Source organism: Astatotilapia calliptera, chromosome 23 (assembly GCF_964374335.1).
Source record: "Astatotilapia calliptera chromosome 23, fAstCal68.1, whole genome shotgun sequence".
Taxonomy (NCBI): domain Eukaryota; kingdom Metazoa; phylum Chordata; class Actinopteri; order Cichliformes; family Cichlidae; genus Astatotilapia; species Astatotilapia calliptera.
This window is the reverse complement of record NC_137443.1, coordinates 19120284-19192372: the sequence shown is the minus strand read 5'-3', so window position 1 is coordinate 19192372 and position 72089 is coordinate 19120284. Positions and strand designations below refer to the sequence as shown.

The 72089-nt window shown below is 39.7% G+C and overlaps 1 protein-coding gene and 5 long non-coding RNA genes across 6 annotated transcripts; 3 read left to right on the top strand and 3 right to left on the bottom strand.

Moving 5' to 3' along the window:
- Positions 1-12721: 12721 nt before the first annotated feature.
- LOC113017860 (macrophage mannose receptor 1-like) lies at positions 12722-17731 on the bottom strand. Its single transcript, XM_080297682.1, has 4 exons — positions 17574-17731; positions 14168-14475; positions 13499-13785; positions 12722-13404 (listed from the first exon to the last, which is right to left on the bottom strand). The coding sequence occupies exons 2-4, from the start codon at positions 14439-14441 to the stop codon at positions 13216-13218; spliced, it is 750 nt and encodes a 249-aa protein (XP_080153808.1). The 5' UTR covers positions 14442-14475; positions 17574-17731; the 3' UTR covers positions 12722-13215.
- A 13695-nt stretch (positions 17732-31426) lies between these two features.
- LOC145424128 (uncharacterized) lies at positions 31427-35058 on the top strand. The gene is made up of 2 exons (XR_013905098.1): positions 31427-31864; positions 34187-35058. It is a non-coding gene; the product is annotated as an uncharacterized LOC145424128 (long non-coding RNA).
- LOC145424127 (uncharacterized) lies at positions 34734-38112 on the bottom strand. The gene is made up of 2 exons (XR_013905097.1): positions 37162-38112; positions 34734-35097 (listed from the first exon to the last, which is right to left on the bottom strand). It is a non-coding gene; the product is annotated as an uncharacterized LOC145424127 (long non-coding RNA).
- Positions 35453-49161, top strand: LOC145424126 (uncharacterized). The gene is made up of 2 exons (XR_013905096.1): positions 35453-36078; positions 48099-49161. It is a non-coding gene; the product is annotated as an uncharacterized LOC145424126 (long non-coding RNA).
- A 2925-nt stretch (positions 49162-52086) lies between these two features.
- LOC145424264 (uncharacterized) lies at positions 52087-53921 on the top strand. The gene is made up of 3 exons (XR_013905283.1): positions 52087-52761; positions 53422-53503; positions 53678-53921. It is a non-coding gene; the product is annotated as an uncharacterized LOC145424264 (long non-coding RNA).
- A 43-nt stretch (positions 53922-53964) lies between these two features.
- LOC145424263 (uncharacterized) lies at positions 53965-55994 on the bottom strand. Its single transcript, XR_013905282.1, has 2 exons — positions 55420-55994; positions 53965-54530 (listed from the first exon to the last, which is right to left on the bottom strand). It is a non-coding gene; the product is annotated as an uncharacterized LOC145424263 (long non-coding RNA).
- Positions 55995-72089: the final 16095 nt, after the last annotated feature.

Below are 72089 nucleotides of genomic sequence, written 5' to 3'. Positions count from 1 at the left end.
CATTTAAAAGGCAGTAGGTCTCATTATCAGCTGGAAATATTAAAGCCATAAAACAACTTTTGAGAGAAGCTAAAAACCATTAAACAATGACAGTGTTGGGCCTGTTCTGTCATGAGCAGCTGTGTGCAGGCGGGAGACGAGGGCCCAAACACACACTTCACAGAGGCGAAAATGTGAACTCAAAAGCAGCTTTATTGGTGACACAAGAGAAAAGGTACAAAACTAAACTAAACTGGGAAACTCTAGGAACTAAGCACATGGGGAAGAGCACGTGGAAACACGCACAACTATGAGGGAGACGCTTGCTGTGTCCAAATTCAGGGGTAGCATGCTTTGAAGGCTGCATCTGTAGGCAATGATGTCACAGCGATGCAATAAAGGCTGTCCAAATTCAAAGAGTCCACCAAATGTGGCGACAAATGCGTCCTGCCAGACAGGACAGGAAAACATTAAAAAACTGTTTAAAAAGAAACGTGTGAGATTATTTTTAGTCAGTGAATAAAATAAAGACTTTAAGAATTTATCCAAAGAGAAATTTCATGTTGATCCAGTTTAGCTGCAGCACCACCAGTCAGAAAACAACATAAACTTGAACTTGAATAAGATCGGTCATTTAAGATGAAATTTGAACAATATCCATTTAAATAAACTGACCAAAAAAGTCATATGTTGCATGAAGATACTTAACCTTTGGCAGTTGGCACCGGCTCATTTTAAATTTCAAATACATAAAAAAAATCACATAAATTTATTTATTGCATCAAGGCTTTTTGACTTTGTCAGGAATCTCTATTTCTACAAAATAAAACAAAAAAATCGTTTCACTAAATTATAAAATGCCCTAGTTGAAATTATGACCTTTGTTTTGTTAGGGTTGGTTTCGACCCAGTTATAATATTATGAGTATAAAGCAATAATTAGAGCCAAAACTGAAATCATAAGTGCACTGTCAGCTGACACACTGACAGTCAGCTCCTCTCCTAATCATATGACCTTCATGGGAGTCTTATTTTGCGTGTTTTTCCAGTATACCTGCGCAAAAACAACAAAAACAAAGACGGGCATGTCAAGACATGTGAGGTAAATTCACGCATTTGAGTGGCCATTTGACTTCCAGAGTGCACATTTACAATTTGCAGCATACAAAAATGAGAAGAAGATTTACAGTGAGCCAAGTTCTGGATCATATTTTTGGTGAAAATGAAGGAGAGGACACAGAGCAGCATAGCGATTCAGATGGGCAGGTTTCTAAGGAGGAAGACAACGTGGACTATCATCCAGAAGACACAGACACATCTGATCAGAGGAGGAGGTCGCTGGTGCTGAAGCTGCTCCTGGTGAAAGATTCAAGTCCAAAAACAGTATGATCTTTTGGAGCTAAGTACCTCATAATGTACATGGCAGAGCAGCTGCTGCAAATGTCATCAAAACGAGCCCTGGAATCACAAGATTTGCTCTGACCAGAGTCAGTGACATCAAGAGATGCTTTTCCCCAGATTTGAAGGATGGGTCAGGTGTTACTACTGTGTGCTACTACTACACATTCACCCAATGTATATACTACATATATATATATATATATTATATAATTTTTTTGCACATGTCGAGGAGCGTGTCAGGTTACATTTCACTGTGTGTTATACTTGTATAACTATGCATGTGACAAATAAAGAACCTTGAACCTTGAACCTTGAACCCTTGTATCCTTCATGGCCCACCATATCCCAGGATTCATTGCGGGTCATACAGGAGATTTTTTCTCACAACAATCGTGGACAAAGTGGGAGTTAATGCGGGAGAGGGATACACCTTTAAATGTAAGTATATGAAAATCTGATGGTACAAAAGTTACATTTTTATAGCGGCTGTGTTGTTAGGCTTTGGGCATTTGCTTATGGTTATTTTTTAATTAAAATAATCTTTTTAAAAATTGCCCGTAAACTAGCTTGTATGGTGGGTCCCGCAGTTTTTCACGTATTGCTGCTCACACACACCTAATTTAGATTTTTTCAAATGAACCTTTTTGTGATATGTTTTAGGGAACAAAGACCAAACGGCTCAATTTATTAAAATGAGAGGAGAAAATGATCACCGGTCCACTGGGGTGAAGAATTTTGTCACTGTGGCATGGAGGTACAAGAATAAATCAATTTACACATCATATTCATATGAGTATGGTTTTAATAACCATCATGCTATACAGAACCTGTGATGTCCAGACGGTATTCCTCTTGTTTTCTGCTGTGAACACTTTTGGGTTTAGGGATTAACATAGTTGCCATGGTTTCCTTTCTTCTCTTATTTTTGCGTGTGATCAGGACAATTCTGGAGAAGATGATCCTGCAGGGGAAAGTCAGCCCCTTGCACGCCAGAAGACATGGGCAAATTTAAAAAGAATACAATGTATGTGTGTTATCAAGAAGATAATTCTTAAGAACACAAGTTAATAAACGTACAATTACTGTCCTAATTTCGTCTATCCCTGAGGACAATCGAGAGCCAAGCACAGCAGTGGGTGACCAAAACGACAGCGATGAGGAATGTGTAATCCACGTTAATCTCGTTAAAATGACTTTAAGCCATAACTGCATTAACGCGGCAAATCTCCATTAGCGAGTTAACGCGGATCGCCCTGTGCGTTCATCTCGTCATTTTAACGAGATTAACACTGACAGCACTAGTAATAAACCAACTGTTGGGGTCATGGAATTTACACTTTAGGGTAACACAAGACCCAGTGCAGACTCTTTATACACTCCAACGACTCATCTCTCCGTAGTATGAACACAAACTATTCTGGTCTGCTCATGTGAGGTACAGTAGTTGTTCCATCATATCTCACTCCTTAGATAATCATTACTGATTAACAGTAACAGTGTGTCTGTAGGGACTGTACAGATTAAGTCTGAAAAATTCTACGGTAGATTTGTTGTCTAGAAATTGATATAAAGACATCAAAAATTATGATTTCACAATTTTACAAGTTTAATGTCGTGTTCGAAGTAGTATGGGCCGTATCCTAAAGGAGATGTGAGGTGGTGCAAGCTCTGAAATAATTTTGCCCCCAGTCGCAATGCTGATTGACAACATCAAGAACCAGACTCTGAGATAAGTGAACTGAAACTCCATTCATTTGGTAAGCATGGCAGAAAATCTTGCAGTAGAATTGGGTCTTTGTCTCAAAAATCAAGAACTGGCTGTGAGAAAACACTGAAGTTCAGGTCAATTTTCTCTTCTTTGACACAAAACAATCCACATAAATGTTGTATCAGTGTTACATTTGTTTAAATATTGTTCCATCTGAAAACGTATGCATTTGAGAACAAAGATGTAATTAGCTGTGAATGTTGTACAAACTATTGCAGTACAGACCTGCATGCATTTTTATACATTATACATGTTATTGCAATAAAGAAAGTTAATGCATACGTTTAACTTGTTGGTTTTCTTTAATGCCATTAATATGCATACTAAGGAGCTTGGAAAGGATGTGACTAGAGTTCTTTAAGTTCCTTGAAGACATTTCACCTCTCGTCCTCAGTTCTAAAACCAAATGGTGGAGAATCCCAGGTATTTAAGCCTGAGTTGGAGTTGGCTCTTAAGCGGATGACTGACATACTATCAATCACTTGACTCATCACATGAGCCAAGGTTTGAAAAAGGTGTGTGTCATTACCACCAGAGGTTTCAGGTGAAACCACTGTATGACCTGGCCACACCTTAACATGTGAACTATTAAGGCCACCAAATGCAACATGTGAGTAAGGGTTGACGCACCTGGGAAGGGATCTCAATACTGGATTATAGATGGCAGTTAGCTGTTGTCGTAAGCCACCCACTGTTTTCACAGATGGTCGTTCACAGTGGACATAGATGGCCTCTTTCACTCCTCTTTCAAACCGTCTGCCTTCTCGGCCCAAAACATGAAAATTGACATCTTCGAAGAGTGACCTTTATGCTTCCTAAAGAATGGCTTCTTGTTGCACTGAAACTACTATTAGCAAACCCAACAAGCAAGTTAAGGACGCTCAACATACAGGGAGTGCAGAATTATTAGGCAAGTTGTATTTTTGAGGAATAATTTTATTATTGAACAACAACCATGTTCTCAATGAACCCAAAAAACTCATTAATATCAAAGCTGAATGTTTTTGGAAGTAGTTTTTAGTTTGTTTTTAGTTTTAGCTATTTTAGGGGGATATCTGTGTGTGCAGGTGACTATTACTGTGCATAATTATTAGGCAACTTAACAAAAAACAAATATATACCCATTTCAATTATTTATTTTTACCAGTGAAACCAATATAACATCTCCACATTCACAAATATACATTTCTGACATTCAAAAACAAAACAAAAACAAATCAGCGACCAATATAGCCACCTTTCTTTGCAAGGACACTCAAAAGCCTGCCATCCATGGATTCTGTCAGTGTTTTGATCTGTTCACCATCAACATTGCGTGCAGCAGCAACCACAGCCTCCCAGACACTGTTCAGAGAGGTGTACTGTTTTCCCTCCTTGTAAATCTCACATTTGATGATGGACCACAGGTTCTCAATGGGGTCCAGATCAGGTGAACAAGGTGGCCATGTCATTAGATTTTCTTCTTTTATACCCTTTCTTGCCAGCCACGCTGTGGAGTACTTGGACGCGTGTGATGGAGGATTGTCCTGCATGAAAATCATGTTTTTCTTGAAGGATGCAGACTTCTTCCTGTACCACTGCTTGAAGAAGGTGTCTTCCAGAAACTGGCAGTAGGACTGGGAGTTGAGCTTGACTCCATCCTCAACCCGAAAAGGCCCCACAAGCTCATCATTGATGATACCAGCCCAAACCAGTACTCCACCTCCACCTTGCTGGCGTCTGAGTCGGACTGGAGCTCTCTGCCCTTTACCAATCCAGCCACGGGCCCATCCATCTGGCCCATCAAGACTCACTCTCATTTCATCAGTCCATAAAACCTTAGAAAAACCAGTCTTGAGATATTTCTTGGCCCAGTCTTGACGTTTCAGCTTGTGTGTCTTGTTCAGTGGTGGTCGTCTTTCAGCCTTTCTTACCTTGGCCATGTCTCTGAGTATTGCACACCTTGTGCTTTTGGGCACTCCAGTGATGTTGCAGCTCTGAAATATGGCCAAACTGGTGGCAAGTGGCATCTTGGCAGCTGCACGCTTGACTTTTCTCAGTTCATGGGCAGTTATTTTGCGCCTTGGTTTTTCCACACGCTTCTTGCGACCCTGTTGACTATTTTGAATGAAACGCTTGATTGTTCGATGATTACGCTTCAGAAGCTTTGCAATTTTGAGATATCTTGCATCCCTCTGCAAGATATCTCACTATTTTTGACTTTTCTGAGCCTGTCAAGTCCTTCTTTTGACCCATTTTGCCAAAGGAAAGGAAGTTGCCTAATAATTATGCACATCTGATATAGGGTGTTGATGTCATTAGACCACACCCCTTCTCATTACAGAGTTGCACATCACCTAATATGCTTAATTGGTAGTAGGCTTTCGAGCCTATACAGCTTGGAGTAAGACAACATGCACTCCCTGTAATATTCATCCTTCTACATTTGCATTTAGGAAATCACAGCAAAAGTGGAATCCATCTTTGAACATACTTAACATATCATGTTTTTGTCAAGTCATTTTAGGCAAAATTACATAACATATTTACTGCAGTAGGAGTGAAAATTAAGTTAGTAAAGAATGATGAGTACTCTAACATGCTGTTATACTAAAACTCACAGACTAGTGAATAATCATTGTTAATGTTGAGATGAAGCTTTCTTTCGTCACATACAAACACACAAAGGTAAATAAACTAATTTGGTTGAATAATAAACCAAGGTTAATGGAGAAAAAAACATGTCTACCGTATACAGTAACACTGAGGCATGGACGGATTTGAATAATGTGAGCTTAATATTCAAACTGGCTTATCCGGTCTTTAAGTCTGACATCATTAGCTGTCATTTGTCCAAACTCCACTTCATGTCCCAAAGTCAAATGAACATTTCTAAAAGTTAGAAGTTTTAGAATTAGAAGTTAGCAGGAAGTTATGCTTAATTGGTAGTAGGCTTTCGAGCCTATACAGCTTGGAGTAAGACAACATGCATGCAGAGGATGATGTGGACAAAATACTCATTTGCCTAATAATTCTGCACTCCCTGTACACCGGATGCAGTCTTCTGTGAGTGGTAATCAGTTTATTTTCTCATTAGGCCCTTTTATGTTTATCACTTTATCTAGAGAATCTGTACACTTGTGTTTGTTGGCGCAACCAACTATGTTGTTGCATTAAATGTTCTGGGCAACATCCACATGCTAGTAGAAACGGTCTTGTAAAGGTCCTTGTGCTATACTGGTATCAGTCTGTTTGAATGTGTTCTTATTTAGTTTTTACATTCAGCATTTAGAAATGCTGTTTGCATTCTGCATTATGTAATTCACACATTTTTATTGAACTGTAAGAAACTATATACAATTTTCACAGTTTAACATCAGACAAAGATCTGTTGTTTAAAGAGAAAGCATCAAATCATGTCTGCTTTTAGAGACAGGATTTGATAGACCAGAATTCATGTCAGCAGTTTGATCCGCATTTTGTCATGTCCTAAAAATGAACTTAATATAAGGTTAGTTTTAGATTTTTAGATTTTAATCAGGTTAAGTTACCATATTTTTACCTACTAGTGTGAACTCACAGAGCCCAAGACTCAATTCAAATGTCTCCAAGTTTCAAAGGTTGTCAGTTTTGTGCACCGCATTAAAATTTGAAAAATAATTTTCTGTCTTGTGCGCATGAATATGTGCATCTGTGTTGCAATGCTGCCACCTGCTGGACCGAGCTAAATTATCTAAGGCAAAACAGTCTCACCTTGAACTTGAATCCAGCTCTGCTCTTTATTTTCATTAATAATCAAATAAAAACAAACTATCACACAGAGGTTGCTCTTGCTCTGTTTACACTGTGATAGGCTTTGCAGCAACGCTCACAGTTAAAGATGGGATATCTGAACACAAACACAATTAGCTTTTTTTAAAATCACTGATTGAACATAAGTTAACACATAAACAGAATAAATGTCCATCAGTAGGAAATGTGCCTGCACCAGTGGCTTATATTACCCATAGAAACAATTTCTTGTGTTTGTTTTGTGCTCTTCTCTTTCATTCTTTTGAAACTTTTTTTTTTTGACTTTTTATCTACTTTTTCCTGTTTTGTCCAAAATATAACAGTTGATAGGGGTCAGCATGGGCACCCTGACTGGTCTGCTGCCATGCAGCTCCACTCACAACAAACTGCAATGTACTGTGTATTCTGAGATGTTTCTGTCACACTCAGTATGATGTTATTTTTGTGCCTCTATTCTGAGCGCATATAAAAAACAATTTGCAAGCACAAATATTGCATTTTGAGGAGAAAATGATTTTGAGCGAAGCAAAGTTTAATTTGAGCAAACAAAACTCATTGTTGTGTGCAAGAAATGTATTTCAGTGTTTGCTGTTAACCATAAGCACACACAGTAACAGCCCCTCTCGCTCAGTTGTTGGCATTTGCTCTTGATCAGATCTCTGCTCTGTGTACTCACAGACATCTGCGGACCTGCTCTCAGTGTGTTGTTCGCACTCACAATATCTCTGCTTCATGCACTCTCAACTCTCTGTACACCATTATAAGTGTGCCACAAAACCAACCAATCACAGACTTGGATACAAATATTCTGCTTGGCTGTTACTGTCTCTAATCAGCTTGCTAGCTACTGCATTCCGGAAACACAATCCAGAATGTATGTAAATGCATTTTTGCTTAGTATGTTTAATTATTTTATTTTAAAATGTATCATTTTTAAGGCCATTGTTGTTTTAATCTAGTTTAAACCAAACCACTCCACTAGGCACACTAGAAGCTTTTTCTTTGCTTGACTTAGTGATATGAAAATAATCTCAATACTTCAGATGCTTTCACGGCTCAGTGCTGTATTTGAATTTTGTCAGTGTTTCATTTTTATCAGGTTATGGTATAAGTTTGAAAAGACTTTATGCTTTTTTTCTTTTTATAACTCTGTGTAACTTCTGCAGCCGTTATAGAGATGGCAGCCTGCAGGCTATTTCAGATGGCACAATGACAATGCAGCATGTTTTCAGTCAGAACGAATCCACTTTTAAAACACTTTAACAGCTGCCTGGTTCCTCTGGGACTCTCAGGACTTGGCTGTGGGCACCCCACCTGGGGCCTCCCTCCCAGCCTCACACACTGTCATACTGTTTACCACATGTAAAATAAGAACTTAAGTAACATGAATAGAAATCAATAAAAAGATGAAAGAAACACCTGAACAAGAGGATCGTATAAAGAATTTATAGGAAAAGCTAAATGTGTTATACACCACTGTGTATTCAGATGATAATTCTGATTGCAAACCTGCCAGACAGGACAGGAAAACATTAAAAAACTGTTTAAAAAGAAACGTGTGAGATTATTTTTAGTCAGTGAATAAAATACAGACTTTAAGAATTTATCCAAAGAGAAATTTCATGTTGATCCAGTTTAGCTGCAGCACCACCAGTCAGAAAACAACATAAACTTGAACTTGAATAAGATCGGTCATTTAAGATGACATTTGAACAATATCCATTTAAATAAACTGACCAAAAAAGTCATATGTTGCATGAAGATACTTAACCTTTGGCAGTTGGCACCGGCTCATTTTAAATTTCAAATACATAAAAAAAATCACATAAATTTATTTATTGCATCAAGGCTTTTTGACTTTGTCAGGAATCTCTATTTCTACAAAATAAAACAAAAAAATCGTTTCACTAAATTATAAAATGCCCTAGTTGAAATTATGACCTTTGTTTTGTTAGGGTTGGTTTCGACCCAGTTATAATATTATGAGTATAAAGCAATAATTAGAGCCAAAACTGAAATCATAAGTGCACTGTCAGCTGACACACTGACAGTCAGCTCCTCTCCTAATCATATGACCTTCATGGGAGTCTTATTTTGCGTGTTTTTCCAGTATACCTGCGCAAAAACAACAAAAACAAAGACGGGCATGTCAAGACATGTGAGGTAAATTCACGCATTTGAGTGGCCATTTGACTTCCAGAGTGCACATTTACAATTTGCAGCATACAAAAATGAGAAGAAGATTTACAGTGAGCCAAGTTCTGGATCATATTTTTGGTGAAAATGAAGGAGAGGACACAGATCAGCATAGCGATTCAGATGGGCAGGTTTCTAAGGAGGAAGACAACGTGGACTATCATCCAGAAGACACAGACACATCTGATCAGAGGAGGAGGTCGCTGGTGCTGAAGCTGCTCCTGGTGAAAGATTCAAGTCCAAAAACAGTATGATCTTTTGGAGCTAAGTACCTCATAATGTACATGGCAGAGCAGCTGCTGCAAATGTCATCAAAACGAGCCCTGGAATCACAAGATTTGCTCTGACCAGAGTCAGTGACATCAAGAGATGTTTTGAGTCATTTATGCCGTTGTCACTAAAAAGGATCATCATTACTATGATTAGCATTTAATTAGCATATCCCCTTTCCACACACATCCTGAGGACTGACTGTTACTGGGATTACTGTGTTCTTTACTATGGACACAGCAAGCTAAACCTCAAACCTTTCCTGTCATCCTGCAGGCAGCAGCCAGTCTGTGAGGACCAGCTTCATCAGGTGTGAGGTCGTGCTGCCCTGCATCTACTCTGAACGGCTGTCTGAGTCAGTTAACACCTTCTGGAGGGACAAGGATGACAAAGTTGTTTTGGACATCAACAGCAGAGAGGATAAAATGGATCCAAAGCTTACAGGTCACGTGTTCAGCTTCCCAGACCAATACAAGACTGGAAACCTCTCCATCATCATAAAGGACCTCAGGGCGGACGCCGCCGGCCAGTACGAGTGTGACATTCCCAAAGTGAGCTGTCAGACCAAGATGACTCTGAAAGTCACAGGTCAGTTCAGCAGCACGAGTACTTTATTAGGAACACCTCAGTGTTTGTGCAGCAGCAGCTCAGGGGTCTTTGAAAAGTGCAGAAAAGGATCGCATTGCAGTGATTAGTGAGTAGAAGAGGATGGATGAAGGTCAAACAGTCAGGACAGATTTCCACACTGAAAACACTGGAATGATAAAATTATTTGAACATTACCTAATAAGACTGTTTCAGGACAGACAATTTGTTATTTTAAACTTTTCTAGCAGTCCTTCACAAACAGGGAACAGTCTGTCTATTCTCTCCATCTGTCAGCTGCTGCTGGCTCTTCCTCCTCCTCTTCCTCAAACACTGCTGAGTTTGTCCTGGTGGATCATCAGGGGTGCAAAGCCTCACAGATGATGTGCAGCAGTGCGTCCCTCAGTCTGTCCTCACTCTGGACACTTGCAGTTGTCACACATGGAAATCAAATGTGTGATAAGCTGCGGGATTCAAACACAAGTGTAACTTATAAATACATGTTCAAACTTTTATTCCACAATCAGAGAGAAAGAAACAGAGAGAGAGTGCAGGACAGACAGACACGTGACAGTCTCAGGTGTATACACTGCTACAAAACAGCACAAGAGAAGGAGGATTTAGGGTTTGTGTTATTACGAGTGCTAAACAAGAAGAGTTCCCAGATGGTACAGTGGACACATGTGTGACTCCTGTGATTAAAGCATCTTTCTTTCAGCTTAACGAGTGAACCGTCAGCTCGTTCAAACACACGTTAAAGTTCGTTTGGCTCGACACCACCGAACAGAGGCGGCAACATAACATAGCTAACATTAACAGTGCAGTGAATCCTGCTTGTGCCGTGATATTCAGGACTGCAAACCGAGCAGCATTCACTGACTTTCAGCTTGTTGTGTTTGTGGATATATGACTATATATAAAATCATCACATTATCTGTAAGATAAGGTCGACAATATATATATTTAGAAGTAGAGGCTTTAAAACAAAGTTAACGCTGAAAGTACAAACATCACTAATGTCACATAATTTTGCCGACATGTGACCAACAGTAATGTTTTAATGTTCTTCGTTATTAAACATTCGCACATAAATAAGTGACATAATATTCAATACTTACTTTTGACAGTTCACTCTTCGGCCGCTCCCTTCTGCCGTATTTTGCAGCAAAATTATCCAGCCGCGCTATGAATTGTGGGATATATGGGACCACGAAGCGTGCACCGGACTGTCACTACCCGATCCGTACCGTAAACCCGATCGGTACCCCGCATGCGCAAATCTTACGTCACTTCCTCTCTTTGCCAACATTGCGACATTCAATATATTTGAATGATACGGTTAGCGCCCAGTTAGCTCCTAGCATTTCTCAACAGCTCTGCTTCCTTTTCGACTGCCCGGGACATTTAAACAATGGATAATCCGTATACAAACAAATTCATGCTTTTCTCCTCAACAGAGAGCGTCCCCCGATTGAACAACAGCGCCGTAAAATAAGAAGAATGGCGCCTAATTACAGACTTAATAATATTGACTTAGCAATGTGTCACATGAAGATTCATCAGCCAGATTAAGTGTTTACTGACAATTGACAGTGATAGCGCACATCATCACTATTCCAACAATCCTCTCCTCACAGACAAGCATAAACACACTCGACTATCGCTAAATCAAATTTAACACGCATTTGAAATCACGTTAATTCAGTTTATAATAGGGTTCATTCGCTCCGTCAGCTGGTGGCGGTATCCTCGTATACTGGAGAGTAAACTGCCATTAAATGAACAGAAGAAGAAGAAAACATCTGCACATGCGCGGTACGGATCGGGTAGACCCGATTTGTACGGTCAGACTTTACACATGCGCAGTAAGGATCGGAGAGTCCTGATCCGTAACTATCTTTTTATTTTTCGTTTTTTGTCTACATTGTACTGAAATGCTTCATTATTGCAAACATTTTAAGATATACTTATTATTCTTAACATCTTAACAGACCCATAACTATCGTAAAACGCTACGACCGGAAGTAGACACCTTTCGCGCATGCGGGGTACCGATCAGGTTTCCGGTACGGATCGGGTAGCGACACGGACCACGCTTGATATTTGGGGAAATCGGCGCATTTGGAGTACACTTCGAATTGGGACAGCCGTCGTCGTGTGGCAGTGATGTAATCGCACTTAAAATGTGTACTTCAAGCGTGCAGACCCTGAATTGGGACACAGCCTGTGTCTGTAAGTTCAGTCTGTGTTACGTTTCCTGTTTTACTTTGAAAGTCTGTGTCTCATGTAAATGCATCGATGTGGCCTGATTTGCCCCAGCTGTGTTTCCTTCCTGTTGCCCATTCCCTGATTGCTCCCTCTGTGTATTTAAGCCCTGTGTTTCAGTTTGTCGCTGTTGTGATCTACCCTTATCTAGCTGTGTTTCTGTCTATGTAAGTGTATTTTGTATTCCTAGTTTTGGTACCCTTTTGAGTTCAGTATTAAAGCTGTTTTGAGTTCACTTTTCACCTCCGAGTGTCTGCACACTGGGTCCTCCTACTACCACTCCTGCCTGCACACAGCTGTTTCATAACAAATTCCTATGTACGTAGTTAGAGTGTACTTCTCGAATTCTGTAAAACATTCTTTTCAAAAGGAATACAAGACGGCCTGTTTTAGGATGTAAAAAAAAGCCTCATAGCAGTGAAAGTAACCATATGGTTCCCTCACCACTGCTTATAAAGACAAATAATTGCTTAACTGCACATTAATCTTTATTTAATATCTTTATTGACTTGAGACAACTTTTAAATTATGTATAGTCCAGTATTTACTTGACATGTCACACAACTACATTAGGAAAATAACACATATAACAAGACGTTATGATTTTTTTGGTTTGCATTAATCTATCATCATTGTATAATCTAACAGTATGAAAACATCTCATCACTATTTCTCACCTTTTCAATGTACTGACTATATTAATTGATATCTTGGTAACATACATCATGAATGAAGGTACAATTATTCTAACTCAAAAACCTTTAACTGGTAGTGTAAAGTGTTGGTCAGGTTCCCATTGTTCTTGGAATTTCTAATTTTGGACTCACTCATATACCTGAGTAACGGTTCATTTTTGTTTAACCCTGTCTGTGGAGTCTGCTTTGGATTATTTCTCCTGTTTACTTTGACACACATGTATCTAAGTGTCATACGATGGAAAGGTAAGTACAGATATAACAAATTTTTACTTAAGTACAGTACTTAATTCATTTTGGAACAGAGAAAGTTCCTTTTCTGCTGGCAGTTTCTTATGCCGTAGGGTGAACTACCATTCTTCTCGAGGACGCCACAGAGGCCCTCGGTTGGGCATTTTGGGATATCCTCATATTGCATTTCTTCTCCACCCACCCACAGCCACTCACCAGCCAGGTTACACAGGCCTGTCCACACCTGCCAACAGTAAACAAAGAGAAACAAATAAAGTTACAGTAAGTATAGTTATGAGTCTCTCACCAACACAAACGCATGCAGAAAACTGCCCAACCTCATCAGTGGTAGCCTCTTTTGCGGTCTCTCGTGCAGTGGTGTAGTCATCTGGAGTGATCAGGGAGGCCAGGTCATAGCCGTGGTTCCTGTATGAAGAGGCTGGATCTTCTGTGACCACTCCATCCAGAGACCTGCAGTGTTCTAATGCCTCCTCCCATGTTTTATTCTCCTTCACCAGAATCAGCTTTTCCTCATAACATAGGAAAGTTTTTTTTTCATCACACTTCTTGCGTTCCCATTTTCCATTGCTTTTTCTGTTCACACAGTTTTCATCGTCTTTTGGTGCTGCAAGAAGTCGAAGTACAATAGACAAAAAAGACGGCTGGATTTCAGAGATGTTTTAAAGGTCTATTTTTTATCTAGATTCAGTATCAAATCATTTTACCAGTACAGTGTTTATGTGTGTAACAAACCCTCCTTGCTGAAGTTCCAGCTGAAACAGTTGGTTTGGGACTTCGTGAAACTCACTACAGTCAACACTGTGGTAGACAACACTGCTCCACACTGTAAATCTGATCCTTTCTCACCACTTAAATTGTTGAATGCTCAAAATATCTCAAATCGATTTCAGGTCACAATGCAAATAAGTTTGGAATAATTACCAGTAAGTTTGGTCTTGTAAGCCAGGTAACATCTAAGGAGTAAAAAACATAGTATGAGAATTTACCGCCATCCCATGGTGTGAAGTAGGCTATTTCGTCTCCTCTGGACCATTTCCATGGACTTGTTGCATCCTTCCGGGACAAACCGATCCATCCAGAGTACTGTAGAGCTTCATCCTCTTCTGCAGTTCTCACTCGGACCAAGTCAGTGTGGTTCTTCCTGCAGTATGCCAGTGCATCTGCCCAGGTATACTCGTAAGGGTTATTATAAAACTTGATGTCCAGCAGATGTCCACACACGGGGAAAAGAATGAGCAAGAAGCCAACGTGCTTCGTCATTGTGTTTTTCACAGGAGAAAAGTGGACAAAAAGCCTGCACAGACAGGGCACAGAACAGAAATTTTATAGTGAGGAAGAGCAGCGTCTACTGTGTCCACATAATGCTCTACTGATAAATGCTGGGAACAATAAACTCTTCATTAAACACAACTAGAGTAAATTGCACAGATATAGGTGCTTGTGTGTTTAAAGAAATCAATAAAACATTTCAAATTTCAAGTGAAATGTCCTATTATTTAAAAAGAAAAGAACACAAAACAATAGAAATACTAATTTAAATAAATTGTTGTAATGACATTTACAAAATAAGAGTGCGAGTGAGATCAAACTGAATAGTGAGATAGCTTTTGTTTTTTGTTCTTCTTTGGCGGATCATACACTGTGTTCAGTGTCTGATCCCTTTGTCACGATCTCGGGTCATCTGACCCAGCATATTGAGTTTTAGTTTATTTTGATGTTTAAAGAGCACTAACAGTGTAGACCAGTCTAAATGGATCTTTGATGACATAAATAGCATTTTGGTTATTTCAGGTTAATTCCTCTATAAACGGCTGTTTCAAAAATGTAGATGTAATAACTCTTTAGCAATTAAGTGTCATGATCTGTCTTGGTTCCCCGTCTCGTTAGTTAGACTATGTTGAGTTGTGTTCCCACCTGTGGTCTATTCCTTCGTTTGCCTTGTGCTTTTAATGTCTGCCTCTTCCTCCGCTGGTTGTTGTGATCACCCTGAATGCTGGGTTTTCTGCTAGTCTGTCTGTTTAGTTTAAAGTGTTTTCCCAGTTTTAGTTTATAATGAATAATTCCAGCAATAAAGCTGTGTTTTGAGTTTAGTTTGGATTTTGGGTCCATTCCTGGCTGCCTAACACAGCTGTTATGACACCAAGTACTTTCAGACACTACAGTGACTGTGGTCCAGTTTATACAGGAATACTTCTTTAATGAGCTGCCTTTTTTAATTATTATTTTTTTTATCTATACTTGATCCTATATCTATGTGACAGTTTAATTAATCACGGTTTTCAATCACTGACATGAAAACAGGAGTTAAACCAATTCAGTTCTCTTTCAGTTGAGCTGTGTTTATTGTCACTTTGCTCACTACATATTTTGTCAGCTATAAATTTTACTACTATTTGCTGTCAGTCAGTGTAAAACATTACAACAAAATCAAAATCAGACAAAGACGTAATGTGTTAACCTAAGTCTCAGATGGCTGTTTTCAGAGGTGTGGACTCGAGTCACATGACTTGGACTCGAGTCAGACTCGAGTCATTAATTTTATGACTTTAGACTTGACTTGAAAAAATGTTCTAAGACTTGTGACTTGACTTGGACTTTTACACCAATGACTTGGGACTTGAATTGGACTTGAACCGGTTTACTTGAAAAGACTTGATATTTCACCCCAAATATAAAATTTAACATGCATATTATATAGAGATTGAAAATGTGACGTCATTCACGGGTAGAACCGCAAAGGATTCTGGGAACTCGTGGCAAGCGGTACTAGCGCACGCAGGCTTTCAATAAAAATCAGTCACACAGCGATAAAAAGAAACACAAAAATGTCAAGAAGCCGTTGTATTATTAACTGCAATAGCCGGTCGCATGACAGCCACGGGAAGCCGACGGGTAAAGAGATCGGTTGTTATCGGATTACGTCGTGGAAGAGAAATTGTTCGAGCCATGTTTCAGAAGTAACAAAGATGCGACGGATGGCCTGGATTGCAGCCATTCAAAGATCAAATATAACGTCCCAGAACCCTCCAGCTCACAGGTTAGTCTGCTCCAAGCATTTACACAAAGGTCAGTGTTTTTTAGTAGTTAATACGTCATTTTCACAACATAATTAGTGATATAGGTTACAAGCAAGTCTGGCGCTGAACAGAAATTGTCGCGCTATGCTCCTTTATTTATTGTGCATAAATAGTGAATTTTCCTGACACAATATTGCGTTTCGCTTCTGTTATTATGGTACATTGACAAAAACACATACTTTTATTCACAGGATAAAACAGGTTTTTTGTATCACTAATTGCCCGGTACGATTACAGCATACAGTATTATTGTCACTGCTACATTTCTGTGATGCTACCAGAAATTATTTCCACTACTAATTAATTACCGTTGAGCTCAAAGGTTATATTAATAAACGGTTAACGAATGTGTATTTATGAAGACGATTTGTGAGACTGGTAAACTTATGATACGTACGATGGTCTTTCGTTCTACACGGTGCATTTCAAGGTCCTGTAAACTGTACCTGGGCTTGTTGCAGTGACCGGAAGTTACTAAACTTCATGAGTGTATGCACTCACTCCAAGAACCGTATGATTATAAATATGCATATAAATATGCTAAGATGAGATAGCTGACTTCATCTAACTAGCAAATGTTGTCCAGGCTACGTTGGTGATACAGTTTTTTTTAATGTGTATGATATTTTTGTCATGCGATTTTAAAGCTGGTCCTACAACCGCATCCAAGAATAACATGCAGCTTATCTCAGAACTGTCGGTGAAAATTATTCTTGGAGCTAAGTTTAATTGAGCTGCATTTTAAAGAGGTGCAATTTCACAATTTGTGTATATTTTCTAAGTTCACTATTTTGTATGTGTTGAGAAAAACACAGATTTTAAAATTACATGGTCTAATATTTACATTTAGCATAACTGCAACATTATTTTTTCGTTTGTTTTTTTTAAAGACTCGAAAGGACTTGAAATTCAAAGTTTCAGACTTGTGACTTGACTCGGACTTTTACACCAGTGACTTGAGACTCGACTCTGACTTGCCTGACATTACTTGAGACTTGACTTGAGACTTGAGGATAAAGACTTGAGACTTACTTGAGACTTGCAAAACAATGACTTGGTCCCACCTCTGGCTGTTTTAGTGAAATTGCTCTAAAATGACGAAAGAAAAATTAGAGAATGAGTTGTACATGCATACATGCTAGTCTCAGGAAGTTAAACTGCTTTTAATATACAGTTTCAGCAGATTAAAACTGAAATCAGCCCAACTGATAAAGTCCACAACTTACGTGGCTATCACACTGTTTTCTCTTCATCTCTTTATAAATATAAGTCTCTGTCATTCATTCATCGGACCTGTTTGTACAGCAGCACTTACCTTGGTAGATGTTAGCAGGGAATCTTTGAAATTCACTCCGGTTATGATCCCTCTATAAGACACCAGTGGTGATTCAGAGGTCTGTTCAAAACCTGCCATCCAGGTCCCAACTAATTTGATGGATAGCTCTGGCCTGGCATCCCCCAAGTCATTTAAATCAGAAGCAAAGCAGCAGCAGCATTTAAATACACTCTATTCTGGATATTTACTTAGTCCCTTCCAAAGAACCTTCAGGGATCATGTAATGTAAACCACCACACCCTACTGACAGAAAGCTGTCTAAAGGTGGGGATTTTTGTGTTTGAGTGATGTGCCTTAAAACGTTTTTTTAACTGTAGTGTAAGAACATTGTTTTAATATTTTTGTTTCTGCAATATATGCACACCATATATATATATGAGAGTGAATACAGCAGCTTCAGAGAATGAAAAAGTTGGTAAACCACAATTAGCAGGACATCCCGCACTTTCTCCATTACAGGTTTACAACCTTTAACTGCCTCATTAACCTCCTAGGACCTGGTGTCCACATATGTGGACATCACATTTTGGACGCAATCGGTCTCTATACCGTCCGTTTTCTTTTCAGCTGCTTTTAAGCATGTTTCTTGTCGTCGTTGTTCCAACACAGTGCGTTTGTTTTGATTTGTGGAGCCGGAAATGGTGCCGCGCTCCCACAATACATTGCGGCGTGACGTCAACTCCAAAGCCCTGTGACTGTGAGACGTTAACATATTTGAGATATGTAATAGAAATTAAATTAGGGTAAGGAGCAATAATTCTTAATGGTGTTTTGTGTCCAAAAGTTGATTCTGTTCATCTGGATGTAACGTTTTGTGGGAGAAACGTTTCACCACGCTGGTGGAAACCCAAACAAAACACGCATTAAAAGGCTGTAGTGCCTGTGTCTCAATCTCATGACCAATGTCACCCCTACTTGCGGCCCGCATGATGACGTGAAGAAATATTGTAAAAAAAATTATTCACAAAGGTTATTTAATATGAAGGCAATAGGCAGAGTGTTACAGGCACAGCCCTAAAGAATGTAGCATCATGGGCAGTGTAGTCCATGCTGCGGGGAGAATGGACTGCCGTACCTGTTATGTGTCTGTGAGCGCTAGGAGGGAGAAAAAGAGAAGAAAAGTACGAATTGTCACTGACCAGAAGCGGGAGCTGGAAACATGTAAATGTAATAATAACCACTGCAGCCAAAAAGAGTGCCTGACGAGCCCAGTTGTAAGTAAGCTATTAAGACTGTACACCGTGTTCGTGTTTTCCTCCGAAACAATAAGTTCCGTTGGAGCAGCCTTTCAACGCCTCTCTCTGTCTCTCGCTAGCAAAGTTGACCGAGACAACAAAGTAAAGCTAGTTTTCGGCTACGAGCCTGAGACGGAACCTGACATACAGGGAGTGCAGAATTATTAGGCAAATGAGTATTTTGTCCACATCATCCTCTGCATGCATGTTGTCTTACTCCAAGCTGTATAGGCTCGAAAGCCTACTACCAATTAAGCATATTAGGTGATGTGCATCTCTGTAATGAGAAGGGGTGTGGTCTAATGACATCAACACCCTATATCAGGTGTGCATAATTATTAGGCAACTTCCTTTCCTTTGGCAAAATTGGTCAAAAGAAGGACTTGACAGGCTCAGAAAATCGGAAGGTTGCCGGTTCGAGCCCCGGCTTGGACAGTCTCGGTCGTTGTGCCCTTGGGCAAGACACTTCACCCGTTGCCTACTGGTGGTGGTCAGAGGGCCCAGTGGCGCCAGTGTCCGGCAGCCTCGCCTCTGTCAGTGTGCCCCAGGGTGGCTGTGGATACAATGTAGCTTGCCATCACCAGTGTGTGAATGGGTGGATGACTGGATGTGTAAAGTGCTTTGGGGTCCTTAGGGACTAGTAAAGCGCTATACAAATACAGGCCATTTACCATTTATCTGTAATGACAATATCAAACTACAGAGTTTTGTTTTTTTTCCTAAAATTTTCAGATTATAAGTTTGGAGGTGCTGAGATTGAAATTTCACACCACTTTATTAACTTGTTTAAAAAGACCAACACAATGCAGGAGCCGTCTCATGGCCACAACTGTGGACTATCAACACTGATGATGAGGAAGATTTTTTGTTTTATTTCAGCAACTCTCCTGACAGTGCTCCGACAGACTTACCCTGTGAAACCCATGTAATCGGTTTGGCCCTGTCTCGTGATGAGTTGTGAACTAACAACTTTTTCTATGTAAAAAAAAGAAGCATTTTTCTCTTTGTATATAAATAATGCTGATGTCATGTGACGAGATTGTTAGGACCAAGTACAATAATCTCAGTTTTATCTAAATTTAGAAGCAGAAAATCAGAGGTGTTTAGCTGTCTAAGACATCCCTGTAGTTTCACTAGTAAAAGTATCAATTGCATAGCAGTGAAAATGTATTCTATGCCTTCTGATGATACTGCCTAAGAGAAGCATGTATAATGTAAACAGAATGGACTATTTACACAATCACTTCTGTGTTCTATGTAGTCCTGCCCCAGTGCTTCCGGTGTGGTTAAACCATGGCGACGTTCTACACTCGCTGCCTACAAGAGCTCCCAAAATTGAACATCACTGATGTTCATCGGATTAGCAGAGTGACGACTACCCCCGCCAGCAAATTAGATAAAGGATTTCAATTATATGCTGCATCATATATACACAACTACGAAGGTAAGAAAACATAAATTAACCGACAAAGAAACGCTAGCTAACGTCAAATGCAAACACTATGTTACTCCGCTATGTCCTTCATTTGATGTCAATTCTCTATATTACATGTTTTCTTAAACTGTATTTTATGTCGTCCGAAATTATAGTTGAGGTTTTCTTAACTAATGTCACTTTTGTTGTTAGACACTGTTATAATAGCGTTAGGTAGTTGGCTAACTAAGGAAGTAGTTAACTACCTAATGCTACTCTTGCTAAGTGTAAAGTATATATGTTTAAGACGTGCTGACATGAGTAATACAGAAATAATGCTAATGGTACTTGTATCTTTATTCAGTGTCCAATAAAGACAGGTTGTCAGGGGAGGTCGGTGTGAGAGCCCTGTGCTACACGTCAATGAGGAAGAGTGAGGCACCACACGGACTAAGTGTAGGCAGGAAGCTGTGTAAAGTTGTTAATCCCCGTTCAGTGGGGTTCAGTTCATTTAAGCATTAGTTAAGTTCATTCCTAAAGGCCCATCAACTTGAATGTTTTCCTTGTCTTCCTGCTTTATCACTCCTAATTTGACTAGTCAGATAGTTTAATCAACGTGTGTGGGTGATCAGAAACATTTGACGCCAAGTTAATACTGCAAATATACACAATCTAAGTTATTACAGTTATCAAGGATGGTTAAGTTGTTTTAATAGGGAGAGAAAGAAACACTAAGCTTTCAGGAGGGTAAGCCTGTGGGGGTCAGTAACCATAACACTGAACTATGTTCCTGTTCGGCTCTTCCATGAAGATGTTACATTTTTAATTTTCGTTCTTTCTTCTTAGATTAAGCTTCTGGATTCATCGCCGGTGGTACTGACACATAGCCAGTGCTCGTGTGTGGCATTAGTTAAGAAAACCTCAACTATAGTTTCGTTGTGGCTTGTGGCTCTTCCAAACAGCACACTACTCACAACTCAGAGTGCCGGTTATCCCCCCTGTGCATAGCTGCACGGAATCTGAACAGCAATGGCACAAGCCACGGACAGTGGTAATTTAAATGAGGTTAAAGTTTTTGAATTAGTCCATGTTTACATATGAACAGCAACACCATCCACAGTAAATGTGTCTTCTGTTAGGGTGTGAAGCCAGGACCCATCAACTCCATGATCTTCACTAAGCCAGTACCAAATAGGATGGCCCAGACTGGAGTACGGTAATTAGATTTGTAAAAGTTGGTTTCATGTGTTACAAATATATGTTGCTATTTGTTCATACATACATGTGTCAGAATAGGTATTAATTTACATACATTACACTTTCTGAAGACAGCTAACTCAGTCATGTACATATACATCCCAGTCTCTAACTTATGCACCACTGTTTTACACCTTTTAGTTTTTAGTTTAGTTGTTGTTCAGTATAATAACCTTCTTTCTTACATTATTGTCATTGATGTTTTCTTCAGGAGTGGCTTCTACAGAGGCATTCTTGTTCAGAATAACAGAGGCATACGCAAAATTTAATATTGAGGACAGGCCACTTGTGACCACAATGAACATGAGACCTGACAAGCCCCTTGTGGAAAGTGCCTTTGGGCTGGTGCAGGAGGGCAGTGTTCTGTCATATCAGCAGCTGGTTTTGACAACCCAGTACATCACACTACACCGTGATGCACCACCAACACCGCACTTGCCTCTGAAGGGGTATGACATCTTGCCACCAGATTGTGTGTTTGTGTGCTCAGAAGAAGAGCTTCTGCATCTGAAAAGCTTGTCTGTAACTCTGGAAATGGCTCACAAAATAGAGGAAGCTACACGTGAGCAAAGCTCTTCGTCTGAGTGAATGAATACCCCCAGTTTGGCTTCAAATGTCCCAATGTACAAAACTTTATTGACTGCAAATATGTGCAAATGGAATGTGGTACCCCTAAACTAAGAAAGAGCCACGCATATTACTGGCAAGGGCAAGGACAACTGCTCATCAGTGGAATGCAGTGGTGTGACTTTGTTGTGTGGGCACAAGAGGACTACCTAGTGCAAAGAGTATACACGGATACAGATGTGCACAATGCAATCAGAGAAAAGGCTGACTACTTATTTTTTTACATGTATATGCCAAGATACCTGTGTTTGGAAAAATGAACAGTGAAAACATAGCAAAAAGGAAAACAGATCCTTCAGGCTGGCTGGAACAAAATAACTGTTGTTTTATTTGCAATATATTTCATGAATTCTTTTGTTGTTACTTGTTGTTACATGTTACTTTTATGTGAAATCAATAAACTTATTTACGCAATGGCATCAATTTCATTTTTTAAAAACACACATTAAAACATTGAATTTGTGCAGAACTTATTTACATGGTAAGTATTTAAAACTCCATGCCTAACATACTGATATACATTTAGACAATAACACAACTGAATGAAGAAAATGACAAATGGTATTTTTGACGTTACAAAAGCACAATGTCATGATCTCTTTTAAGACTGTGCTCTTCTTGATCGTCAGGAGGAACTAGTTCAGGGCGTGGCTCCGTTCTTTCCCAAACACTACGCCGCGGTGGTTCAACTTTATAGCCATTCCACTCAAACAGTGTTGGTACAGCACCTTTAATAAGCCGCCTTCGACCATCGAGGGTTGTTGGATCTATGAGTTGATCACTGGCAAAGTGTCTGCAGAAGACCCTGGTGTGAGAGGTAATCGTGAAATGATCCCGGCGTATGTTTACCAGCCATTGTCTTCTCAAGTCGGAATGGGTCGGAAAGCCATGAAAACTTAGTATACCGTTAAATTTGGCTGAAGCCATACAAAGTGGGACACAGTAATGCTCGGAGTATTTCTTCTCCTGTTTTTGAAAATGTTCTGTTTTAAATACTTTTCTTTTTATTCTCATTCTGAAGCGACATTAGCATAGCAACCGATAGATAAACAAACATACCGGAAACACCCAAGCGGTAGTATTTGGAAATGGAAATACGTCACATGCCCTAGTGCAAGTAGTCCATTGGTCCAGGTACTGAACCCTGTGGAACTCCATAATTAACCTCAGTGTGTGAAGCAGACTCTCCATTTAATAAATAATAATAATTGTAATGAAATATTATTGTCAACAGTATCGAATGCTGCACTTGGGTCTAGCAGTAACCATTTTAACATTTCAATATGAATCAAGGCAGAAAACTGATTGTCTGAGGAGGAGGCTCAGACAATCAGCAGCCAAATGCAATAGTGAAAAAACAATAAGAAAAACAGTACTAACATTGTCTTTATTTGTCTTCATTTGAAGTTGCTGCAATCAGTGGTATTTATATTTAAATATTGTTTTTTAAAGATTAAATAATTGAAAAAATGATGTGCATATATTACACAAACACAAATATTAAAACAATGTTCTTATAGTAACGTTTCAAAAAATGTTTTAAGGCACGTGTCAGCTTTTATTCCATTTCAACATCACTCAAACACAAAAATACCCATCTTTGGCAGTTTTCTGTCAGTAGGGTGTGGTGGTTTGCATGTACATGATCCGTGAAGGCTCTAGGGAAGTACTCAGTAAATATCCAGAACACAGTGAACTACTATGGAAAACAATCCAAACTGAGACTGTATTTCAATGCTGCTGCTTTGCTTCTGATTTAAATGACATATGGGATCAAATTAGTAGGAAATAGGTGGCAGGTTTTGCATGAACCTCTGAATCACCACTGGTGTCTTATAGAGGGATCATAAGCAGAGTGAATTTCAAAGCTTCCCTGATAACATCTGCCAAAGTAAGTGCTGCTGTACAAACAGGTCTGATGAATGAATGGCAGAGACTTATTTATAAAGAGATGAAGAGAAAACAGTGTGATATCCACGTAAGTTGTGGACTTTATCAGTTGGGCTGATTTCAGTTTTAATCTGCTGAAACTGTATATTAAAAGCAGTTTAACTTCTTGAGACTAGCATGTATGCATGTACAACTCATTCTCTAATTTTTTAGTCATTTGAGAGCAATTTACTAAAAACAATTATGGTTGAGTGAGTTTGGCCAGTGTTAACTTTTCATTGTTAATTCTACTCAATTTAGTGTCAAAATTAACAACAAAATGTTTAAAAATTTTGCAAAGCTCTCCAGCGAGTAGTGCGGTGCTCTGAACGGATAATTGGAGGTGAGCTTCCCTCCCTCCAAGACATCTACAGGAAGCGGTGCCTGAGGAAAGCGGGGAGGATCATCAAGGACTCCAGTCACCCCAGCCATAAACTGTTCAGACTACTTCCATCAGGAAGGAGGTTCTGCAGCATCCGGTCCCGTACCAGCAGACTGAGAGACAGCTTCTTCCACCAGGCCATCAGACTGCTGAACACGTCATAGACACCTCAGCTTCACTACTGGAACTTTAACATTATGCACTCCATACTGTACAGTAATGCCACTGTTTTGCACATGTCTCACTCTGTATATTTTATTTTATTTATTTTATATATTCTATTCATTGTTTACTCTATTTAATTTGTAAAATATGTGTACACACACACACACACACACACACACACGTAGAAAAATATTTAGTATACACATCCAGAAATGCATATACTATTATATATTGTACATATATTTATTAGTTTCAGATGTAGCCATTCTTGTATTTTGCTTGTTTACATTATTGTATTTTGCACAACTCTGTTGCTTGTGAAGCTCGCACACAAGAATTTCACTCACATGTGCTGTACCAATGTACCTGCACATGTGATGTGACAATAAAAGTGATTTGATTTGATTTGATTTGAAAAATATTTAACACTGAGGGTTATTCACACTGTTCAGAGTAATATGATTACACTTTATAGAGCTCATTTTACTCCAAATTTAGTTTAATAACACACTGTGTAATAATATTTCTTTTTATTTCTCTGTAGTGTTATTTTTTTCATATTTATCATATGTTGCTATTTTACTAAATGGCTGTGATTTATCCTATATTATGGATATAACAGCAAACATACAGGTTATAGTAAAAGCATTTATTATGTTGAGAGGAAGGGGAGCTGCTCTTGTAGCGACCTGCAGCAGGTGTATACTGGCGTTTGTTTACTGGCGTTTGTTTACTGGCGTTTGTTTACTGGCGTTTGTTTACTGGCGTTTTCTTTCTCTTTTTGTTTTTAACTTTGTTTTAACTCTGTTCTTAACCGTGGTTTTAACTTTTTATGAGGGTTTTTTTTTCCCGAGATGGAGATCTTCTACACCTTAGTTTTATTGTTGTTGGCGATATTCACCTGGAGTCATTCACTCTCACTGACAATCACTTATACACACGAGGAACTACTTGGATTACGGTGGTCCTGTTTGTCTATGTACGACTCTTCTAATGCTCGGACAGATGTGATTCTTTGTGAGGATTTATTTGCCCGGTCAAAGACTAATTTTGGAAAGCCCCGCCGCTTAAGAAAACACGGAAAGAAAGGCGGTGTGTGGTTCTCTTGATAATAAAGGTTGTTGGAGTGTTCAGTGGATCCAAACACAGACGCAAGTAGAGTTTAAATGAAAGTGAGTTGTTTCTTGGCTGATTGCAGGAAAGTCTAGAAAGATAAAAAGACATAGACCAGAAGGGGTAACTGAGAAACTATAAACCACTGAAACATAAAGCTAGAGACCACGTCAGAACTATAGAAATTGAACAAATTGAATTCATTGGAATCGTTAGTCTCCTTGCTTATAGATCATGCTCATTGGTTCTTGCACTTTCGCTAGAATCAGTTTTTTTCAGTTGTCATCAGGAAAATAGCAGAGCAGTTTACAGAAGAATATGGACATTATTTGCGGAATTTTTTTTTTTTTTTTTTTTTTTGCACAAAAAGACATAATGCTAAAGCCAAACTGCATCCAGAACAGAAAAAACTGTGTTATGCTGCCAACACAACTCTTTGCAAGCGCATGTACACACACCATGCTAACTAAGGAGTATTATTCTTTTAAAAATAACTTTTAAAGTAAAACTGGACGTTGCACACTTTAACAGGGAAAACACAGACACGTGTATCAATGTGATATGGGAGGACTGACACAGTATAATTCAGTCCTCAAAATTATTACAAATTACTCTCAGTGGTGGGAGAGGTGTTTTCCTCTAAATATTTTTTATTGGTCCAGTATTTTTTTTTCTACTACGAGTCCTCAAACTATTGTGGAAGTTTTACACAAAACCATTTTCTTTATTTTTTATCATCTTAGTATAAGTGTCTTCTGTACTGACGCCATGTTTTACAGTTCTTATCAGTAGTCATTGGAGTATTTGCATGGACTTATCTCTCCATAGTATGAACACAAACTCTTCAGGCCTGGTATAGAAGTGGTTCCATCACGTTTCACTCATTAGATAATCATGACTGATTAACAGTAACAGTGTCACGTTAGAGGGAAGTGAGGACTTAGGTGTGGAGCTCTTGATAGCTAGACAATGTGTTTTATTTAAGTGCTCAAACAGTTCACAACATGACAAAAGTCCAAAGTCCAAATTGTGCTCTTCTCCTGAATCCAAGTGGTAGTGTGATTCCATTCACTCGTGACAATAGAGTGACCGTGCTTCTTCGCTCTAACCCATCCACTCCGTCCTCAAACTCCTAGAAAAGGGGGACAACACACAACAGGGGAGGAGGCTTTCCAGCCAACACAACACTACTTTTGCAGAGCTCACTGTTACTACCAGGCTTAGTGCAACAATCCAGCACTGACTGTCACCCGATCACAATGTTAAATAGCTCTGCCCAAGATGGAGGATGATTGGAGGAAGCTGGATGGAAAATTAGGCGCAGGTGTGCCGTCTTCAGTGCAGAGATGCTTCCGGGTCAGAGGACGCTGAGCCCTCACTCTCCCGGAAGCGCGAACTTCAGTAAAAAAACAAGCAGAAATTGAAACTCCAGTAGATTTGGCTCTCAGAAATCAAGAACTGCCTGTGAGAAAACATTGAACTTCAAGTCAGTTTTCTCTTCTTTCAGTTTTCTTGCTGTGAATGTTATATAAACTATTGTAATACAGACCTGCATGCATGAATATACATTATACGTGTTACTGCAATAAAGAAAGTTAATGCATGCATTTATGTTGTTAGTTTTCTTTAATTCGACTAATATGCATGCTAAGGAGCTTCAAAAGAAAGTTACTAGATTTCTTTAAGTTTCTTGAAGACATTTCACCTCTCATCCAAGAGTCTTCTTCAGTTCTTAAACCAAATGGTGGACAGTCCCAGATATTTAAGCCCTCTTGGGAGTTCTCCCTTAAGAGGATCAATGACCTACTATCAATCATGTGACTCATCTCATAAGCTAAGGTTACAAAAAGGCATGGATCATTATCAGCAGAGGTTTCAGGTGAAAACATTGTGTGATCTTACCTCACCCTATCACGTGACCTACTGAGGTCACTTGATGCAAGATGTGAGTGGGGGCTGAGGTGCCTGGGAAAGGATCTCAAAACTAGATTGTAGGGTGCAGACAATTTGGTCGTAAGCCACCCCTTCTGTTCATGGATAGGTATTTACAGTAGACATAGATGGCCTCTTTCAAACCATCTGTCTTCTCTGTCCAAAACACTAGCATCCTTCAAATAGTGACCTTTATATCCCCTTTTCTGTGAGTACGTATACAGCACAGTTGACCATAGTTTCCAGGGTTTTCCATTAGGACATAGTACCTGTCAACAGGAACTAAAATAGTACCTGCTCAGCCAGGGTTCCAGGCAATCTGAGCAGGTACTAAAATGTGATATTGTCAGACTGCATGCCTCTGATCTGAGGCAAGTTGATCCAAGTGGGTAATAATGGAACAGGGAGTTTGCTTTCTTACTAATGGCTACTTGAAAGCACCGAACCCATTGGCAAACTTAACAAGCAAATTAAGGATTCTTAACATGCACCAGACCCAATATTCTGTGAGTGGTAATCAGTTTATTTACTCATTAGGCCCTTTTATGTTTGTTTATCACTTTATCTACAAGACCTGTGAACTTGTGTTTGATGGGAGTTGTTGCAGCAACTAACTGTATTGTTGCATTATGTGTTGAGGGTAGCATCCACGTAATAGTTAAAGCACTCTTGTAGATGTCCTTTTGCTACCAGAAGGATTCTGTTTGAATGTGTTATTTAGGATTTTACATTCATGTAAATTACACAGTTTTATTAAACTGTAAGAAACAATAAATGATGTTAACAGCTTGTTTGTAGCGAAGGTGGGAGAGAAATATATAGACAGAGAACAGGAAAGGGCATGTATGAAGGTGTTGTCCCACTCCTGAAATTCAGATAAAATATTTTCAATTTGCAATGTAATTACAAAAGTTTTGGGTGGGGTTTAAATATTTGAATCAGGAATTACAGTAGATGAATGTGTTTTTATCTAGTGTTTAAAACACATTCCTGCAACTTTGTGGAAATAGTTTCAAAAAGTGAAAAAACTGTGTGTGGAAATGAGTATCATCAGAGGTCAGGGGTTGCTCTGCACAAGTATAGCTTTGATTAAGTTGTTTGCTCCTCTGAAAATCCCCTGAAATCAGTCTTACTGGGTCACACTAACAACACAGGTCCAGGTTCTATTCTCACTTTTTTGCTCGTTCATCTGCAAAAAACTTCACCTCGGGAACATCGGTCGGTTCCTGCTTCAACAATATCTCCAGTCAAAGTGAAGGGCTTTGACTTTCTTCTTATAAACTGTGTCTCCCAAGGGTTTTTTTCCTTGCTGCATCTTCATTTTCCTCCTGACATTCTGCTGATTTTCAGATGAGTGTTCGGGAATGTTTCCAAAAGATCACCATCAGGCCAACAACACGATAACTGCTAGGATGTTCTTGGAAGTCTGTGAAGAGAAGCATGAGATAACGTTTTTAAACTGAAGAAAATGTCAATCTGAGGGACCTACTTGACCAACTTGTGTGCTGATGACTGCTGTTTGACCCACTTTATCTTTAGAATAGTTTCACACACATACATACTATATGGCAACATTAGCTGGTCAGAGGTGCTTTTGGCAACTTTCAAGTTAATGTCCCTTTCTTTGAATTCATCCCATTCTCTTCAAGTATTGCTGATGATTAATTTCCACAAATGCATTGTAAAAATCAGACTATCATCTATCAGTAACAGATCACTTCCAGCCATCATCAGTTATCATTGATCAGTTATTTACACCCAGCTGAGATCACCACACTACTTTAACCTTCAGATTTACTGCTAATATTAAATGTTTTCCAGAATTAATTAAAACAATGAAATATTTTCATTTCACTTGTTTGATTTTTGTCTACTAAAGAGATTTCGTGATGCTCCAGATTGTATCAAAGAGTTCCCCAACTTTTTCTACAGCTGTAGTCATTCCACCTCATACTGGCAGTCATGATGACTACTGACATTTCGAGGTGAGTATGATAAAATTTATAAACACACGCAAACAAAAAAGAAGGATTTGAAAATGCTTTAGAGAAATGCTTAACTGTGACAAGCAGAAAGTCCCTCAAACTGGCAGTTCTTACCCAACCTGAGAAGCTTAATCACTTAATAAGAGCTCAACAGTCACAGTAACTGAACTGGATCACATCCAATGAATTTCATTTTCGTTTTCTTTTTCCAGTGAGCCGTTCATTTCTCTGCTATTCAGACTTTCTATTATATGTCCCAGTCACTGGCTCTCAGCAGACTCAATGAATGGTCATATTTAGATTATTTTCTAAATATACTTACAGTATATGCTGAGCTTTCTGTAGAGCTCAACACATAATTGAGCTCTACAGGAAAGCTGCTGCTGTTGGCTTGGGTGAATGATTTTATCTCACCAATATTTACCCAAAGATTTCACCAAGACTTGGCAAGTAAACTCAGTTTGTCAGTGTTATAAAGTGGTTGCCAATGTCATACATCCGTTTATGTCTGCAAAAAGCCTCTAACCTGAGAATGGAAACATTTCTGCATTTTAATAGTGGAAAATATACATATTTACATATTTTTAAATGTTTAATCATTTTTACATGGACAAAAATAAGTACATGAGACCACACGGATCTTCAGAGACAGAAAAAAATAACATGAAATTGTCATAATCTGAATCTTAAAGGTCCCTGGATTAACATCATCAAGCTCTTTAACTTAGTCATTCCTGTGTGTTTGATGGCATGCTTATGAATAAGAACTTTGGTCACATAGACTCTGAACTTCTAGTTATTTCAGAATCAGCTTCACTTCAAATACAAAATTTGATCAAATATGGCAAAAATCTGAGAAAGAGGGAAACCCACCATGTTAGACCATCTCTTAAAAGCGCTCTTTGTGCTTTAACATGTTTTAACTCACTCTATCACCAGCAGCCATTATAAAGACTATAAAAACAAGATTTCAGATAGCACGATGCTCACGTTCCTCACGAGTACAGTATGAATCACAGGGAAAGGACTCAAACAGCACCGAGACTTCCTAACACAAAGTTGCACTTTTTGGGACACTGCAGGATTTTTTCAGACAGAAATGATCCATTTTTAAAACCTTTTAACATGTGTGAGGTCACTTTAGTCAGTTAATAACAGACTACAACTTCATGATGATCGTGTTTATCTTTAACCTCTAAAGCCCCAATCCTACCTGATCTCCTGCTTTTTGCCCCTGTATCAGGGGGCGTTGGGGCTTAAGAGGTTAAAAACAAAATCAGTCAGAAAGCAATATAAACCCGAATTTGAATAAGAAACGTTGTGTAAAGTTAAATTAAAATTTTTTCCATTTAAATAAACTGACAAAAAAAAACAAGTGTGATCACAAAAAGACCAAAAAGTCAGAATATGCTGCATAAAATCAAATATGTCTGTTAGGACCTTCAGATTAAATGTAATCTGTTTAAATACATGACTATAAACGAAGGACCAAAATCTCAGCATTTCAATCTCTGAATAGTTTTAGTGATTCAGTTTCTTTCAATAAATGGTTGTGAATGTCTTATATATCCTCCATTTATTAACTCTGTCCTGTCACATGCCCATGTCAGTGTGCGTAAGTATGTTCTTTGTTCTGAAGGCACGTTTTACAGCCTTGGTCAGATCCATCTTTACACCCTGTGCAAAAACCTCAACAGCTCATCTCTTCGCAGTATAAAGGCAGATCATCTTTAGATGACCATTACAGATAAACAGCTGTGTGTGACCGTTGTCCTCTTAAAATGAATGAAGGTGTTGAGCTCAAGGAGCTGGGGTTTTTTGTTTTGTTTTGTTTTACCAAATTGCATAATTTACCTATTTTTGGCCAAACAAGCAATTTCATGTAATATTCTTTGTTTCCAATAGGGGCGTATGATGGCTTACTGCACTCCAGTAGACCAAAAGAATGACACAGTTTTGACCAATGACTGTATAAACGATGGACGACGCGACACCGCCTCCTCTCATTGTGCAAAAATGAAGCCAAAATGTCCCGCTTGTGGAGGCTGCCATCTTGCATTTTTGGAGCCAGAGTCTGCGCAGTAGTGACTTGAGGTGGAGCGACTGCGTCACGCTCCTGCCCACACACCCACTGGACATGACCGCAAACATGCCCCCCTACACTTTTTAGCCCGGCTGCTCCATTTTTTTTGCTGATGGGTTTACCGCAACTGACGACTTGTTAAATTAAGGTAAATACAACCACGTCACTGTTATGAAAAAGACACACAGCTTAACATCTTATAGTTCTGCAACATCTAAAATCACTCTGTTGTTAATTCATTTGCTAGATTAGCCGCTAGCATGCGCAATGTGTTGGGGGCTTGTTGCTAGCTAGTTAGCGATGCTACACACCTGTTACTCTAGTCTGTATAGGGTTGCCAACCGTCCCTTAAAAAACGGAATTGTCCCGTATTTCGAAACAAAAGTACACGTCCCGTATTGAGCTAATAAGGGACGCACTTTCTCCCGTAATACAGTGAGAATCAAAAGTAGTCTATAACTTTTAATGGAATTAACACTTTGTTTGAAAACATAATTCCCAGCCCCTCTCCTGCTTTGTGACCAATGAGCTGACAGCACACTTATGACAATTCGAGTATGACAAGTCAGATTACCGCTCATCTCATTGGTTGAGGAAAGGTCGCTTACGGAGAAAATACCGGAAGACAACCGATGACCACAACAACAAGCATGGCCAACAGGGAAACAAACGCCAACACTGCGGTGCAAGTCTCGGACGGCACACTGTGCATCCATAAAATGAAGGTTATAACAGAAAATCTGTCGCTCGCTCTCTCTGTCTTTCACTCACACAGACACACCACCACATCAACTTTGCTAAATTGCTAATGAAAAACATTGATCAGGCAGCTGTGATTGAGCAGCAATGTAAATCCAACTATTTTCACGGTTGTTGTGGTCGTGATAATTTTGTGATGCCACATGGAAAAGGCTCGGATGAGCTTTCCAAAGTTCTACAAGTTGTGCCTCCATCGCTTGTGTCCAGATCACACGCTGCACAGCTGTGCTGCAACGTCTTTTTCACCGACGTTTACGTATTTGCGCGTGAGCAGCTGCGGTGACACCCTCACGAGCGATTGATGATCGGGAGCTGGTCGTGAGGTGTTAATCGCTTCTCGTTACCCCACGTATACTACACGACGCACGATGAAGGCCAAAATCGGGCTGATCACCAAATCGGTCGCACGACTCAAAAATCGGCTCAAAATGGGCCAAAAATCGCACAGTGTGAGCCCAACATTAGAGCAGCAATGTTTGTTCGCTCAGAGAAAGAAAAAAAAAGGCTGCAAAAGTACAGGGAGGAATGGGAAAAGGAAAACACCTGGCTGGAAAAGTGCACTATAAAGCGCACTGCACTGTGTGCTGGCGCACTTTTTCCATAGGCATGCTTCTATTGGTGGGCACATGAAGAACATGAGGGGCATGAAAGCTCGGGGAACCCTTTACCAATTTTTTGTCCGCCAGGCCATGGCAGAAGCAGCTATGGTATGTAAACACTGGTTTGTTTTTTTTAAACCCTCTGGTTAAGGTTAATATGGGCATGTGCAGTGAATATCAGCGCTATGTGGCCAGAAGTGTAATAATATAATTTATTTTGTGTAATAAACAACTGCAAGGATAGATGATTACAACAAATAGATCACTAATACATAAAAGTAATATATAGATGAATAATGATGATGAGTTAAAATGCGTAATCATGGGAACAAGTGGGTTTACAAACAGGAGCAGCTGATTAGCTTTAGAAAAGCTGAAATAATACCTCAACTGAAGCCAACTGTACTAAATGCACTAAATGTGCACTGTTACAAGAATATTTTTCGTTCTATTGCTTTCTATTAATTTATATAATTTTAAGTTAAGCAGGACAGAGTTCTTTTAAAGAAAGATTTACTTATATTCTCAAAAGTTAAGCATGACAGGCTTCTGTTTAAGAAAGAGACCTGTTTTATTGTGTTAATGTTGTCATTGTGAGCTAAAAATAAATGGCTAAATGATCATTTGTTTCCCATATGGTCATATCACAAAGAATATGCATCTGCTTAAATCAAGTTCAAGTCAAATGGTTAAAAAATAATTTCACACACAAAAAAAGAGCTACCACACTGGGAAGGGTGAAGACAACTGGGTTGCCCGGCCCTGGCGACGAGGTGTCCCTTATTTATTTTTCAGGGAGTTGGCAACCCTAAGTCTGTATTATGTAATGATTCAGCACTCCTTAGGTTTTGTTATACATTTTTAGACAGCGATAAGATCAGCTACACACTCCACTGAGGCCCTGAGTTACTGCTAATATCAAAAATGTAATGCTGTCCTTTGAGATTTTAGCATTTAAGACTGTGAGTGTAATGGATCTAAAACTGTTTAAATCTTCAGAACCGTCTACAGTCAGGTAACACGGAAACTTTAAAAACAGCAGCAGAAGGTTTCAGTAGTGTAGTCTAATTTGTTCTTTTCATTTAATAATAGAGTCTATATTATATCAACAGCTACATTCACCCTGGGGAGAAACTAGTGAGGCAGACCATGAGGACTAAGCTGGGTTTCTGGGTCCAGAGGTTTGGAGAAACGTCTTTCCTTTCTTTCATCATCTCAGCTGTCCTGTGCCAGATGTTCTGTTGACCCACTGAGAGAGGCTTCATTTAAGAAACACCAGGAAGACCGAAGCTCATGGCATTGATCAAGTGGGACTCATCTTCACCAGCAGCTCCCTCACAGGGAAATCGTCAGCACTCCTCTGTAGGCCCACCCCAGAAGATGGATAAACCCAGCATTTCATGAACACTGTGATGGAGACCTTTGGTTTGTGTAACGTGTAACGTTATAAATACTCGGATACTCTCCAGAGTCTCCGCACCTTTACATAAAGATATTATATTCAGTCCTGTAGAAAGTTAGATATTTAAAAATATATGATCCTCTCTGGTTACTCTGGTATGAATAACTCTGCATCACTTTATGGTAAATAACACTATCTGCAAAAAACTGAAAGAATTCCAGATGACAAGTTTATAATTCAACATACAAGTGACGACCTTTGACCTTCATCAGGTTTTATTTAATTGTGTCAGAGAAACTTAAATGTGCTCTTCATGCAGCTGAGTACATAAAGTGTTTAAAATGGAAGCTGTGCAGGTCTGAGATCTGCAGCTCTCTGAAACACCAAACAGGTCCTGTTAATGCTGATATACAGTGACACAGCTACATGGGTGATTAATCCTTTTGACTTTTTGTCTTTAACTTTATCAATAAAACAGCTGCAGCTTTCACTGACAGCACATGTGGTACTTTAACCTTTGTACTATTTTCATCAGTTAATTTTGCAGTTAACATGTGAACATGTTGGATGATCTGTCTGCTGTCATTAGGTGGTGCTGAAGTCTGACTCTGAGGGCAGCTCCTGTAATCACAAAGAGAACAGAATCATCACAAACTGAATTATAAAGTTTATCTCTTAAATCTGAAATAAAGCTGATCCTTCTGTCCTCACACACTCAGGATCTTTAGCTCTTCTCTTACATTTTTTTCAGTTCTACAGTTTAATCCATAGTTACAGATTAATGAGGAGTTACTGAGGTACAAGCTTAAAAAAAAAATTGGTGTTACTGTCTTTACACATGTGGAGACTGAAAACATGCTGTTGTTTGCACATATTTAATAATCAGCTCTGCACAGGAGCTGAAGCAGAGTGCAGCCTGTTGCTTTTACAGTATAACACTTGTAATGAAAGTACAGTAACGATAATTAGTGACCGAGCAGCCCGGGACGTTTCTCTTGATTTCTTTAGTCAGGGTAAATTCATTCACCTGCACGGGTTAGCTAAACGAACTTTACAAAACAAGTTTCCCCGACAGCCGAGTGCTTATCTTCAGAGGTGGGTAGTAACGAGTTACATTTACTCCGTTATATTTACTTGAGTAAGTTTTTGAAAAAAATTTACTTTTAAAGTACCTTTTTTGCACAATACTTTTTACTTTTACTTGAGTGCATTTATGAAGAAGAAACGGTACTTTTACTCCGCTACATTTGCAAAATTCGACTCGTTACTTTTTAAAAAATAATTAGTTTAACACATTAGATAACATGCTGCCAGTGGAGTTTCCGGTAACTTTTTTACCAATGAGATGTGGCCGTGCAGTCACATGACCAGTTTGAAACTGTGAAAAGTAGCGGACACGCGGAAAGAAGAACATGAAAACATGGCTGAGTCTACGCTAGAGCTGAAGAGGATGAACAGCATTTACTTCACATACAAAGAATGTTTCGCTTAAAAGCAGTACAAAAGAACAGCTATGTCTTCAGTGTCGGTGTCTTCAGTGAGAGCCAAAACAAACCAACTTTTCAGCGTGAAACAACTCAACTCGTGTAACCTGAGGAAACAGTAAGTTTTCTCTAAATCTCTTTTTAGCTGTGGTTAGCTGGATGTCAGTCTTATGTTACAGCAGCTGTGTCGAGCTCGAGCTGCGAGTCATATTTTCGGCGCTACGTTGTAGTGAGACAAGTTTGTGGGTGTTTTGTGCAGCTTCAGCTGTCTTTTTAACTGTTTGCTGGTTAGCTAACGTGAGCTATAAGCTAACAGCTAGCCTGGTTAATGACGCTAGAGTTCCACGCACATGCAAACAGCTCGTCTCTACTGCTTTAACTGTTAAAACAGAAGGCAATACTGCGGGTGACAGGGTTTATTATGTGAAACAGCAGCTTGTTTAAACAGTCTGCATTAAGCTGGGCAAACACTGGAATTTTTTTCAGTCACGTTATTCCGCTCCTGCTCAAAGTGTACAATTAAATTGCAGGGGTTAAAAGTTCATAGGTCACAATGCAGGGTCTCACACTATACGGCCTGATGCTCTGATGCGACCTGAGTGCTCAAACTGTGCGTCCATAACATGAAGCTTATCATACAAAAGCTGTCCCTCGCTCTCCCTCTCTCTGTCTTTTACTCACACAGACACTCACACACCATCAACTTTGCTAAATTACTAATGAAAAACATTGACCAGGTGGAGCAGATTTCAAACGGTTGACTGCGTTGTGACGACAAAACCACTGGCTGGCTGGAAACTGGATTTATTTCTACAAAACAAAGTGCAGCAGCAAAATCAGTGTCACACAGCAACAGCAGGCCTCTCCTCATCCCAGTGTGGAGTCCATGCAGCTCTGCTTACAATATATAAAAGAAAATACAATCTATCAAAACAACGGTGTGGTTTCTCTCAACAGCCACTTTAAAATCGAATGTTACAGTGGGGTAAAACAGTGACAAATATGAAGCAAGGTGTAGTCAAAAATAAGCCACTAATAATAGCTTGTAATATTTAAATCCCCACTAAGATGGATCAATTACACAATACATATTCAAACAACTTTAACTTCTCCCAACATGGCTGAAAATACTAGTCAGTGTGCAGCCTCAGGTCATGAACTCATTATACACATAAAACAAAACCTGTACATTTACACATACCTAGAGTTGGATGTCTCGAGACCACTTTTATGTGGTCTTGGTCTCTGTCTTGGTCTCGCTGTTTCGGTCTTGCGTTCTCAAATCGACATAGTGTTCGGGAGATTTGGAGTCAACCATCATCTGGTCTTGGTCTTGGTCTCGATACCCTCTGGTCTTGGTCTTGTCTTGGTCTCGGATTAGGCAGTCTTGACTACAAGTCTACACATACCTAAAAGACAAAGTGCAGCAGCAAAATCAGTGTCACACAGCAACAGCAGGCCTCTCCTCATCCCTGTTTAGCACAAGTAAGGAACACATAAACGGATGGTGTAACAGATAAAAGGCAGTTCCAATTACTATTTTCCTTGTTCAAAGCAATCAAAAACACTTTGGGAGCTTTTAGCCATAAGAACTAATACTTAGCAAAGAAAAATACACCACATTTAAACATATAATTTAGTACAAGGAGAGGAGCTACAGAAAGTGTGCCTCACCAGTATGGAGCCCATGCAGCTCTGGCTGGGAAAGCCCACACATGCAACATGTTTACAAGTGGCGTCACACTGATTAATGCCCCACTTCAACAGTGACACATGGAACCTTAGTTTTACAAAAATTAAATTTACACAATAATAAAAAAAAAAAAACTATATACAATACAGTTTTGAGTTCACACTCCGTATATTATATCTCAGCTACACAGGCAGCTGTGATTGAGCAGCAATGTCCATCCAACTCTTTTCATGGTTGTTGTAGTCGTGATAATTTTGTGAGGCCACATTGAAAAGCCTCGGATACGTAAGCGTAGAGCTGCCAGCCAGACAAAAGAAAAATAGAGCTATATCACGTAGGGGTGCAACGATATTCGTATCGATATTGAACCGTTCGATACAGTGCTTTTGGTTCGGTACGCATATGTATCGAACAATACAAAATTTGTAATTTATTTTATCAACTTTCCTTCTGACGATGCTGTCTGTGTTGAGCGCTCAGTGGATCTGCGTTCGACTACTCCGCTTAGGCTGCACTGTCGAGCGCAGATCCACTGAGCGCTCAACACAGACAGCATCGTCAGAAGGAAGAGCGCAGGGCAAGCTAGCGAGACAGAAGTTAAGCTCTCCTTGCAACATGGCAAACTGAACCTCCCCCACCCTCATTCAGATCTGGCGTTTGGAATTATTTTAGTTTTCATGTGATGTATGACCCTGAAGGTAAGCGCGTCATGGATTAAAGTAAAACAGTATGTTGGATGTGCCATGCAATGCTCAATTACATGGGTGGGAACTAGTGTGTTAGCGCAGTTAGCTCGTTAAGGTGTTGGCTGTCTAGCCCCATGCACGGAGCGATCGGCGGTAGCTCGTTAACGGAGATTTGCCGTGTTGTGGCGTTAAGGTCATTTCAACGAGATTAACCTGAAAGCACTAGTGGGAACACAACGGATATGACTGCACATTTACGCCGACATCATCCTAGTGCAAAGACAAAAACAACAAGCATGCATGCTACAAACTTTACCCGAGTCATTTAGACAGCCGTTAGCACATGATTCTCCTTATGGGGACCTGATATGTTTAATATGCTGCTGAGAATATAGCCCAGAAGAAGCGTATAGTATAGTTTTTATTTTGGAAAGAGCCATTTCTCATCTGTAATAAACTTTCTTTTCCAAAGATGAGTGATTCCTCAATCAGATACAGGGCTCGCAATATCGCTAGCCCGACGTCCTGGGGCTAGCGATTTTTCCAGTCGAGCTACCAAAATCTATTTCTGCCCTGCCCGTCGGGCTATTGTAGGAAGGAAAAATATATGTCAATGCTTTTGCATTCTTTTGGAAATGTAGCTGGGTAATTATGTCATTGTCATCGGTGAGCCACTGTCAATATGTGACATATTGAAATCGCGTTTGAATATGCGCTTGTTTTTTTGCTTTCACTTTGCAGTCGCGCGAACTGTGTATAGAGAGCGACAGTACTGATTGGTGAGTGATGATAATTTGTGCACCAATTCCTCTGACATCGTCTTGTCATGCTTGCGTAGTAAGCTAACATTGATAAGTGAAATCTCCCGCAGCAAGCTTAAACATGTGAGAGGTTGATCGTGCAGAGAATCGCTGAGCGTTATGAGTGCGTGTGTAAAAGCAGCAGGATATATATATTTCAGTTCTGCTGAGCCAAATAAGACAGGTCAGGGTGAAGAAGTGACAGACAAAGAAAAGCTTACCACAAAACGGAAAAGTTATGACAAATCAGACTATAAGGCAAAAAGAAAGTGCAGCTTTATGGTTTCATGGACAAAATAATTTCTGTGGCTGCAATATGACGAGCTAAATAACCAGGGCTGCACATAAGTGGTCCGCAGGTGCGCATTCGCTGTCAAAATAAAAAACATGCACAAGGGTTAGGGTTAAATTTAAAAACTGTACTTTTGAGTTAAAATATATATTTATAATTTTAATAAATGACAAATTAAAAAGGCATGAACATTATTTTTGTATCGAAAAAATATCAAACCGTGACACCAAAGTATCGAACCGAACCGAACCGTGAATTTTGTGTATCGTTTGTTAAGATTCATTATTGAGGAAGGGTACAAGAGGTGATCGAAGAATAACCACACCGATCCGGCCGGGTGAAGTCAAACGATGATTTTAATGAATACACGCGTGGGAAGACACTCTGTACGCAGACAGCCAGTAGTCTTCAACTTAATCAAAGCATGAACAGATATTTTATAGCATCAGGGTTTGTTTACTGACGCCCCTTCATACGTCACAGACACATTTTATACATAGATCAGATCAACATCATCATGACTTTTCACCCAGAAAATCATCTCCTATTTTCATGGCTTGGTACTTTCCGTTCTTATCTTAAAATGAATTGTTCCTCTTTCTTGTCGAGACAACAAGAAACGGTTCCTCTTTTACCGAGACAATTTTGTAGTTACAGCCAAACATAACTAACCTCTTCCTCTAAATAAATCTAATTTAAAGTGTGTGTGTGTGTGTGTTGACCTCACATGCTCTTTCTCAATTCACCTGTTGCACTTCTGACCTTTTACCAGACCAGAAGCTCACTGAGACTATGTGTATGTCTTCTACTAAATAAATGTTTTAATCAAGAACCTCTACTAAAACCTTAATATAAAATGATAAAGCTATATAAGTGTTTTGTAAGCATGTATTGCAATTCCTTCTGTGGCTCCAAGTCACTTGCACAATAGATTGTCCGAACATCGCGCCGAACAAAGCTTCCGACCCCCAATTAATTGACCGAGCTCCAACTCTTTAATAAGCACAGATATGCATTGTGTATAAAATAGTCATAACTGCTTAAGGCCTTCTTAAAGCTATCTGTTACATTGTTAAAGCCTCGTCTTAGCCTGCGGCTCAAAATAACTTCCTGGTTTCACTTCTGCATACAACTTCCTGTCAGCCTGCAACTCAGTCTTTCTGAAAGAGACACTGTTTAAACCTTGGAGTGCAATATCCATGCTGCAAATTATATTATTAATGCAATAACAATTATTTAACAATAGCAGTAAAATAATTTCCCTCCTCGACACTCCCCCTTTTGACCTCTGGAACACCAGAGGTCACAATACATTGTGTCCTCACGCAGACCCTTCTCTGGTGGTCTCGAACCTCGAGATCTCCAGGATCCTCGCCCCTCCTGTGGTCGCCGAGATCAGTCTTCTGCAAAGGAAACAAAACACCTTTCCTGCATCTCCCTAACTTATCCTATCTGGGACTCTTTAATCAAAAGCCTGATCCTAATTATCTTCTTAACTTATTGACTTGTATTTATGTATACTCTTCAACGTTACTCATCACTTTAAAATCCTTTTAAGCGCTGGTTTCACGTCCAGTTGCTCGCTCTATTTTCCCTTATCTGATCATCAACATCCTGTGCACAAGTTGTCGCTGCTGCAAGTTAATCTACTCCAAAAGAAAACAACCACTTTAATCAATTAAGTTCAAGCATATAAGCAATTACTCCTGTATACATTTCATCATAGCTAAATGCTGCCTTGAAACTACTCCTATGTGTTAACACTAACTTCATTTTAAAACCTCACATTTCCTATGTTATCACCTGTTTCGGTATAGCCTTTTTATTTCATTTTGCTCCCTTTAATGTAACAATACCTCCTAATTCTAGTTTATCAGACTTAACCAAAATATATGCTTTCCTTCCTCTTTGGTCCTTCTTTAAGTTCAGTTAAAAGCTAAATGAATTTAAGGCCTTTTGCCTGGAATCAATACTGTCATGTGTGTTTCTTAACTCTGTGTCTGTAAGCGTGTGCAATCCTTCATGAACTCATATTATCCTCACAGTAGATTGGCTAATCATAGCGCTAGCCAAAGGCTCGTGACCCTCCAGAGACAAATTTGAGCCACAACTCCTTTAAAAGCACAAAATGCAATATGTATAAAAATCATTTCTACATAGAAGCTCCCCCTTTATCCTAAAGATAAACCTATGTAATATCTGTATGTGTAAGCCTACATTATAACCACTTCTTCTAGAAATCAAAAAGAAATCAAAGCTGTTCTACCCCTTCAACCCTCACTAATTTTCCCTCTAAGAATTATTCACAGCTTTGAAAAACCGGCATTGTATCTTCTAAACAGGATTCATGGTCCTGGGCCATGTTGGCCCAGTATTCTTGGTTCCTTGTATTTTCGCTCCTTATTTAGGCCAGGTTTTCTGAGGTGTCCTATTGTGGTGTTCCCTAAGTGTTTTTCCTTTGTGACTCTTACCCCCTTGTGCCCCTCTGTGTATTTATGAGCTCTCGTCTCTCTTTGTGTTTATTCCATGTTTCCCCCAGCCTGTTATGTCTGTGTTCTCCCCGTGCTTTCTCTCCTCCTGTCTGAACCTCTGTGTACTTCCTGTTTTACTTTGACAGTCTCTCGTCAGTATGCGTAATGTTGTGTTCACTCCTGCCCTGTCTCGTTATGTTTATCAGTGTCACCTGTGTTTCCCACCTGTGTGTAATCTCCCTATGTTCTCTGGGTGTATTTCCCCGAACCTCCCTGCATCCTCGTTTCTGGTTTGTGTTATTAGCTTACCCAGTTTAGGTTGTTTTTCCACCAGTGCTGTTTTGTGCCCACCGTTGTAAATAAATATTCACCTGCACCAGAGCTGCCGCCTTTTGGGTCCTTTTCTACAACTCCACACGGCTTGCCTCGCAAACCGTGACAAGTTCACTTTTAATCCTTTAACCTTAACTTAAAAATAACAGTTTCAGTTTTACCATATCCAAATGATCAAAAACCCAAAAGTTCCTAAAATGATCCTAAATTATTAAACAATTAAATTATTAAACCCTAAACCCCCCTTTATCTTGATACATTTCATGTGTCAAGATACTATACAAAACTTAAAAATGCTCAGTTTCCCCACTCATGATCCAACTTATGTCATAAAATAAACTTAAAACAGAACAGTTATCAGTCATGTGTTTCTACAATTAATGATAACTGAGTTACATCAAAAAATATTTCCCCTTTAGCATTTGGCATTCTCCCAACAATATACTATAATCCCATAATCTAACCCCAGTCAACAAAACAAAAATTTTTCTGGTAAAAGCAAATTGTTCATCCACATTAATTCACCCTCACATTCACTCACACATTCACTCACATGCAGTCACACCATATATTTGCTGATAGTGGAGCTTCCCGCACGATCAGATACTCCACCCTCAGCAAAATGAGCTCAGTCATTTTTTATTTTCCATAGGAAAATATTTCTTTATGCTTTTGGACTGGATTGACTCGCATAAAATCCTTTTTACAGGGACTTACGACCTGAATTGTCCCCAGGTAGCTCTCCTCAGCCAATTGTAATCTGGAAAGCCCCCTTATATTTGCTCTTCCCGAGAACTTTCAGCGCCGTTATTCACTGTTGCAGGCCTGCTTAAAACAGAAATGAAAAAAAATAGAGCTGATTGTTAGCTCATAAAAACAAAACAAAATCACCTGACAGGTTTTCTTTAAGTGCACTGTTACAAAACAATGGGCCCAATTTTTTTAGACATGTCCATGTTTCCTAAAACTCCCTCTATTAAAAACAAAACAACAACAACAACCTACCTGACAGAATCAACCCATCACCACAACAACCTTAAACACACAAATCTTGCCACCACATAATTTCACCTCCTCAATACACCAAAAGTCTCATTAAAACCACACAATTTGCAAACAAAAATCACCCCCTTATACTCTTAAATTCAGCATAAGACCCCTTACGACATCATATAATCACTAAACTATAAATTTCCTACCCCAATCTGCACTTCTCGTCTCTGCTATGCTTCCTCTTCCTGAAAGTCACAGTCACACACACACTCAGGAAGTTCTTTCGTCACCACACACTCCAGCTAATTTGCATACTGAATCATCTCTCAAGAAGCTGTAACAACAGAAACATATGTTTAAACATTCCCAACTCATTAAATCATTTTATTTCTTCCAACAGTGATCACTAGTGTTGATCACTCAGTACGAGAGCACTCCTAAGTCACTCTTTTTTTAAAACTACTTTAATCCCTTTTTCGTTTTCATAACTCCCTTTGTCATATGGCTTATTCTATTCCTCAATTACAAACTCAAATGTATTTTATTAAACATTCACACCATTGTATCATTCATACGAAATAGCAAGCTGTTCTTCATTGCCTATGTTTGTGTTCTTAGCCAGGTTTAATCAGTGTCTATGCATTAAACTCCATGAGCTTGTCTTGTCTTTATAAGTTTAATGCATTTCCTGTTTGTGTGTGTGAATTTGCATATGGTGCTTTTACAGTGTGTCAGACTCCTTCATAATTTTGCCTTTAAACAGTCAATTTTCTCCTCCCCAACTTTACTAACCCAAATTCTGATTTCCTACCTTAAATAGCAGCATTCCTTGTCCTCAGCCAGAAGGTAGGGCTCCACTTGCCACTTTCCACCTCCACCCTAGCCCAGCGGTCTTACCCGTCAGGTCCGAGAGTATTCGTGACTGTGCCTGCCTTAGGTTGTCCCAGGGTTTCGAGGTGGGATCTTACCCGTCATGGGCTATCCAGCCTTCCATACTCGCCTGATACGGGGCCCAAGTGGGCAGGGGAGGGAACACACTGGCTCTGGGAATTAAAGGAATGTAAGCTGCTTCCTTCATTGCATCTTATGTTAAACTATCTCTATAATAAGCTATCTCAATTCTGACTCCTTCCTAGAATAATTTCACATATGGCACTTTGTGTATGTGTGTTTTCTATTCATTAATGTAATTGTCAGTTATTTTCTCTCTTCATTTTACTTTATTTATCTGTTTGTTTGTAACGTTCTACTTTAGTTCTACTAAACCTTGATGTAAAAAACAATACTCCCTTATTTCACGCACACACTCTGCATTTTGCCTACGCACACACTTCTCTCTCAGACTTCCTCTGTTCACACATCACCTTGCACTCACTCTACTATCAACTTTCATAGTGTTATTATTATTTAGTATTTTGTACACCTCACACAGAATCATTCAAATCGAGTACTCACAGCATTCACATCACAACCTTCAACTTTCACTTTCGATCCTGCAAGACGCAGAGATGGACATCTCCTTCACCTAACATAAAACTAAATTACCATATCAACATACAATTACTGAAATTCAAACTCAAATACACCATCTGTTTTAATAAAGTCAAAGAGTAAACAGGTGTACCAAGTGTATGTACTTATGTGTTTTAAACTGAAAGAAAAAGAAACTCAAACTCTCATAACATCACTCATGCATCTCTTAAATTAAAAACACTTTCAAACTTTAAAACCTCCTACTTTACATCACCAAAGAAATACCTCTCACACCTTCATTCATCATTCAAAACCTTCTAGTCACCGCATTCACACTTAAACTGTGACTAGAGTTGAAGAATATAACTCAAAACACAATTTCCTAAGAGTATTTTAGACATGCTTGTCATAATCAAAAAAGCAAGTAAAAAACAAACAAACAAAAAATTGAAACCTCCATTAATTCTCACCGCACACACAAGAAATTGAAAAATAAAACCCACCAGCAGCTAATGCTGGAGAACAGTTACTACTGAAAGTCATGTGTTAGTCTTAAGTATATACAGTGCACTCAATATATTTATATATCTACATCCAAACTCAATCAATTACTATACATCCACTACGGCAACTCAAAACTTTATTTATAGTCCTTTGCTAAACATAAATGGCATTTTAAACACACACTCTACAATGTTTGCAGCAGTATTTGTAAAACCAACTGTGGCTTAAACAGTTCACTGCTTACTCATTTGCATTTTCACTCACACACACACCTCCAAAAATAGCAGCAGGCAGTCAGTGCATTACTGACTCGACACACAAAGATCTCTCACACCAAATTTTCTTATTCTATATTACAACGACGTCTTATATTTACAGCCACTGTCAGATCTGTCAGCTTTAGCGCCTAACCAATTTAGACAAATTTAAAATAACCGCCCACCAATTAACCAGTATCAAGACTTTAACTGTTTCTGGCCTCATTTCTAAAATCCCTAACTCAATTTAAAAGCGTCAACCAACCCAAACTTTGCCTGAAGCTCTATTTTTGGCATTTCACAGCCAAGGCTTACCTCGAAGTGTTAAGTTAAAGTTACACGCCCGAAGACCAACTTCTCCTGTCCAAAAAAGCGCAGATACCGTTGCAAACGGTAAGGAGACTCTAACTCCTAGCTTAATTCCGGGATGCCCTGTACCCCACAGCTAAACCACACTGAACTAACCCTCTTCGCCGAGAGGTCAATGTCGCGCGTCCACGACAAGGAGGGAGCGTAACCTCCGGGCTCTGCGCTTCCTAGCAGACTCGAACTGCCGTTCTAGAATAATTTAGAATATTTTGAAACAACAATCAACACCCAAAACAAGTGTATAACTGAGGCAGGTGCAACCTAGTGGCCAATTTGACCGCTCAGGTCCACTCTTATGACCAAATTTGGACTCTAACCAACACAATAACCAATTCCCTACCAACTACTTGAGACTCTAACTCAATTTCTTTGGGACTTCAACCCATTATTTAAACTTTTCTTATCAGACTCTTAACTACTTTCATTTCTTCTTAGCAGAACTCTAACTGCTTCAACTCATGAGATTTTCATCAAAATCAAAACAGACATCCACCAGTAACTTCAGTGAGTAGACTTAAATTTTATCATGTCCAATTTGGCACACTTTGGAAATAATTCAACAGGTAGTGCCTTACCTTTTGGATAAGCCGGCTTATGCCCACTCACTTAGACCACTGGAACTCATGTCTGCCCGTCAGACCACCCAAGACCACCAAATTTCTCCATCTAAACCTCCAACTCACCCTCCTCAATAACCGGACGAAGCCCCCAAATGTTAAGATTCATTATTGAGGAAGGGTACAAGAGGTGATCGAAGAATAACCACACCGATCCGGCCGGGTGAAGTCAAACGATGATTTTAATGAATACACGCGTGGGAAGACACTCTGTACGCAGACAGCCAGTAGTCTTCAACTTAATCAAAGCATGAACAGATATTTTATAGCATCAGGGTTTGTTTACTGACGCCCCTTCATACGTCACAGACACATTTTATACATAGATCAGATCAACATCATCATGACTTTTCACCCAGAAAATCATCTCCTATTTTCATGGCTTGGTACTTTCCGTTCTTATCTTAAAATGAATTGTTCCTCTTTCTTGTCGAGACAACAAGAAACGGTTCCTCTTTTACCGAGACAATTTTGTAGTTACAGCCAAACATAACTAACCTCTTCCTCTAAATAAATCTAATTTAAAGTGTGTGTGTGTGTGTGTTGACCTCACATGCTCTTTCTCAATTCACCTGTTGCACTTCTGACCTTTTACCAGACCAGAAGCTCACTGAGACTATGTGTATGTCTTCTACTAAATAAATGTTTTAATCAAGAACCTCTACTAAAACCTTAATATAAAATGATAAAGCTATATAAGTGTTTTGTAAGCATGTATTGCAATTCCTTCTGTGGCTCCAAGTCACTTGCACAATAGATTGTCCGAACATCGCGCCGAACAAAGCTTCCGACCCCCAATTAATTGACCGAGCTCCAACTCTTTAATAAGCACAGATATGCATTGTGTATAAAATAGTCATAACTGCTTAAGGCCTTCTTAAAGCTATCTGTTACATTGTTAAAGCCTCGTCTTAGCCTGCGGCTCAAAATAACTTCCTGGTTTCACTTCTGCATACAACTTCCTGTCAGCCTGCAACTCAGTCTTTCTGAAAGAGACACTGTTTAAACCTTGGAGTGCAATATCCATGCTGCAAATTATATTATTAATGCAATAACAATTATTTAACAATAGCAGTAAAATAATTTCCCTCCTCGACACGTTGCACCCCTAATATTACATTATAACATGAAAAGTATATTGTTAGAACAATAAGCTTTTCGCGTTATAACGTGATATAGATCTATTTTTCTTTTGCCTGGGTGGCAGCTCTACACTTACATACTCAGATGAGCTTGCCTCATCCTACAAGTTGTGCCTCCATCTCTTGTGTCCAGATCACACGCTGCACTGCTGTGCTGCTACACCTTTTCTTTCATTTCTGTGTTTGTGCGTGCACAGTGCGAGAGGCTGCGTTGAGGGGTGACAGGATTTCAAACAGGTTTGATTATCTTGTGACCATACGATTGATGATTGCGAGCTGGTCATGAGGTGTTAACTGCTTTTCGTTACCCCATGTATACTACACGATGCACACACGATTAAGGCAAAACTTGGGCGACTGAAAAATCGGCTCAAAATGGGCCAAAAATCGCACAGTGTATGCCCAGCTTTTGGAGGCTAGCTCCAAACAAACATCTGCAGCTTGGCAGTGTATACAGCACTATAATGACCAGACCTAATTCTTTTGAAAACCTTACATCTTTCCACAGGTCTCCATTTCATCAGACATCACCTAGACACAGAGATGGATGAGGCCAGCACAAACAGCAGCCTATTCGACGAAGATGATGGATCCATGGGGTCAGGAAAGTCAGAAGCAGGGGAGCTGGAGAGGTACCTTTCATGTCCATTCACTGGAGGTGTGGATCTATTGCATGGCTTTCCTCACATCAAGAAGCTGTCGATCAAAGTCAATACAGCTCTTCCTGCATCTGGAGCTTGTGAAGGACTTCTTAGTCATCCAGGACTCCTGTTCACTGCTAAACAGTTAGAGCTTCACAGAAAGAAGCTTGAGAGCAAACTGCTGCTGAAGCTTAACCATTACCTCACTGAGTGAAGAAATGGCACATTTTTGCTAAATATGCAGAAATAAATGCACACCCATACAACTTATGGTCAATTGAGCTGCCTTGTATGAACATACGTTGAAGATGCCTCGTTCTGTTTTCTCTGAGGCTGCTGTGCCATTTGGAGCAAAAATCAATATAAAGTTTTGTGATATTATTCTGTTATCATATGTTACCTTATATATGTAATCAAAGTAGTTGAAGTATGATACTGCTGTAGATCATATTATACCCTTTAACATAGAGTGTGTGATCAGTATGTAGTCTTAGTTTGCAGTATACTTCTGACTTAAAAGAGTGTGAAAATCATTAGATCTATTGGATTGACCTGTATTACTAGACACTGTTGAATGTGTTACACTGTGTCTTGACATTTCATACTGCTGAATCATGAAGAGAATGTTGGGTGCAGAGGACCTTGTGCCGATAATAGAAGAGACAGACCACATTCCATACCCCCACCTTTCAGAAGAGCAGAAAGACAGGGAGCCGAGGTCATAACTTAGGCGCCGTAAAAGAGAAAGAATGTGAATATTTAGGCTTTTACGACTAGGTGGGGGCCACTAGAGACTATAAAAAGCTGAGCAACCCGTCACCATTTTGAGACTGCTGTGACCCTCTTCAGGCATGTCTCCCCATCATGATGGTCCTTATGCTCTTAAGTGTTGAATTGTATGGAAATAAATGATTGTTGATTGAGCATAAATACACCGAGTATTGTCCTTCCTTCAGCCCAAAGATTCAAAGAATTGGGAGATTTCAACAGTTTACAGCATATCTTGTCACGGGAAATTGTTTTCACTGTTTATATATTTATATTATTTACTGTAGGTATTGGTGAAAAAAGCTTTATGTTGTGAAAAACTGAAATCTGGAAATTAGAATTGCTGTGCCTTATTTTGTTGATGTTTTTACATATATTCCTTTTGAAAATGGTAAAATTTGTATATTTATTTATTTTTGTTTGTCTGATAACATTTATTTAAAAAATAAATCGGACATTTCAAACAGTTACTCGCTACTTGAGTAGTCTTTTCGCCAAGTACTTTTTTACTCTTACTTGAGTAACTTTTTTGACGACTACTTTTCACTTTTACTTGAGTAATAATATTTTAAAGTAATGCTACTCTTACTTGAGTACAATTTTTGGATACTCGACCCACCTCTGCTCATCTTAGCTAGCTAGGTCCTAAGACCTAGCTAAGGATGGTAGTTACGGATTACCTTACAAACACGTTTAACATACCGAAAAAGTGCAACGGGGCCTCGGGTCCTTCTGTCGGGTAGTCCAGTTTACTGAAGAACACCTCAGGCTGTCAGGTTAAAACAATCAGGCGTGTTTTCATAACGTAAACACTGGCCCTCCTCTCAGAGCCTAAGTTCTATCTGCTATTCCCGAACAGAGATACGCAAGTTTCTCCGTGACTGCAGCTATCAGTCAAAGCTGTTATGATGATGTTACACTCCAATTTAACATCACTGCGGTAGGAATTAGAATCAAACTTATGGGAAAGGAGACCCCTTGAACATAAATCAGCGTGGTGAGAACTATTGATAACAAAAGAAAGAATCTTTGGAAAAAGTTTATCTTAGGAGAATTCATTTATTTTTGTCTGACCCCAGTCCCATCCGCTAACATGGAGGAGGCGGGGTTTATGACCTATACTGCAGCCAGATACCAGGGGGCGATAGGGACGTTTTGGCCTCATTTTTGGGGTGCTGTCGCATTGTCCATCTTTTATACAGTCATTGGTTTGGTTTTGACATAGGTTTGACATAGCATATATATATATATATATATATATATATATATATATATATATATATATATATATATATATATATATATATATATATATATATATATATATATATATATATATATATATATATATATATATATATATATATATATATATATATATATATATATATATATGCATATATATACAGTGGGGCAAAAAAGTATTTAGTCAGCCACCGATTGTGCAAGTTCCCCCACTTAAAATGATGACAGAGGTCAGTAATTTGCACCAGAGGTACACTTCAACTGTGAGAGACAGAATGTGAAAAAAAAATCCATGAATTCACATGGTAGGATTTGTAAAGAATTTATTCGTAAATTAGGGTGGAAAATAAGTATTTGGTCACCTCAAACAAGGAAAATCTCTGGCTCTCACAGACCTGTAACGTCTTCTGTAAGAAGCTTTTCTGTCCCCCACTCGTTACCTGTATGAATGGCACCTGTTTGAACTCATCATCTGTATAAAAGACACCTGTCCACAGCCTCAAACCGTCAGACTCCAAACTCCGCCATGGCCAAGACCAAAGAGCTTTCGAAGGACACCAGGAAAAGTATTGTAGACCTGCACCAGACTGGGAAGAGTGAATCTACAATGGGCAAGCAGCTTGGTGTGAAAAAATCAACTGTGGGAGCAATCATCAGAAAATGGAAGACATACAAGACCACTGATAATCTCCCTCGATCTGGGGCTCCACGCAAGATCTCATCCCGTGGGGTCAAAATGATCATGAGAACGGTGAGCAAAGATCCCAGAACCACACGGGGGGACCTGGTGAATGACCTGCAGAGAGCTGGGACCAAAGTAACAAAGGTCACCATCAGTAACACACTACAACGGCAGGGAATCAAATCCCGCAGTGCCAGACGTGTTCCGCTGCTGAAGCCAATGCATGTCCAGGCCCGTCTGAAGTTTGCCAGAGAGCACATGGATGATACAGCAGAGGATTGGGAGAATGTCATGTGGTCAGATGAAACCAAAGTAGAACTTTTTGGTATAAACTCAACTCGTCGTGTTTGGAGGAAGAAGAATACTGAGTTGCATCCCAAGAACACCATACCTACTGTGAAGCATGGGGGTGGAAACATCATGCTATGGGGCTGTTTTTCTGCCAAGGGGACAGGACGACTGATCCGTGTTAAGGACAGAATGAATGGGGCCATGTATCGTGAGATTTTGAGCCAAAACCTCCTTCCATCAGTGAGAACTTTGAAGATGAAACGAGGCTGGGTCTTCCAACATGACAATGATCCAAAACACACCGCCCGGGCAACAAAGGAGTGGCTCCGTAAGAAGCATTTGAAAGTCCTGGAGTGGCCTAGCCAGTCTCCAGACCTCAACCCCATAGAAAATCTGTGGCGGGAGTTGAAAGTCCGTGTTGCTCGGCGACAGCCCCAAAACATCACTGCTCTCGAGAAGATCTGCATGGAGGAATGGGCCAAAATACCAGCTACTGTGTGTGCAAACCTGGTAAAGACTTATAGTAAACGTTTGACCTCTGTTATTGCCAACAAAGGTTATGTTACAAAGTATTGAGTTGTATTTTTGGTATTGACCAAATACTTATTTTCCACCCTGATTTACGAATAAATTCTTTACAAATCCTACCATGTGGATTCATGGATTTTTTTTTCACATTCTGTCTCTCACAGTTGAAGTGTACCTCTGGTGCAAATTACTGACCTCTGTCATCATTTTAGGTGGGGGAACTTGCACAATCGGTGGCTGACTAAATACTTTTTTGCCCCACTGTATATGCATATATATATATATATATATATATATATATATATATATATATATATATATCAAAAAGGAACTTTCTGCCAGGGACGCCTAGTCCTTGTCCTCTTTGAGGGATAGTCAGTTGGTCACTGTGGAGCTTGGGGCACTCCAGAATAACTAGTGGTTTCACCACTTTACCGTTTGGAACGGTATCTGCGCTTTTTTGGACACTGTTAAATTGAGTTAGGGATTTTAGAGATTAGGCCAGAAACAGTTACGGTGTGTTCACACCGAACGCGATAGAAGCAGGCGGAGCGTCAGGCTTACATGTAAAGTCAATGGAAAGGCGCGCTGACCCGCGATTGCGGCTCCCGCGAAAACTCGGAAGCAGATTTGCGTCGCGAAAACGCGAAAACGCCTGAAACGTGCGTGAGTGTAGCGCGTTTCAGGCGTTTGACTCGCGAAAAAAACCACGCGCGTGAGTTTATGTGTTGCATTTTGTGCATACACGCGTTTCGCGTCCCCCGCTCGAGATGGAAAAATCTGAACTCCAGCGTCAAATCGCGCCGCGACAACCAATCAGGAGCCTGGTGACGTGGCTGTTACCTAGTTCAAAGGGGCAGATCCAGCCAAAGCCCTTTATTCTTCAATAGAAGGAAGACTAATCAATGCCGTAGCAAACAACCCGGAGCCGTACGACACCAGCTGCTTTCTGGACCGAGACAGGAATATAAAGGACCGAGCTTGGAGGAAGATATGTAAAGAGATCGGGCAACCTGGTAAGTTCATTCATTTTTCTTAAGTTTTCTCTAAAGTTTTCACTGACCCGGGGAAGCCGCACAAAAGCTAGCAAGCCACCGCTATTTTCCCACTGACGTACAAATACCGTTCTGCTTTTAGGCATGTTGTCATTTAAGAATATATTTTATTGTTTATTAATAAACAGCTCACAGTAGTCCCGCTGTTCATCCGTCACTGCCTCTTTTTTTTTTGATTTTGATTTTCTTTTTTTGCACCTGACAGCATTGCATTCTGCAGCCTGATTGACAAATCTCCTGCGCTTGCCAAATTTATCACGTTTGGTTTTGATAACCATCACGTCCAATAGAAAAAACAGCACAAAAACACCCATAACTATGAGCCTCATTCGGAAATAGACACCTGCACCGCGAGGGAAAAAGGCGCACGAAAGTGGCGGGCAGATGAAGACAAACCGCGGCATAATAATACTTTTACGTTTTGCAATCTACAAAGGTTTGCACTTTGAGAATCAATTGTGAGAACTGTGACCAATGTTCATGTGTGTGGGGGAAAAAGTGTATAAAGTGCGTGGCCAGGGGCTAGTTATTCTGAGAACCCCTGCTGCAATAAATGAGGGACCACTGTCTACTCTATGATTATTATATTCAACCTGTTAACATTTAATACTGTATTGATAGAACCAACTGATTCTGCAGCAGAGCATCCCCTGTTGCTTCTCCTGGCTCCCCAGTCCCTGAGCTCCTGCTGCTGCACCCACAGGTATGTAGAGCAAGCACTGATACCTTTTTAGTCGGTGGGATTGCCTGTGATCACCTTTACTAAATATCTACAACCAATCTGATTATATCCTGTTTTTGGTTTGTTTTTTTCAATGTTGAAATTAAAATCTAGTAGCAGCCTTCTCATTTCTTTGTGTTTTGTGCTGTTTTACAGGCCCACAGGGGAGGACGGCTCCGAGGCAGATGAGGGACGGGTCCCAGTACGGTCCATCGGTGGTGGAGCTGGAGCCACACCAGTCTCCAATGGAGCAGTTCCTCCTCAGCCTTGTTCCTGCTCTGGAGAGCAGCTGGTCCTTTTTATTCCTGTCTCTCTGTAAATTCTTATATTTTATATATTTATGTTTAATGTTTTTCTGTTTGAGACTTTTAATATTATTTCAAATAAATGTTTATAATGACTAATGTCTCAGTTCTACTACACAGCAAATGTTGGCACACGACTTGACACATGTAGAATTTATTTCATATTATACTAATGACAAAATATACTAATACAGTGGGATGCAGAAGTTTGGGCAACCTTGTTAATAGACATTATTTTCCTGTATAAATCGTTGGTTGTTACAATAAAAAATGTCAGTTAAATATCATACAGGAGACACACACAGTGATATTTGAGAAGTGAAAAGAAGTTTACTGGATTTACAGAAAGTGTGCAATAATTATTTAAACAAAATCAAGCAGGTGCATAAATTTGGGCACCACAAAAAAGAAATGAAATAAATATTTAGTGTATATCAATGTGTGTGTCTCCTATATGATATATGGGGTGCCTTTGTCTGGATGTGCTTCCCATCCAGAGCTTCACAGCACAGAGGAAAGTTCCAGCGCTCCTGGAATCCCTCTGTGATGGACCGCCAGTCTCCAGGTGAAGGCACAGCCATGAAGTCGTCCACTAGATAGTCCCAGATGGCCGTCACTGCCTGGGGGGTGATCTGGCTCACCGTGGACACACCGACTCTGAAACTGAACGCTTGGTGCTGAAGGAGTCCCCGGTGACAAGGAACCTGGACAAAATTGTTCAAAATCAGTATTATGTGTACTGCAGTTACAAAATACATTATTCAAATTCCAAAATACTTTTGTGATGTCAGATTTAAATCACAAAACTTAAATCTTACATAAAAGATTTTGTAATTATAAGGATAATTACAAAATGTATATTAGATAATATCTAAAACAGTTGTGTTTTATTTTAACTTTAACATATCATAATTTGATTGGTAGCAACTTTTACAACTACAGTGAGCCAATCACTCATAATTCCTAAACATGTCAATCAGGTAGGAATGAAGTAAGACATTAATAGAAATAAAGAGTTGTGTGTTGACATGTAGCCCTTTCCTTGCTTAAATCATTAATATTTTTGAAAAATTAATCTGTGATAAGACAGCTTATCAAGATAGAACCATGTAACTAGAGATGAACCAAACTGTTCAGTTTTATCTAACTCTGTTTTAATAAAGGCTGGTGACCCCTGCTATAGAGTCTGACAGCTGCAGGGATTATATACAAATATTCAACTATCCCAGAATTAAACCAGGTCTAAATAAAAAGGAGTGAGTATCACTACAAGGTTAACTCAGTGGTCCTAATGCTACAGTTTGATATCAGCAAACACCGAGCGCATACATTGATGTGACACCACAGCCATGCTATCATCGCAAACACTGATAACAGCATAAATCGAATTAAATCGGGGCTTGATGAGAGCTTCTGAGTATCACTAGAAATATTATAAACAGTCGTCTCTGTACCACAGTTTGCTTTCAGTAAACACCGAGAGCATTCACTGTTAGCATAGCACATCCATGTTAGCAGTGTATAAATGGATGGTTTAGCATATATTAGCACAGGTATCAATAAAGGACTACCGTATTAAACACTTTTACTAACCTCAGGCAGACGGACAGGCGCTCTGCAGGTGGGATTGAGCGCCTGTAGTTGGTGTCTAGGCGGGCGATTCTGGGACCGACGCGGGACAGCAGGTCCTCAAACTGGCCGAGTGAATGACGGTGATAGCGCTGGAATCGGCCGTCATCCAGGCGCAGCTCCTGGAGCAAGTGGTGAAACTCACCAAACTGCTCACGCCTCTGGAGGACCTGATGGACCCAGGTACGGCAAGGATGTCCTTTACGCCGCTACTCTGCTCTCCACAGTAAATAGAGAAAGGAGACTCTCTCTTCAAGCGCTAGCTCGACAGCTGCCATCTTGCAAAGATACCGGTCTTGCAAAACTTCCTCCCACATCCCTCCCACATTTCCGGTTCACGCGCGTTAAAATATGATATTTTGGGGCGCGATGGATTTTTCTTGGACACGCGTAGAGGTGCGAATGTGCACGCGTCAAGTTAGGGGCGTTTGGGGCTTTTTTCACGCGCCCATCGCGTTCGGTGTGAACACACCGTTAGACTCTGATACTGGTTAATTGATTACAAAAAAGTTGGACTTTCTTCGGTTGGACCCGTTAACTTAAATTTGTCAAAACTGTGTAGGCGCTAAAGCTGTCAGGCCTGAGAGTGATTGTAAATATAAGACATCTTTGTATATATATAAAATAAGAGAGTTAGTGTGTGTGTGAAACGAGGCTGTGTGTGACGTCAGCGCGCTGCAGCTCTGCGAGCTATTTTTAGACAGTGTGTGAACATGCAAACGAGGTGGCTGCTGTGAAGCGCGCAGAGGACTTTTGCTTCCTGTTTAGCGTGTTTTTGAGTTTTATAATTATGATTTGCAAACAATGATACATGCCTGTAATTAAGACGCTGATTTTGCCGATTATAATATTACAATTAAAGTTTTGAATGACTACGGTGAATGTTTGATGTTTGGCTGGGTTTTGATAAGATAAGATAAGATAAGATAAGATAACCTTTATTAGTCCCACACGTGGGAAATTTGTTTTGTCACAGCAGGAAGTGGACAGTGCAAAAGTTATGACGCAAAAATTAGAATACAATAAGAATAAATACAGTACACAGCTGTACAGAATAGAATAAAATAATATACTATATACAGTATATAGAAGAGACAAATCGTGCATGATTTAGACCGGCACTTCAGTCGGCAGAGTAAGATTGAGTGATAAATACAGCTGTGATTTGTTTCAGTTTTGTGGTGTGAAGCAGGATTTATAAGATTTTTTTAAGTGGTTCTTGTTTCAGTTCAATAATATAAGCAGTTACATTTGATTTACTGTTGCTTTTATCATAATATAGGGTGTGATCAAGCACGAGGTTCAGCACTAGAGGTGGTGTAGTAATTTCATTTCATCATACTTAGATAAAAGGCATGCTTATTTCGGGGTCGTGCCGAATTAAAATTTCACCTATAGGGGATCTTCTTTACATGAATTGCATTGGTCACAGTGAGTATGGATAAATGACTGAATACAGTGAATTTTCTTGAGGGTGTGTTTCTAGGGATAATTATTACTGGTTTTATACATTCAAATTGAGGACGGAGGATTGTGGCGGAGAGTGTGGACAGAGGACGTGAAGACAGCTTTGCAGCTGCTGGAGTGAGTAGCTGTGTGTATGTGTGTGACAGGAACTTTGCTTGCCCATAAAAGGCAACTGCCTGACTGTGTGAAGTATGCACCAAGAGAGAGAGAGAGTAAAATCTAGGCAGATGAAGCGAATGGATGTTTTCAGAAAAGAAATAGTAAGTGGATGTTTTAGTGTTTTAATACAGGTGGATTTCTCTCAACCTGGAAACCTGAGTACAGCGGCAAAAGTATAGATTAACAGAATTTGGACGACAGACAGGCCAAGCTTTGGCTCAAAAGTTTAAAGTTTGATCCCAGCTTTGTCCCCACCCTGAAAAGAAGCTTAAAGGACATCTTCTCCTCCAGTTATCGGTTACCATCACTGGAAATTTTCAGGCAAGTTTTTGGCTGATTTGCTATTAGCACCATGTGTCCCTGAAATCTCACAAGCAAGCTCTGACTCCTGGCTGAAGACATGGAATGCTGTTATTTAAGGTGGGAAATAAAATTTGGGAAACAAAATAAAAACACACACACAACCAAAGAAATGTATGAGAAAGGCACGTGTTAGAGGAATGCCTTGTTTGAGAAAAAAGTTAAAATAACCCACCTACAAATGCACACACACGCAATGAAAAAAACAGCTTACATTCATGAACACGTGAAGATTTTCCAGCAAGGTTAAAGCAGCGAAACTTAACATACACCTGTTGTTAAATGATAAAGGTTATCCACTACTAACAAATAAACTCTCTGAGTTGCAGGACAACAACTTAACTTCAAAAAAAGGGACACTGGTCTGACCAACCAGTGATGACACGACAAATTTAGTGGTTAAAAGATTCAAATTGTGACATGTTTTCTGCTGATTGATTGATACAAGTGATTACTGAATGAAAGAAAATTCCTTTTTTGGGCTTTTAAACATGATCTTAAGAATTTTAACATGTACCTGTGTTGTCCTGTCAGCTTGGTGGGTTATGAGTTGATTATATAGTGAGAAAAAACAAAAAAAGGGGGAGAGAAGGCTGACACAGGGCTTGGCCCCGTTGTTTCTCCCCTCTCTGAATAACACAGCCAACACAACATCATTTTCCTGTTCGTCTGTTTTTGTTTTGTTTTTGTTTTTTCTCTTTATGCTTGATTACAGGCTGCTTTGTCGGCCCGGAAAGCCGAGGCTGACCTGGACTCCTGCTCTCCTCTACCATCTTTGATGTGACCCTGACCAAATGCTACAGCAGCTGGACCCACAACAAAAACCTGAAAATGTCAACACTGCTGCAGGAAAACGATCTCATGCAGCGGAGATGGAGAACGTTAGATCCGAGGCCCATTTCACTACACGGGGGAGATTTCCAGACAGCTTCAGCTGACAGAGCTGTGACGAGACGCCCATTAAGCCCGGATGAAAAGTGAGGCCGAGCAAAACAATGCTGACCTTAACAACTCTGCATTAAAACTGTGCAGGACAGTGACAGACCAACACAGATGATCGGGCAGCAAAAAGGGCATGCCAGAGACAGGAGGAGTAACTGAGGTCAGGAGGCACCTCAGAATGGACAAAAGCACAAGAAGAAAATAAGCTGAAGGCACAGGTGTCGGGGCTCAGCCAGGAGCTGACCTCTGAGAAGAGCCGAACAGCAGAGCTGCAGAAGGCCGTGGAGCAAAGCAAGGAAAACATAAATAGACTTCAATCTGACTTGTACGGAAAAGACTCTGAGGTTTCTGCCCTCAGTAAGAGCTCAAGGCATCAGAGCAGAAACTGAGCATGACTCAAGAGGAGCTGGCTGCTAATCGAACCCATCAGTCAGGCTTGGAGTCCCAGATACAGGACTTGAAATCAGGCCGGAGCTTGCTGGAGCAGGAGGTCGCCAAACCTGACGAAAAAGCTCCAACAGCAGGAGCAAACCCTGAAGGAGCTACAGAAGCAAAAGGGTCAAGTTAAGGAGGAGCGGAACAAGGAGAAGATGCAGGACACTGGAGAAAAGGACTGCCTCAATTGGGGCCAGAACCAGTATGGACAGAACTTTGAGCAGCAGCAGGCAGCGCAGGACCCCAGGGCACACTTCAGGCCGTGGTTTACCCAGAACACCAGAACAGGAAAGTGATGAACACAAACACAAACACACACATCTACATACACTGACTCAGAATGAAGAGAAACACACATATGAACACATATGCACTCGTTGATTGAGTGAGAAATGACACACACACACATGCACACACCTGTGCAATGAAGAATGATGCACACACACACGCTGATGCAATGAAGAATGCTTTACTAACAAATGCTTATGCTGACACGCAAAATGCTGCACACAAACATCCAAATACAGAATCTGTTACAACAACAAGAAGCCATTGATTGTTTATTGGTTAAATGCATTTCATGCCACCCTGAGGGCATTTGTGTAGATTTAGGGGACAGGGTCTAAAGCAGTTTGGTTACGAAAACAATGTCTGTGTGTGATGTCTGTTTATGGCTTAAGGCCTCGACTGAATTGTTTACTGTGCTTCACACAGCCTGATAAGGAGCAGTGGTACAGAGTGAAAATGATGAATTAACGGTGTGAGTTTTATTTCGGAGCGCCACATTGTTGTGAGTGAGATTTAATTGAAGAATGAACACACTGAAAAAAAAAAAAGGGGGGGGGTAGTTGAGTTTTAACATCAAACAAGGGTTATATGAATATTTTTATGACTTCATTTGTGTTTTAATAACTTAGGTACGGTAAAACTTAAGCTAATGGTGACCCAAAAGGTTTCTGGACTTTTTTAGAGATCCAGTGAGGAGCATAAATCATTATTTCCACGTTTAAGTATTAATCATTGAAATGAACTGAATAGCGTTCAGAAGATAAAATGCCTGTGTTCACGAGAAGCTGAGTACCACACTGGAGAGGAAACCGTGGGACGGTAGGCAGTAGGAAACGCATGATTTTTGTGAAAAGGGAGGGGCAAATGTGAGAATTAAAAATGGCTAATTTGTTTTTGATGTCTTTTCTTAATATGAGTGGTTTTAATAATTTTCAGACACACCTTGCAAATGTGCTTATAATGAGTTGGCACTCGGTCTTTTGAAGGTCATAAGCTTCGTTCGGCGTGATGGTCCGGACTGATATGTTGCAGGTATTGACTTTGAGTGCAGAGGGCTAAATGCAAACACACTTACACACACATAGGATATGATTAGAATAAGTCCCTGGGACATTCTGAATATTCTAAACCAATTCTGAATCCCCAGAAGGTCAGTAGATAACAACATTAGATTATTAGAGCTAGGCAGAGAGGTGTTTTGGTTTTCTGTCTCTTACAGAGAAAGGAACAGACACCAGACGAGGTCACAGATATACGAGGATCCTTCGCAGCAGAGACAGACATGGTGACTGCCGAGACACCAACTGGGTCCAAGTGTCATGGCGTTTGGGCTCCGATTAGTCACCTCAAAAGGATGGATCCCATAAACACAGCAATAACCATGAAGGGGTTGGTGGAAATCCAGGAACACCAGACCAACGAGGTTCGAGAGGCTCTTGGGCAAAAGGGGGACACGTTCCTGTTCCTTTTTCTGGGGGACACAGTTGTGACCCGAGGATACACAGATCGTTGTTGGAAATCGGGGCAGAATAATCCCCTGATCTGTGCAACGACTGAAGGGTTGTCTAACCCCTGAGGTTGAAGAAAGAAGAGCAGAGGATCACACGACTGGAAGACACTGGTAGCTGCAGCAATAAAATAAAGGCTAAAAGCTCCTCAGACAGAGGTTCTAGTCTGAGTACGTCTGAAGGGTATAAGGTAGCACCAAAATAAAGCTGTGGGAGAACTGGGGAGTGTCATCTGTACCTGCTATTGTTGTAATAATAGTTTTTCTTGCACCTGAACTGCGCAAACACAGAGGTCATCTCACATATGGTTCGCCCAACAGGGGGACAAAGGGCCTCAGGGGTAAGAAGAAATGAACCCGGCCACACTGGATTACAGGGTGTATTACAATAGGGGGAGTGTGGGATTATAATATTATTTTATGCCATGTTAGACCCCTAATTAAAGATTGTGAATTATTATGTAGTTTTAGTTTGCATTATTCTCCTGAATTAGAAGAAGCTGATAACTTTTGCATTTGTTAAACTGATTTGCATTACATTAGACTGCTGATTTATTGTGAATGAATGATATTGTTTTATGATGCATTATACTGCTGAGTTATAAGAAATACTGTTCGCAGAAAGTCATCGCCTTATTTGTCTGATTAGAAGAGAACAGAACATACTGGAGAGGTTTTCTGCCCCATCTCAGCAGGAGCAGATAAACAGGGAACCAAGGTCGTAGGTTAGGCGCTGTGTGAGAGAAAGAATGTGAATGTTTAGGCTTTTATGACTAGGTGGGGGCCACTAGAGGCTATAAGAGTTTGATCAATGCTCCACCATTTTGAGATCTGATGCTGTCTGCGTACGGCGTCCATCTCCCACGCGTGTGATCATTAAAATCATCGTTTGACTCAACCCGGCCGGACCAGTGTTGTTATTTTGGCTTTTCCTCTCGTGTCCATCCCCAATATTTGAATCCGGAACAATATATATATATATATATATATATATATATATATATATATATATATATATATATATATATATAAGGGGTGCAACGATATTCATATCGATATTGAACCGTTCATACAGTGCTTTCGGTTCGGTACGCATATGTATCGAACAATACAACATTTGTAATTTATTTTATCAACTTTCCTTCTGACGATGCTGTCTGTGTTGAGCGCTCAGTGAATCTGCGTTCGACTACTCCGCCTAGGCTGCACTGTCGAGCGCAGATCCACTGAGCGCTCAACACAGACAGCATAGTCAGGAGGAAGAGCGCAGGGCAAGCTAGCGAGACAGAAGTTAAGCTCTCCTTGCAAGATGGACCTCCCCCACTCTCATTCAGATCTGGCGTTTGGAATTATTTTGGTTTTCATGTGACGTATGACCCTGAAGGTAAGCGAGTCATGGACTAAAGTAAAACAGTATGTTGGATGTGCCACGCAATGCTCAATTACATTGGTGTGAACTAGTGTGTTAGCGCAGTTAGCTCGTTAACGTGTTGGCCGTCTAGCCCCATGCACGGGGCGATCGGCGGTAGCTCGTTAACGGAGATTTGCCGTGTTGTGGCGTTAAGGTAATTTCAACGAGATTAACCTGAAAGCACTAGCGGGAACACAACGAATATGACTGCACATTTACGCCGACATCATCCTAGTGCAAAGACAAAAACAACAAGCATGCTACAAACTTTACCCGAGTCATTTAGACAGCTGTTAGCACGTGATTCTCCTTATGCTGCTGAGAATATAGCCCAGAAGAAGCGGATAGTATAGCTTTTATTTTGGAAAGAGCCATTTCTCTGTAATAAACTCTCTTTTCCAAAGATGAGTGATTCCTCAATCAGATACAGGGCTTGCAAAATCGCTAGCCCGACGTCCTGGGGCTAGTGATCTTTCCAGTCGGGCTACAAAAATCTATCTCTTCCCTGCCCGTCGGGCTATTGTAGGAAAAATATATGTCAATGCTTTTGCATTCTTTCAGAAATGTAGCTGGGTAATTATGTCATTGGCATCGGTGAGCCACTGTCAATATGTGACATATTGAAATCGCGTTTGAATTTGCGCTTGTTTTTTTTGCTTTCACTTTGCAATGACAGCACTGATCTGTGAGTGATGATAATTTGTGCACCAATTCCTCTGACATCGTCTTATTAATCGTTAGCTTACTATGCAAACATGACAAGTGAAATCTCCCGCAGCAAGCTTAAACATGTGAGAGGTTGATCGCGCAGAGAATCGCTGAGCTTATGTGAGTCCGTGTGTAAAAGTAGCAGTATATATATTTTAGTTCTGCTTAGCCAAATAAGACAGGTCGGGGTGAAGAAGTGACAGCCAAAGAAAAGCTTACCACAAAACGGAGAAGTTATGACAAATGAGACTATAAGGCAAAAAGAAAGTGCAGCTTTATGGTTTCATGGACAAAAGAATTTCTGTGGCTGCAATATGATGAGCTAAATAACCAGGGCTGCACATAAGTGGTCCGCAGGTGCGCATTCGCTGTCAAAATAAAAAACGCGCACAAGGGTTAGGATTAAATTTAAAAACTGTACTTTTGAGTTAAAATATATATTTATAATTTTAATAAATGACAAATTAAAAAGGCATGAACATTTTTTTGTATCGAAAAAATATCGAACCGTGACACCAAAGTATCGAACCGAACCGTGAATTTTGTGTATCGTTGCACCCCTAATATATATATATATATATATATATATGCGCGCCGTGTATTAACTGCAGCTACAGCTGTGCTTTCCGTGTCTGTTTCCCTCAGCGACCCGCTGAAGGTTTTTGCATGTTGTATTGCGATTTCGCTGGCATGACATACTTTCACAGCACTCAGATCCGCCTCTCTCAGAAGCCTCTCTCTTAACTTTGTATCTTTTATTCCAAATACGATCTGATCTCTTATCATATATTCTTGCAGCTGTCCAAAATTGCATGTTTTTGTCTTTAACTTGTGGTCGGTCAGAAACGTATCAAAACTCTCTGAAGGTTGTTGTATACGTGACCGAAAGACGTACCTTTCAAATGTTTCATTCTTTTTGGGCGAACAGTATTCATCAAACTTTCTCACTACTTTGTCAAACTTTTCTTTGTCTTCTGCAGTTGCGAACACAAACGTGTTTTATACTTCCACCGCTTGTGGACCTGCTACGGTAAGAAGCAGTGCAATCTTCCGTGTATCAGGCTTACAATCTAGGCCGACAGCTTGCAGGTATAGCATAAACTGCTGTTTAAAAGTTCGCCACTCACAGTCCACATTTCCGTTCCAGTTGATGGCATCTGGCGGCTTAACACTGTCCATGATGACCTGCTTTACTGGTTCACTCCTGGTACCATGTCGTGTTTTTAACCCTTTAAGACCTACCATAGAACCAAGTTCGCCAGAGCTTATATTATATTTTTACATGCTGTGGAGCCATTTTTGGGAGCATTTCAAGTTGCTATACATCAATACAACCATTATAGCCCAAACTTTAATAATATGTCTGCATTAGGTGCATAGTAATTACATAAATTGCAAAAAAGTGCAATAAACTACAAAAAAAATTGAAAATCGTTTTTGCTTTTTTAACATATATTTCTAGTTAGAGAAATTTAAGAGGCTTATCCCTCAAAACTGTAAATACAAAAAAGTTACACAAACTAGTTTCCCATCACAGGAAATTTATTTTGAGTGTCTTCATAGTTTTATTTTTGAAATACACCAATTTTTATATACTGCAGGAAAAACGAAAATAAATATTATAGTGCAAATTTGCAAAATAACAGCATATGCATCAAAATAAACTATTTCCAGCAGTGCAATATGAGTCTTAAGCATCCCAGAAACGACACAGAAAGTCATAAAGTCAAACATAACTTTTTAAAACACATAACAAGTAAAACACAAGCTCATAAGGCCCCGATCGTAAAAAAACTACATTTCCGCAAAATGACGTCACTTCCGGTTTCGGGCAGGTCATGCGGTCATGTGATAGTTCGCGCTGATGGACGTAGGAAGTGTTACAAACAGCTGATGGATCGGCGAAGCGTGTTTCTGGAATATCATGTTTTTGTTGCTGCAAGTGATTTTTATGCAGTTTTTGCAAAGCTATATGTGGAAGGAAACTGTGACCTAGGACAAGCTGATGGCATAAGATGTAAGTACAACTCCTCCAGTTTCATATGCAAAAAAATTATTGCGCTAGCTTACTTGGTTGCAGAGCTACCGGGATTTAAAAATAGTTACGCAAAACAGAGCGTGCCCGCTCCGATCGGCTGTAAAGGGTTAATAAAACATCAGTAGTGGTGAGCAAGCTTCTTTATTTTAACGTGGCTCACATCCATGCATGTAAAACATAACCTGCTGCTGCTTCTACGACACAGTATATATCACAATTTGGTTTAGACAGCCCCCTAGTGGTGAAACTGAACTAACCCACATAACTCCTATCAACACAGGAACCATACTGAATTTCACCAGAGAAACACACACAGACACAAACAGACACACACACATATGAAGAGAGAGAGTATGCATAGTATGCAAGCAGCTACCAAACAGCCATCATAATACGTCATACAATGAGAACAGGACAAAGCAACAATTTACAATGACTAATTAATATTAAAATCTGTAACATAATGTTTGGAGTTTAGTCTGTTACTGTTACTATTTTTACCATTTCTTCTTGGAGCAACTGTAACCCACATTATTTCCTTAGGGATTAATAAAGTATTCTGATAGTTTCAGGATGACCTGCCATTATCCAATGACACATCTTCTTACCTGTATCTTTTGCTCATTTCTCCTCCTCTTCTTTTCTATTTTTTCTAAACTGAGCACCTGATGGCTTTGAACTTTTCTTGTCCATTGGTTTTAATTTTGCACTCCAGTATGAACACCCATCCCCCAACTCGAGGATCACCACAACATAACCTAACAGACCTACACCTTAGTTCACAGATTCACTTTGTCTAAGGTTTATTTCTGGGATTTTGCACAACCCAGGATTCAAATCATGAATCCATAATGTGCTTGGATTTGCAACATTATGAATGAAATGTGCTCTATTTGGAAGCAGCCGGCCCCTGTAAACTGTAAATTATAAATTTTAAATTGTTATTGATCCCTTTACTCCTGGTCCTAAAGTGTATATTTATTTTCTTACCCTTCTTATATTTATCGTTTGTTTACTTGCACTGCTGTAACTGGAGCCTCGTCGTCTCGTCTCTCTATATACTGGACTGTATGTAGCGGAGATGACAAGTTTACTTTGACTTCAGCAGCGAGCAGGCGCACCGAGGGCTCTCGCGCTCACTTTTCCCGTATAGAATTTCGGAAAAAAACATCGGTGCAAATTATAAGTCTGTATTATAATGTCTGTTGTTTTCGTGTTTGTTGGTTTGTTTTTATTTTATTTTACGAGCTCCAGCTAGCCAGAGAAACCCCCGCCACCCTTCCCTCTCCTCCCTGTGCCACAAGCAGCAGGCGCACCTCGCAAACGGAGGGCGTCCTTACTCCCAGCAAATGGGCGATAGAAAGCCGATCGGTGCCTATGCCATCCCCAATATGCGCTGCCTGATATCGGAGCAGCATGAGTACGAGCAATTTGTTTTTGTTTTTTTTGCCGATGCCCGTGATTCCGCCCCGCCCGTATCAAAAACCGCTACTGCATGTGACTCTACATATAAATAGCATGCACCCTCATCATGACTGAATGTGAGATCAGTTATGGCAATAATTTTTTGTGGCTGCTTCTGGTTCCTTTAGCAGGTTAAAAACAGTATGCTAAAATCCCACATTATGGTAACTTTAGTGGGTTACATCACAGGTTCAATTACGTGATAATACCATTTGTAAGGCAAGAAATATCCTCTGAAACAGTTTGATTCAGTTCAGCTCATGCCCGCCTTAAAATAATAGATCAACTTTTTCAAAGTTGTCCTGACTTTCTGGAAGCTTTCGACACTGACATCATTCCAAATGTTGTTTGGTAACAGATCATCAAAGCTTTGTATTCTACACACATTTAGTCCAATAAAAACAGGAATGCAAAGGTATATTTTATATATGTAAATGTATTTAAAGGAAGGAGAAAAAAGAAAAAAAAGAAAAAGGTGGACAGAGTGGAACTTTGACTTGTGCTGAGTCAGATTGTGACTATTTTGTCTCTTTGTAGACACAAGTATATGCATGTGCATGTAAATATGTAAGTGTCGTTTTTTCCCCCCTTTTTTCTATACTAGAAGTGTCTGTTAAGCTGATTCTGTTCTCAGTGCTGTTTCATTTAGCCCTCGGTGACCAGTCTGAAAAGAAAAATCGAAGTCAGAATTCGGTTTTATTTTCATATAGATATTTGATTATTTCCAGCGTAGGTTTGCTTCCTACAGTTTAGTCTTTATTAGTCCCAAAGCAGAGTTTTATCTGACCTGACTCAGTTTCAGTTCACTGTTCTGACCTTCACACTCATGATGATGATAATCTGTGTTATGTTCATTAACCCTTTAAGACCTACCATAGAACCAAGTTCGCCAGAGCTTATATTATATTTTTACATGCTGTGGAGCCATTTTTGGGAGCATTTCAAGTTGCTATACATCAATACAACCATTATAGCCCAAACTTTAATAATATGTCTGCATTAGGTGCATAGTAATTACATAAATTGCAAAAAAGTGCAATAAACTACAAAAAAATTGAAAATCGTTTTTGTTTTTTTAACATATATTTCTAGTTAGAGAAATTTAAGAGGCTTATCCCTCAAAACTGTAAATACAAAAAAGTTACACAAACTAGTTTCCCACCACAGGAAATTTATTTTGAGTGTCTTCATAGTTTTATTTTTGAAATACACCAATTTTTATATACTGCAGGAAAAACGAAAATAAATATTATAGTGCAAATTTGCAAAATAACAGCATATGCATCAAAATAAACTATTTCCAGCAGTGCAATATGAGTCCTAAGCATCCCAGAAACGACACAGAAAGTCATAAACTCAAACATAACTTTTTAAAACACATAACAAGTAAAACACAAGCTCATAAGGGCCCGATCGTAAAAAACTACATTTCCGCAAAATGACGTCACTTCCGGTTTCGGGCAGGTCATGCGGTCATGTGATAGTTCGCGCTGATGGACGTAGGAAGTGTTACAAACAGCTGATGGATCGGCGAAGCGTGTTTCTGGAATATCATGTTTTTGTTGCTGCAAGTGATTTTTATGCAGTTTTTGCAAAGCTATATGTGGAAGGAAACTGTGACCTAGGACAAGCTGATGGCATAAGATGTAAGTACAACTCCTCCAGTTTCATATGCAAAAAAAATTATTGTGCTAGCTTAAGTGGTTGCAGAGCTACCGGGATTTAAAAATAGTTACGCAAAACAGAGCGTGCCCGCTCCGATCGGCTGTAAAGGGTTAACTGAAGACTTTTCATTTGTTGCCTCTCTCCAGAACTCTGTAACCAACATAAAGATGTGTGGAAATGTTCCTGCTCCCAACAGCACCAAAATTTCAGACTGTTGTTTAGGTTCGGGAGATGTGATCGCCCCTGAATTACATAAAGCAGCCAAAACTTTGACGTCATGAAATCATTAATATAACTGGTAACTTAGCTCGTTTCAGTCCAAATGAGCATCAGGCTTCTGTCTAGGGCAGGGCAATATGGCCAAAAATATTTATCACGATATATATTTGAAAATTTGCAATAACGATATAACTGACAATATAATTGACGCAAGACAAAATACTTTACAACTCCACAATTTTATTAGTGCAAAAAACCCCATCAATGTATTTTCACTTAAACAAGCAGCTGTTTTTTTATGTGCATTAAAGCTACATAAAAATTTAACAGTGCAAATGCAAATTCCTTGCTGACAGTTTAACCAAAAGGCATTTTCAGTGGAAATTGGCCGACATATCCTGAGCATAACCGTGTAGAATATCCACAAAACTTAAAAAGAGGTTATACACACACAATGCAGCACAGTATGTCTTACCCTTCGAGGCTCCTGACTACGGTAGTCGTAATGCTCCGACAATCCATTAAGTGGTGCGGCTTCGTAGCTTAGCAAAGTCGTACTAAAACATTTTTCGTACTAAAACATTTTTTGACAGATTTTTGAGCGCCGTGTACCACATGAAATCAGTTCGGTAATATCGGTAATAACGACGGTCCTCTTGCATGCTCTACCACAAATTGTGCTTTGGTGTGTATCTGACGGACAAAAGCTAAACCAGTTCCACACCACTGAAGTTGCAGCATTTTTACAAACCAATTCTGATTCATCTGTTTTATTCAACGATCCGCTTTCGTCCTTCTCATTCTCCGTCGCCGTCATGCTTTTTCCACCATGTGTGTATGAAAACAAAAGCACTGCAAATGCGGGTTTTTCCCATATTCTATCGTGATATTTCATTTTCTTATTATTGCCTAACATTATACCGGCATTACTGTGAACGGTATGGCCCAGCCCTCCTTCTGTCCTTAAAAATAAAAACTTTTAACTCTGATTAAACTGATCTTGGGTTGTTTTGTGTTGCAGAGAAATCTGCTGTTAAACTAACGTCACTATCAGTCAAACACACAACCTTCTCCACATAAAGTAGCTGAATGGAAACAAAGTGCAGACCGTCATTTATCATGGTGTTAAGCACAGTCTGAGAAAAAACTTTAAAAACTGCTGAAAATAATTTTCTAAATGTTACATGTGTTTTCAAACAAAGTGACAAAGTAGCAATAGAACCTGTAGATGATGTCCCAAAGCCTGAACCCATCAACCCTGTAGTACATCATTCAGCCCCCGCTCTGTGATGTCATCAGGGATACAGAGGGAGGGATGGCACCCTTTCTACTTGAAGCTGTAAACTAGAGAGCAGTCAAATCCCAGTAAGAGGGTTGTTAGGTTTAGGTTTATTAGTCTTTTTATACCGAAGTACAAGATCCAGTCTCAGATAATAGAAGGTCCCGAGCTAAGTAATTAATCTGTAGAGTGTAGCGAGTGTGAGGTATGAGAAGCTGATGAAAAGAGAGAAGTATGTTGAAAAAGAATGTATGAAAAAAAAAAGTACTTTCTTGTCTGTGGTTGTTTCATTGTTACGTGTGTTTTGTTTAATTCCGTGTTTCAATGCTGTGCAGCCAACAAGAAACTAAACTACCAAAGTCAAAGTCACAAGTCTTGATGCTTTTAGAACTACAACACTTCCTCAGCCTCAGTTACTTTGTACAGAGGATGCACCATGGGCAGGTTGCGCTCCAGAGACACTGTAAAAACCTCAGCCAGCAGGTGAGAACTGAGTTCAAACAGATTAAATTCTGCACTTCTCATGAAGATCTTGGCCATCAACCAGTTGTACTCAGAATCAGTAGGAGGAAAGATTGGGTTGTCCTCTGCTGGTTTCTGCTTCAGTTGCAGGCGAAGGAGAAAACTTAAGTAAGTTATAGCACTGTTATTGTAATTAATTATTTAATAACAGATAGAAATACCCAGATAATTCAATGGAATGATCATTATTTCCCAATGTATATAGTACAATAATGAATTAGGAGTGCATAATTGAAGGCGACTGCCACCTCTTATCTGTAAGGCTGAATTCAGATACAAATCAGAGGAAAGTCATTTCTACAACTTGTATCCACAGTTTTATTCTTTCAATCTCTATCCACAGATTCTGGTACCACCACGATTAGTAGAACAGGTCATCAACTAATAGGAAGGTTGGTGGTCCGATCTCTGGTTGCTCCAGTTTGCATGCCAAAACCCAGTGTCCCTGGGTTGAAAATCCTGAACCCTGAGTTGCTACGTTCATTGGAGTGTGTGAATGGTTATTGATGTTATCTAGAAAGTGTTTAGATGTAGGAAGCTGCTGACTTGAATATGGCTTTGGGAAGAACTTTGCTTTAGGCTTCGGGAAAAGGGGATCAAACTTATCTTCGTTTCCTGTCAGAGAAAATCCATAACCACTTTCTAAATACTACAGCGTGGGATGCTGCTACCAGTAACCTGCTTAAAGATGTTTTCAAAAAAAGTGTGAATGAAAGAGTAAATCAATGTAACCTTAACCAACGTTCAAACTTAGATGCTAAGTTTAATAGTTTTTAAGTTTAAAGCTTACCTGAATAGTCCGGCCTGCACGTCCACGTCCTGTCCGGTCACCTTTCAGGCTGTTGGCTGGACATCGTTATTGTCTCGGCCGACCTCCGGCCCTGCTCAGTCGCCGCCATTGACTTCCACACGGCCGGCCTCCGGACCTGCCCTGTTGCCGCCGCTGCCATTGCCTTCCACGCGGTCGGCCTCCAGGACTGTTTTTTGGACTTTTGCGCTGTCGCCCTCCGGGCCGGCCCCCTGCACCACCCGGTTCTGGACTCTTGGACCGTCGTTCTCCGGGCTGGCCCCCTGAACCACTCTGATTTGGACTGTGAGGCTGAACTTTTTCAGAACTGTTTTCCTGGCCGGCCTCCGGATCCCCGTCGCCTGGGTCGCCGCTATTGCCGTGCGCACGGTCGGCCCCCTGAACAGATTGTGACTGTTCATGAGACTAAAATCATCTCACTGTGGTAATGTAAATATAATATGGCCAATATTATGTATTGTCAGATTATTATGATATAGATAGATATATAGATAGATATAGATAGATATATAGATGTATGTATAGATGTATAGCTATATAGATCTCTCTCTATATATATAAATGATCGGGGACCATTCTTAATTTCGTTGTTCTCATGACAATGACAATAAAGTTTCTGATTCTGATTTATATTTTACAGGATATATTACAGCAGTGAGTTTGAACTCAGGGTCAAACATTCAAGTTGCAGGTATTTATATTTATTTATATTTCCTATCACCTTAAATCACTCAAAGACAAGTATCTTTGACAGTGTGTATACAGATGTGTTATACATAAGAGACAAATATTGTTCTTTTAATATGTTGGCATTATTACATTTGGCCCAATGCTTACATACATGTGCAAAAAGGAAAATGTACGAGTTGTGAAAACTGTTTCTGATAGAATGAAGAATAGACTGATATATTAAATATTCCTTTATTGGGTGAGAAAATCAGACCATGTCATAACTGCTTTAAGTCAGACAGAATAGATATCAGAGCCTTAAACAGGCTGACTTCTGCTAAATGGGTCAAACTGGGCAGAAAGTATACAAACACATAACATCCTTATAGAATATGATGTAACACTATAGATCAACTTACCTCAGAATATATAAAGCATATAAACAATTACAGCAATATGATGCAACAAACACAGCAGTGCTACTAATCCAAAATACTCAAAGCTTCATAGAACTGAAACAAACATTTATTTTTAGCTCCATTCTGCTGCTGATACATACTTTAGGTTTCTGAATATTAAACTTGTTGCTGCCTTTCATAGTGTGTAACTTGAAGGTCCTGAGTGCTTTCTCCCACACTGAAAACACTGGAATGATAAAATTATTTGAACATTATCTAATAAGACTGATTCAGG

Coding starts and splice junctions, on each gene's coding strand:
- LOC113017860 (XM_080297682.1), bottom strand. CDS start 14,441: ATGACGAAGCACGTTGGCTTCTTGCTCATTCTTTTCCCCGTGTGTGGA. Junction 13,786..14,167: donor CTTCACACCATGGGATGGCG/GTAAATTCTCAT, acceptor GACTTCTTGCAG/CACCAAAAGACGATGAAAAC. Junction 13,405..13,498: donor AAGAGGCTACCACTGATGAG/GTTGGGCAGTTT, acceptor TACTGTTGGCAG/GTGTGGACAGGCCTGTGTAA.